The 72,089-nt window shown below is 38.4% G+C and overlaps 1 protein-coding gene across 1 annotated transcript; it reads left to right on the forward strand.

The window, feature by feature from the left end:
- Positions 1-13,722: 13,722 nt before the first annotated feature.
- On the forward strand, positions 13,723-58,856 carry PKIA (cAMP-dependent protein kinase inhibitor alpha). Its single transcript, XM_033063898.2, has 3 exons — positions 13,723-13,955; positions 51,392-51,569; positions 56,333-58,856. The coding sequence occupies exons 2-3, from the start codon at positions 51,419-51,421 to the stop codon at positions 56,410-56,412; spliced, it is 231 nt and encodes a 76-aa protein (XP_032919789.1). The 5' UTR covers positions 13,723-13,955; positions 51,392-51,418; the 3' UTR covers positions 56,413-58,856.
- The last annotated feature ends 13,233 nt before the right edge of the window (positions 58,857-72,089 follow it).

Below are 72,089 nucleotides of genomic sequence, written 5' to 3' on the forward strand. Positions count from 1 at the left end.
ACTAGGAATAACTCAAAATTTTGCTGTACTGATGCTATTGTTTCCATGGTCTCTTCTGAGCTGGAGGAGTATCTTTTGTGTATGGTATACACATATATATTCTACTGACACCTGCAGTTAGAGCGATCCTTTGTAGTTACACTACCATATTACAGACATCAGCATTGGATGATCTCACATTGACTGGTGTGATTTTGGCAACAGAGTTTTCATAGATTCCAAATTTGACCTTTGTTTCTTTTTGTTGCAGATTCTATTTTCTGAACTGGAAATTGGCTTGGGGTTTGTTATGGGGGTTTTTTTGTTTTCTTCTTTTTGGTATTGTCTCACACTCATGCTACCAAGAATTTAACTTTGTTCAGTAAGTTTTCATGTGGGTTGACAAATTTACTTTGCTTGGCAAATTTAAATGACTTTGATAAAAATTAGTTCTTTGTGTTTGAGACCTAGGACAAGTCATAACTCAATCTTTTATAAAACCCCCAGCATTCTTGCATTGTTAGGTCAGCTGTATTCTTTATCTTGCTTTTATACAATCTTTCAATTGATGTATGCCATTCCAGTTTTTCAACTTACTGAAAATGTAAAAGGAAGAAGAAACCAATGTTTTGCTTTGCTCACAATAGGCAATTCTAGAAGAGTAAAAACTCAGAGCATTACAGAATCACAGAATGGCTAGGGCTGAAAGAGAGCTCTGGAGGTTGTCTGGTTACATTCCCTGTTAAAGCACAGTCACCTGAAGCAGGATTGCTACCAGGCAGATTTTAATAACTCCAGAGAAGAAGATCCCACATTTCCTCATTCTCTTTGCTGCTGTTTCTCATTGTGCTCTCTAAAGGACAGGCTGCTGTGAAGCAGTAAAGAGCACCATGGTTCAAGCACCAGCAACTGGTGGGCCTGGGCTGGAACCTGCCCTGCTGGGCAGGTTGTGACTTCTGTGCCGGGCTGCATCTTGTCAGGAAAAAAAGAGTCCAGCCCATGTCTCACCAGGAGTCCGAGCTGGGGCTGGACAGAACTAAAACTGCTGTAGTTGTGTCTACGCCCAGGGAAGGGGCTGCCTGAGAATTGATCACTTTGCACTCTAAAAACACGTGGCCCACCCAAACCCACTGCATTCTGCAGCATTGCTGGCTGCACAGCAGCCACCTCAACCTTCCATGAGCACAGCCACTGCTCAAGGTCCCAGCACGTGATACCTAAAACAAGGTAAGTAATACTTCACAGTAGGCCTAAAATATAAAGTATGCTACATATATCCAGCAGTAGCTCAAGAAGTGTGATAAGTAGCAATGTTTGACTACTGTCTAAATTGTTGTCTAAATCAATGTCTAATCACCATCTAAACTATCATTTTAATGAGCATTTAAATAATTCTAATCAATTTAACATTATGGTTTAATTAACATTAAGCTATTTCTTTATCACCATTTTTCATTCAATTATCAATTAATTACCATTTGTTTATCAAATGGTCATTAACAAAAAATTTTTAGTTATCCCCATAATTATGACTTCTCTTGATACTTTGTTTGCAACAGTTAGGTTTTTTTTTTAACAGATAGATAATGCAGATTTTCTTACTTTACTAGATGTCCCAGGGGAAAAAAGAAAACATCTTAACCCAAAAAATTAATACCCTGCATTATATATATATACATATATATATGTGTGTGTGTTATATATATATGTGTGTGAATTTATAGTGCATGTTTCTCGGAGACAACAAGGTCTGATTTTTACAATTATTTTGCTGCCTCTCCTGAGGTTTAGATAAGAAGGTTGCCAATAAAATATAGATTTCAATGCATATAAAAGCTTCAGAATATTAAAGCACTGGATCTAGAGAGTTCCAAGACAGACAAGGCATCCACTGCGAAAAATATTCATGCAAAGTGTTCAGACAATACATATATTGTAAATCAAACAAGGGAGGCAAGAAACAGAGTTGCCCAGTCCATTCTAGGAGAAAAAACATGCCTTTGTTTTCCCATGGCATTGTTAGACACAAAGAATGCTGAATAAGTGATGAACTTAGCTTTTGTGTGATTAAGTGCACAAGCTGAATTTCAACAGTCAGCTGGATGATTTTCAGTAACCTTTGTAATTAAACATTAATTCTTCCATGCTGTTCTTTCCCATAATGTAGATTTGAATAGCCACATCCAAGCAGCTACCTATTCTAGAAGCATTTGAGAGGTCTCAAATGTTGTGCTGCTTCAAATCAACATAATTGGAGGTATCAGACATCAATGAAATTATACTTATTAAAAATGACACATGATAAATGAATGCAGTATAGCCTAAAAAATACTAGTCCTCTGAATCTCTTTATTACATGTTAATGCATAATCGAAAGATGCAAAGTATTCCCCATAAAATCAGTATAAACACCCTTCTCAAAAAACTATTTCTCCAAATAGTAAATAAACAGAGAAGTGGAAGAAGAGAAATCCAGCAACATAGGAGAAATAACTTTGTCAGGGAATGCTCCCTACACAAATATGCATTACAAATTTTTCACCTATACCAGCACACAAATACTGTATAACATTAATTCTATCAAGACTTCTTTTACTTACTAAGTTTTAGTTTCCTCATCCAAAGTTACTCTGTGACTAAGGAAAAAGACCATAAAGCTCCCTGGTAGCTTGCAGGGAAAAACATCTCCTGAAGGGGAAGAATGGCTACATTTTAATAGCTGAAGACATGCTGGTTCCAAGGCCAGTTTTTCATGTGCAGGACTAGGACTGAGATTCTTTCACTGTCAACCTCTTACATAAATATTTCCTTCCCTGAGGCTGCATTCAATTTAGAACTGGAATAATGAAAAGTCAATAGCAGCCTGACAGGGACAGGCACACATGGATAAATTTTGGCACTGTCATTATTTTGTGTTCGGTGAAGCTTTGAGGAAACATTAGGAAAAGCTTTAAATTCACATGCAGACATCATACCTACCCAGAACAGCAAGCTGAAGCAGACCTTTTCAGCAGATTCCAAACCTTGCTCCAATTTTAATGTGTTCCATTTCTCCATCTGTAAAGCAGAAAGATTCTTTTTCTGTTTCTCCTACTCCTTCGTGAATTAATGATTCAGATCATAAAATATCTGAGATATATGCCCCTATATCCACCATGGATACACTAATCCCTTTGTAGAGCTGCATGAGCTGAGTACCATGCCACACTTTTTAGTGACGCCAGCGCTGTCAGCACCAGTTAACTGCTCTCCAGGCTGTAAGGCAGAATTACTCTAGGGCTTAAGCAAGCAGGCACAAACAGTAGACTGCATAGGGCTTAGGCAAAAGGCAAGGATTTCTATGCTCAGAAAGGGGTTTTCCTCAGTATATCCATATCCTAATTTTAGATATACAAGGAATTTTAAGGACAGTCAAAGAGAGTACAGTAAATTCATGAATACAAGCCGCACTGAGTATAAGCCGCATCTCTGGGTGTTGGCAAATATTTCGGTTTTTGTCCATAGATAAGCCGCACACGGATATAAGCCGCTCTGTCGTTCGCAGCGAGGACCCGCGTGCAATTAGTAACAGAACCGCGGGAGGGCGGGGTTTACTGGCTGAGCTAGGGCTGTGCAGGTTCGGCCCGCTAGGGACCGCTGACGGGGCCAGGTGGCCCAGCCCGGTGCTGCCGCTCGGGGCCGGCCGCCGCTGCCACTGGGCTCAGTCACCCCGGGTCGGCGCTGCCCCACGGTGGCAGGCAGGGACGGAGCTTCCCCCGCTCCTACGGCAGCGGCGGCGGGTGGGGACGGAGCTTTCCCGTGCCCGTGGCGCCAGCGGCGGGCGCGGACAAAGCACCCCGCCTCCTCCCCGAGCCGCGGCAATGGCGGCGCAGGGCCCCCGTCGGCTCCCTGGGCCGCGGCAATGGCGGCGCGGCCCCCCCCCTCTCCTCCCCTGCGCTGCGGCAGAGGAGGGAAGAAGAGAGCTCTCCCGCCTCTCTCCCCGCCCCCCGTGCTGCCTGCAGGGAGCCAGGGCAACACAGTAACACTGTAACAATTGCGAAATGCCGGCTTTTACTGGCAGGTGCTTAGCTCGGCACTCTGGCTGGCACGTCTGGGGTTGTAAATGTCAGAAAATTATTCACATATTAGCCGCCCCCGACTCTTAGCCGCACTTCTGGGTTTCCACCAAAATTTTTGTCAAATTGCTGCGGCTTGTATTCGTGAAATTACTGTAACTATTTTCTGGAGAGCCACTCCAACTTGGACTTGAGCAAAATTCAAATACAGAGAACCAAGGCAAGGCAGAATCTAGGTGACATGGATGTCATTTTTGTGTGTACCCTACAATATCCAAAACATTGTGGGGTCCCACCTTCCTTTGAGAACTTTATTGCATACCAGGGAATGAAAGCACTAGTTTTGTTTCTATAGATTTGCTGTTCACATTGCCTACTCAGAGTTTTAGACAGTATCTCACAGTTTGCCCAGCAGAGTTCCCTCTGAGTGAAGATGCAGCAATAATGACAAATCTGTGAATAAACAAGTTGATAGACAAGTCTATTAAGTTTGTCTCTTTTAAGATAAAAACTACAATTACAGTAATTTCACGACCATAAGACGCACCGGACTATAAGGCACACCCCCCGGGAGCCGGCAAAATTCGCAACTTTGTAGATCAGATAAGGCACACCGAACTATAAGGCGCACCCTTTTTTTTGCAGTGAGGCTCCGCCCCTAGCTCACCCCACGTGTTTGCTGGCTGAGGCCCCGCTTCAACCCGGCAGCCATTGGCCCCTGGGCCCACCTCCACCTGGCAGGGGCGGTACCGCGAGCTACCGGGCCCGCCTTCACCTGGCAGCCATGGGCCCCCGGGCCCGCCTCCAGCCGGTTGCCATGGCACTTCCAGCTCCCCCCACGGCTCACAGCTCACACTTCCAGTTTGGCAAATTTCGCAGCTTTGTACATCAGATAAGGCGCACCGGACTATAAGGCGCACTTCTGGGTTCGAGGGAAAATTTTAGTCAAAAGGGTGCGCCTTATAGTCGTGAAATTACTGTAATCAGCTAGCTTAATGAAGATTCTCATAGCTGCAAAATTAAAAAAAAGGATATTATCTGCGCAGAACATTCACAAATAACCAGCATCAAACACTTAAGGCACAGAAATTTAACTGTAGCTGTTTGTAAAAGGATTTTCTTTAATGTCTCATTGGCTGATAATCTTCGACATTTCATAATTAAATATCACCAAGGCCATATTAAAAAGGTATGTTACATCTTGGATGTAGTTTTCACTCAGAAAATGTTTTCTACAATAATTAAATGGAAGATCATAATCCAAAGTCTCATAGAGACATTTGATATAAAATATCTGTAAAAATGGAAAGTCTATTCCCCATCTAAGGACAACTTTGAGCTGAAAAGCCCTGCAATATAGAGCAATATATCCACTAAATCCCTGAAAACTCATATTCTAGAGTAAACTAAAAAAATGAACATTATTATTGATTCAGGCAGTAGTTGTATTAAGAAACACAAGGACAGGAATTTTTATGGGGGGAAGGAAGGGAAAAGCAAGAAAAAACAATCTTCTGCTCTTTCCCACCACCATCCTACCAAAATCTGAGAACCAGGAGTACTTCCTACTTCTCACTGATTTTTTAACTTCTTGTCCATGGAGTCTTGTCCTTCCTTCATTTGTGTGAAACATTGTCCTTGGGTCTCATTCCTACTTCTTTTAGGGTGGCCTCAAAGTAGCTTTCTTACCTCATCTTTGCCTTCTCAGAGTTCTGCCCTTAGTCTTCCTTCTGTTGTCCTTTCAGATTTTATTTCCCCCATGGTCTGTCTTCAAAACAATTCTAAAATATTCCTGGGGTTTCTTTTTTCTATTTTGCTATGCAATCAAAAATCTCATTTATGTTTTTATGAATTATCGCAGTATCTTTTTTTTTTCTTTGCCATGTGTCCTGACTGTAGAAAGTCATAACACTAGTACAACAATGAACTTTCTATCCCATAACTTTGATTGCAGCATGCATTTATGTGCATTCCTACATCTGTGGTTTCACATGCAAAGGATGATGAAAATTGTTGCTCATAAAACTGAAGTGAATAAAACTGTAACTTTGGGCATCAGTATCAGAGGTCAGCATAGAAAAAAATACATATTTGTCCTACAAATTGAAAGCTAAAAGTCTGTGCTAGTCAGCTACTTATCCACTTAATTAATCTTTTATTGCTTGAGATAGCTGGCATACACTGTCCAGCAGCACTTCTCAGATGGAGCATGCTCTCCTGCTCCACTGTCATGCAATTTGATATTACCTCTGGAAGATATTGCCTGTGCATCCAAGGTTCATTTCATATAATTTTATCTGTTCTGAGTGTTCATAGCTCTACAAGTACAATGAAATTCCGCACATTATAAAATGTCAATGTTCCACTGATAGTACCATTTTATTCCCCTGTTTATCACAATAATAATATCTGGGCTCATTAAAACACCTCCTACATCTCTTACAAATTGTTCCTTGGAAATCCTTTCTTTCTTGACTGGAAAAAAATGTCCTTGCAGAAGAATTTTGTGACAGCTGTACCTTCCATGCAGCTCTTGCTGAAATGTTCTACTTTTCCAGCATCTGTTTTTCCCCCTCATAACACAAAATAATATCCCACTATCCTATTGTTGAGAAAGTAATCTCCAATCTTCTGTTTCATGTCTGACACAGTTTGCTCTAGGAACACAAACAGACTCAAAGAAATCTACAATCATAACAGAAGAGTGATTTGAAAGTGGGATTCCCATATAGGCATCAAGCCTGTGAGTGGGCAGGCACAAGTAGCAGTTACAGAATTTTCTAATATACACTCAGAAACGAAAAAACAAAATTAAACCAAAACAAATTACTAGTCAACTAGTTTTTATACAATTATGTTTTGGAAAAGAATATTCACTAGCATTGATACAAAATCACTACAGTACTTGGTTTGGGAAATTATTATTTTTAAGCAGAAAGCCCTAACATCCTGACTGCTTTAGCAAAACCACCAAACAGCTTTTGGCATGGCAATTAATAATGAGTTTTCTTCTTTTTAGTCTGTAGGGAAGAAAAAAAAAATCACAAAATATACATACCTGTAATCTAAGAAAAGATTTCTCAGGAAACAGGTAGCTGTCTTAATGATAAAATATATTCCTAATGAGGACTATCAATCAACTTGAACTCCAAATGTCCAATTCTGTCCTGACTGTACTAAAGCCAGGAAGAATTACACTTGTACAAGAAAAGCAGGAGGAGGGACCTACTCAAGTTTCAAAAGATGGTACCCAAAGCAACAACCAAGAACTGTAAATGCCTTGAAAACCAAGAGAACTGGATATGTTTAAATGCCACCTACTCGCCAACATTTAAAAAACTAGAAGCAACCCACAAGCTTCTTTTATTTAGAAAACTGAGATTAGTTACCATCCAAAATTGTTGAGGTTTTAATTTATTTCTGAACTGAAATTTTTTGCCCAAGAATTTTAAACAGAAAGGGATACAGGAAGGGAAATGGGAAGCAAACCTATTAAACAAAACAAAAACAGATAATCTTCAGTTTTAGAAATTACTTTAGGCAACGTTTTAGGGGTGTTGAGACATTACTGAGAAATGGGTTGTGCTAGATCTGGAATTAGGGAAATATGTATTCTCTCTGGTCAGATGGAGAGTATTCACATGTTTATTGGCTTTTTTTTATTGTTTTGGCAGAGAATAATAAACAAAGATATACAAAAACACTGTGACACATTTTTGCTGTCAAATTTTCTGCATCTGTACAGGCACCGAGTTTTGGCAGCTCTCACAGGCTTTGCTTGTCTCTTCCTTGTTATGCACTGCAAATTTTGTTAGCAATATTTTTCTTATTTTTTTTTTTTTAATTAAAGATATATGTTGCAAGAGGCTCCCTGTTGCATAGTAAACTAAGAGAAGACAATCTTTTGGACAAATCTCTTTTCAAAGGCTTTTACATAACAACAAGCACCCGGACTCACTAACTCATCTTAAATGGGTTCCTCCACTAAACCAAACAGGTGTAAGATAAGAAATCTGAAATCAGGATTAAAACTTTACAGAACTTAAAATTTGTATTAAAGGCAGTCAAATAAATAGGCTGGTATAAGAAACCTGTAGATGGGAATTAGGTTGAAGATTCAGTAGGATGCAAAGACAGAGTTAGAAGAGGGTATGAACAACAAATATCAGGATTCTCCCATTTTTGTTTTTGTGCTGTTGACAAACAGTAATGGAAGCAAAAGGTAAAGTACTACATCTCACTTTAATATCATAGAATTGCTTGGTTTGGAATGGCCCTTTATAGATCACGTAATCCAAACTCCCTGCCATGGGCAGGGACAACTTTACACCAGGTCACTAGAAATCCATTCACATAAGTAAACACACTGAAAACCTACATAGGCAGCAGAATTGTCATGACAGTACTTTCTTTTCTTTCAAAAATAACAGATTTCCCATACTACATTGAAAAATGTGAGAAAATGGAGGCTGACAGGTCAATAACTCAGAAAATATTGTGGTTAATGCCAGAATTGAAATTGCTTAAACCTTAATTTCTCCCCTTATGGCATATGCATTATAGCAACATTATATTGTCACAAGTTATTTTTCCCACTTGGAAGGATGCTTTATATTACAATTGTAGTAATGTATTTTTAAGCATAAAAAATGTTATGATGGGACTATTATTCCGACTAACTTTAGAAAACAGCAATGAAGCTGACAGTGGAAAATGACAAAACCCAAGCAGGTTTCAACTTAAAGAATTAAGAAAGTCAGACTCCTTTGTAGTAAGACCATGCTGGAAGCCCCAGGAGAAAAGAAAGAACAACATATCTGTTCCTACTGACATGACGGAGGATAAGGGCCACCCTCTGCCCCTGTGCACACCCAACTACAATTACTTTCAGCTGAAATAACTTGTAACTTAGTGTTCAGCTGAGTCCCGTGCATCGAAGTCAAAAGTTCATAGTATTGTTAGGTGTCATAAATTATTATCAATGCATTTTGCTCATGCTTAACAATGTTGTACAATCTGAATCTTTGACAGTCCCTGCCTTGAAAATTTGAGTATCTCAGTCTGTGAAAATAACAACTAACAACTATCAAGAGGAGGACACTGAGAAACAGTCTGCACAGAGGGTTTGTTTGGTTATTCTAAACTAAGTACAACCAGATCATATGACTTCAAATTTCCTATTGCTGAAGATTAGAAAATAATATACTGAATGCTTTTCAATTAATATTCTTCTGTTAGTTGTTGAGTGATCAACCAGAATTAACTTTAAAAATTATTCCCTTCCAAATGGTTTGCAGAAATATATCACTACTTTAAAAATGTTTTCTTGATAATTGTTCAGTTATAACGAAGTCTGTTTGAGTATTGTTGACATTGCAGTTCATCTTGCAATGTTCTTCTTCATCATCATACTTTTGAGTCAGTTTTTGGCATATATATGGCATATATATTACACCTTAACCAACTGAACAATATGTGTTAATTTACCTATTTTGTTTAACAGCTTATAAAGCTATAATGGAACAAAAGCATAAAGAAAGAAAGGAAGAGTAAGGAAGTGAAACAGTGGTCATGGAAAAACAGCTCAGTCTATCTGATTTTTAAAAATATCTGCAGAAAAAATACTTGCAATAACAAGATTTTTAAATATGGTCTTTTCTCAGTAGAAAGTCTTTAGCAATTTTTATTATGTGCATAATTTTATTTGTGGGACCTGAAATTACTTCAAATAAACAGTTCCAGATGGATCAGCTGGATATTAACTTATTAAGGGTTCTTATGGTGCACTCCTTCATTATATTTCAACACAAGACTGTTTTGATATCCAGTAGGAATATTACTGTACTCTACTATATTCTACTGTACTCTACTATATTCTCCATGGGAACCATAAAATAATGTTCACTATCTTAAACTGCACTGCTGTTGACATGTGACAATTGGTTTTTTTTGAGTAATTTTTTTGAGCCTTTATGTAAAAATTTTCCCACATTTGTTAAAAAAAGGGTAAAAAAATCATAAGAACTGTTTATCCATTGTCTTGTTTTCATTTAAATGCAGTCTGAGGATATCCAGAAAACCACTGTTATTAAATGGTACATTAGTGCTCAGTTTAATATTAAAAGGGAAAAAAAAAGCTTATGGCAATCTGACAAATAAACTGGTTAGAACAGCATTATCTATTGCTCTTCAGGAAACAGGACATTGGCTTGCACTGCAGAGACTCCCAAAGACTCTGAATTTTGGAAGACATGAAAATAACTTACCATAAATAATTGCCAAATAAGCAGGTCCATAAGAAGTAGGCTATTTAGACAGAAAAAAAAGTGGATGGCAGATCAGAGTCCTTTTTTACATTCAGTACAACCGATTTTCTCTAGTTTCAGGAGTATAAACTTTAAAGAAGCCTGTGTGCAGTGGTCCCTCTCTTTTTATGTTATTGTACTACTGGCACTGGTGTTGCATGCTATCATCAACTAGACCACGTAACTGTAAATTCCTAGGTCTCTTTTCATTTCATAAATAATGCCTGACAATCTCCAGGAATGGGGCAGCATCTCCAACTTCACAAATATAGATGGAGCTTTACTATTCTGACTTGAACACACTCTTGATTCTAATTTCCCCGTGAAAACACTAACATCAATTTGTATACATTCATTTATTCTCCTTCATTGTTTTTCTTTACCTTTTACTCCAGTCAGCAATTATCAGGAAAGCCAGTACTCAGTTTAAGTAAGAGACCCTTGATTTTTCACCCCTGTTTCACTGAAAAAAAAGAGCTCAACTTCTTCATTTCAGGATTTCTTTACATTTCTTTATATTTTTACAAATGGTGCACACCTTTTGCTGTTAGTGCTGTTGTTTTGTTTGTTTGTTGTTTATTATTTATTTCAACAATCCAATTTAGTGTTGGAAAATCTCACCTCATCCTTGCTGTTTTTAACCTCTAAGACACAACTTTCTCCTCCTACTACTTCTGTTATCTTGTTTTAAGTCACTCCCTTTGCAAATAAGCAGTCTTCCTTATAAAACGTTCTCACTTAATTTCCCCATATTCAGATATTCAAGAGATCTCACTATTTTCTTTTATTTTCCTTACAGCATACATTTTAAAGCTGAAATGCTTAGATTTCAATCAATTTATATTGACATTAATTTTAAACTTATTGAACCCATGACTGCTAAATCAAAGATTATATCCTCTGAGTAAAACAGGCTTTTTGAATGCTGCTAAATGATGAATATCTATATGTTTTTTCTACTGAAATAAAATCCTATAGGTATCTCATTCATTGCCTTGTTTTTTCAATCATGCATATTGAATAATACTAATTAAAGCCCTTGGGCCAAGAGCATTTACCTCTCTTGACTCTGGAATTTACTGCTACCAAAGAAATTATAAAAATTAAATAATAATAACTGCTGATTTTGCACAGATCTAGGATTTTCTAGTATGCTAATCATTTAGTAAATTGTGCTACGAGTTGCTGAACCGTACAGCCCAATAGAAGAGAGGCTGCCATAGCAACGTTTTCCTAGGCCTAGTCACTAGCAAGTCTGAACACATATTCCTAACAGGCATGCACACACAGAAAGTATGTACACACAAATATATATAAATATATAAATAAGCACAAGGCTAACCACACAGATCAACATAGACACAGACAGTCAAACACAAATGGCATGAAAGGTGAAATCCTGTCCTCCTCTCTGGCATGAGTCCCTGTAACCTGAGGTGTGACTCTTGCTGCTGGCACTTACACCCATGCAGAGACACACATATAGCACAGGGAGACCTCTCACACAGTAAGATTTAGAAATAGAGGCTAGTCTAGGAGACTGGTCTGATCAGGTGCAGGGCATAGCCAGACAAGCAAAGTGACCAGCAGTTTGTTTACAGCAGACTAGCCCTATTTACCTCCTCATCCCACTGTTTTCTCACACTTGCTCATTCCCATATCACTTCCCATATCACCTTCCTTGTCTTTGGCTCTTGCCCTAAACATCTCGTAAGTCTTAACCCCCAAAAGCTCTATTATCCATCCCATAATGCCTCGTGCAGCCCTGGGCAGTAACACCCACACAGAGATTTTTGGTTGACTGCTGGGTGTGTCCCCCACCTCCATGGAAACTGAGCCTTCCCTGGGAGGGGCTGGGCAGGGGCTCCCTTTGCCCACCTGCCCAAGTGCCCCTAAACTCCTCTGTGCATGTGGAGGTGAGCCTGCAATCACGGAACCTACCACTCTGTAGCTGAGGTTAAATATCACTGCTGAGATGCTGCCGGTGCTGCACATTCAGGTCTGCAATGCCAATCAACAGAAGAGGTTCAAGGCAGGGAGTAAACAGGAGCAGCCCAAAATAGAGCAACTGCAGAACTGCACAGGTGAAAAGCTGCACCAGAACCACTATAAAAATAAACACAATGAATTTCTAAAAGGGAACTTGGGTTCAGAGCTTTTATATTTCATCTCAGAGACCAAGAACTCTACCTTAGTGAGACTTCACTGTTTTCCTCTACCACCACAGTAAATGATCCTACTTATACCCAAGGCCACCGAAGCAGCTTTTTACGTTTACAGACCTTGCCACAATGGAACTCGTCAACATTTCCAGCACAAGTCTGTTCCAAAACCTTGCTGAGGCACCACTCGCCCACCGAGTCAACTGAGCAGGTGCAACACCTTGGAAACTCCTGTGTTTGTTTTTCCTAGGAGCTCATCCAGCATGGCTTCTCTCGACCAGACACAACTCTGCCTTGCTCATAAGATATGAAGAGCTCTCAGACTGCAATGATTTGGCTTGCACCAGTGACATGCATCATTAATCCAAACTAGACTGCTTGGTGTCATCTATGTACCAGCATAGCTGTGCTTGTCCTGCATACGGGATGGGTGATGGGATTGCAAACTGTGATAGGAATCCAGCCTTCTTTACAAGCCTGTCGGTCACTCAGTATGCGCACAGCACTCTGTCAGTAACAAAAATAGACACGCTGCCTACTGCTGGGTCTCAGAAATATCAGGTCGCCCTTGGTAGAGGGGAAGCATGCCCAGGTGACCTTGAGCACAGCACAGTGCCTGTCCTCTGCTCTCCCCTTCCAGGCACAGAGCAGAAGCCACTGCCCGAGCAGCTCTCTCGCATCCCAGGGAGCGCTGCCTTTTTTAGGGGCACGAGCTCAGGAGCGCTTGGGCGCCCTGAGGCCGGGAGGTGAGAGCGGGAACAGGGAGCTCACACACGAACACAGCGGACTACAGCGCGTGTTCCTCCAAACGGCGAGACCCAGGCACGCAGCTCTCCCCGGGGACGCTCCCCCTCAGCAGCGGCCTTGCCCTCCCGCGTTCCCGCTGCCCAGCGGGGCACGGCCGGGCACAGCGCTCGGGGCCGGGCCCGCAGCCCCGTCCGCCGCGCGGGAGCGCCGCGCTGCCCGCGGAGGGGACTCCCGGGAGGGCACGGCCGGCAGGGGCGGAGCGGCCCATCCCGCCGCCGTGCCTGGGGAGGGACCCCCGGACCGCCACCGCACCCGGGAGACGGTACCGCCCCTCGCAGGCTCCCGGGCAGCCGGGCACGGGTGTTCCCGCGGCAGCGGCGGCCCCTCCGGCGCGGGTGGAGCGCCAGGGCCCCGCGGCGCTCGGGCTGCCGGGCGGCGGGGCCGTCTCCCCCTCCGCGGCGGGAGCGGAGTGCGGCGGCCCGCGGAGGGGGCGGGGAGGATGACTTCATGCCGCCGGAGCGCCGTGAATTTAGGAGCAGCAGCTGCCGCCGCCGCCGGCGGGATGTGGGGGTGAAGTGACAGCGGGAGCTGCTGCCGGCTGAGAGAGGAACAGCGCCGGGCACCCGCCGAGCCCGGGGGCTCTGGGCCGCCACCAGCAGCCGCTGCGGGAGGGAGGGAGGAAGATGCGCTGAGCCGGTCGCTGAAAGGTGAGCGGGAGCTGCGGGGGCGGGCGGCGAGCGCTGCGGCGCTGCCCGGCCGGAGGAACGCGGCGCTGCCGGTGCGAGCCCCGCTCCGGCTCTGCTGGCCGCCCAGCCCGGGCAGCGCCTGCAGCCTGCTGGCACTCGTAGCTTCCTTCTCTTTCCCTCTCCTCCCTTCTGCCGCCGTTCCCTCCAAAAGCGGCAAGGATGCCCTCTCTGAAGCGCCACCGTGGTGCGTTTTATCTTCCGCGGCCAGGATGTGCGGTGGCCCGGTGCCAGCCCCCGCTCGGCCGCTCTCGGTGCCCGTGTCGGGACACCCTGTCAGTGGCGCAGCACAGCACGGCAGGGCTGCGACAGGTGCGGGACTGCGCCCCGCGCTCCCTCCCGGGCCGAGGCGCCTTCCTCGAGTCACGGGGAAGACATCTTAGGGCAGAAAGGGAGCAGAAGCAAAAAAAGATGTCACCTCTTACACATTCCTGGATTTGGAGTCGCTTCCCAGGAAATTAAAGAGTGTGGAAGTTGGGGAACCGACCCTTACACCAAAATGGATTTTGTCATCTTTTTCGGAGTCTTGCGTGGGTTTTTTTCCCCCTTCCATTCGTTTTATCATCTAGCCTAAGGTTTGCGGCAAGCAAAATAGCAGCAAAATTCAAATGCATTTGTTTGTTAATGGAAGAATTAGTGAGTTGCTGTTCCATCATATCACCTGTAGAAGTGGAAAAAGCAAGAATGTATGCATATTGTAGCTTGGCTGTTAACACTGCACGTTGTGGTACGTACATAGGTCTTAATATCAAAAGAATGGTGTTTTGGAATTGAGAAGAAGGGAAGAAATCTGCCTGACCTATTTCTGTGCCTGATACACTGGTGGTTTTTGTTGAGTTGGTTTTGTTGTTGTTGGGGGGGGTTTTTGTGCTGCTGATTGGTTTGGTTTTATTTTTAAAATTTGTTCTGCTTTAAAAAAGAAAACTTGCCCTAAAGCAGATATGGCATTACGGGAGGCTGGCGTGCAGAGGCAGCTCGTTAGAATAAGCACTGTGTAGTGGTTAATGGCTCTGTGTGGTTTGGAAATGGAAGCAATGCCTGTGTCTCTGAGAAGTAAAGAATTAGGAATTAATCTCTTCCTAATGAAAAAGAAAGCAGGATACTGGAAGCTGAAGGTTATTTTGTTCAATGTCTACTTACCTGTATGTTCATCTTCAAGGATCCTGTTACCTTAGTGTTCACAGAGAAGCTCAGACAGCTGCGGGATTCTTGGATGGGGCTGAAGCCTCTGGTCATGGTGCTAGAGTGGCACAATACTTAGGGAGGTAACAGGGAGTTGCTTTATTTATTGTCATTATTTCCGGGAAGATACTTAAATACAGTCAGTACTGTTGCTGGGTATGCAGAAGGCAGATGACAGCTACAGAGACAGAAAATGTGTATTAAAAAACAACTGAGGCTTCACAAGGTTGAAACAAAGAGCGAGTGATGAATGGCAGAGTCAGAAATCAGTCCAACAGAGAGATCTTTTCTCTGAGGCACAGTCTTTAACTGTGATCCTGTATAGGCTTGTTGCTTTAAGCATGTCATGGCACATGCAATGTATGTGTTTCACACTAGAAAAAACAATATTTTGTGAAACCTGTGTCATTCATCTACCATACATTTATTTTGTTCCTGTAAAAACTTTGAAGAATTGGTTACGACATTTCTATTGGTTTTTCCTTGCTAGAATTAAGCATGCAGGCAGTTTCAGAGTTGCAATGTTTGCAATGATTGGCTGATTTGTTCTCTAGTTGCATTTGGTTGGAAAAAGAAACCGTGTAGCTGAGTTCAGATGCTTCACATATTAGCCCACCCATTCTATCTATAGTCAAGTTCTTCACCAGAGTGATGAAATCGAGTAATGGCCTCCCATCAGTTGTTGCAAGCACGGGGTAGTATGAGTACTCACTAATGTTGATACTGTTATCACAGCCAATTTACCTCTTCCTGCTTCCTGGCAAACCTAGTATTTCAAGACTCTTAATTAATATTTTTTTTTAAATAATATGGTAGCAGAGATAAAGTAGTGGTTGACCAAGAACCCCACTGCAAACTTGAATTGCTTTTGTTTTTTTCTTGTGTGCTCTAACGGCAAATGGTGTAATGCGCATGTGTCCACAGAAGAAAGTGTATCTAATTATCAATGTGAGTTTAGTTCCATGGTGTAACTGATGTGAATCCGCTTCCTACAGATTTCTTTCCCAGAACTCTTCTTGCTCCTTCTGTTACTGTTACTTCCATACTTCTGCCAACCAAAGGAAAGCATCTTTATTGTGGTTGATCTGGGGCAACATCATCACTGACTTGGAAGAACAGCCTAGTTGGCCAGCTGGTTGGTGGCAGACAGACTGGGGAGCAGCTGAGATTTCGTTGTCTTTTCCTCAGAGGTTCTTCTATTTTGGAATACTTCATCTGGGTTTGTTCTTCAGATTTGTAAGAGCTTAATTATTTTTGAGGTTTCTAGGCTGCTGTCAGCCTTTGAACCAGCAGGTTCATTCACCCAGTGTTATTAGTGGGGACCAGATGGGTATGTTTGCGAAGGGCTTGTTTCCTCAGTAGAACAAACTGGAAAACCCAGTGACCTTGAATGCACTTGGAGTTATACAGGTTTTATTTCACTTGTAGTCCTTTCCAGGGGCTGAGATTAAACACTTCAGTTAAATATATTTTCTATTATTATGAGAATTAAAAATATTATGTTAGCAAGTGCTGTTTGAACTAACTGAAATAACCATATCTCAAAGCAAGCAGGTCATTTTTAATTTATGTTGTTGCTAGGCTTTTAGTTGGATTATTTTTTTCCAATTCAAGAATTCAATTTTAAAAGACTTGAGCAGGGTAAAAGGGAGCAGATATTACATAATGGACTTAAAACTATGTACTTCAGCATGTGCAAACAATCAAGAATATTTCAACAGTAGTAACACCATTTTTTTTGAAGAAGAAGAAATGCATTCGCACTTTCCAAATGCATGTCCTTTACATGCAATAGCTCCTGTTTTTGGGAGAGAAAAAAAAATATTTCTGAGAAATAAATGCCAGGCACAAACTGAAACTTTGTCTCCTACTATGCAAATGGATTTCATGTTGGACTGTCAATCTTTATGTGAGTGCCCAGTCAACTGCCAAGGTAGCAATCATTAAGGAGAACTAAGAGTTTTATCCATTTATAATATATTAGTGGTGGCAACAAGATAGGTATTGATAATCTTATTTTGAATTTGACACAGTCAAGTAATTCAGCACTTCACAACCCAGATGAGGAGCCCCTGAGTTTAATATGTAATATGGAGATAGAAATGCAGAGTTCATGCTTGCTTCCTGCAAAAGAAAGCCGCTTGAAGCCTTTCCCTTGAAGGGGAATGCATGTAAACAACAGCACAAACATGGATCTATTTATATGTGTTGCTTTCATGATGCATCAAGAGTCCGCTTTGAGAAAGCCTCCGTATTGTCTACTCGTAGAAAATTACTTTATTAAGACAACATTATAAAAGAAAGGATCTGATTGTGTAAGAACTGTATGCTTCCAGTATATATCCCAGTCTTAAGATACAATCATATCAGAGGAGAAAATAACACAAAATGGACTTTTATAGGACAGTTGGTGCAAATGTTCAGCCAAATGCCAGATCAAAAAATTTCTTTTCTTTTTCCTTTCATTCTTATGATAGAAGCAATAAGATACAATAGTGGATTTTGTCTTCCCTAAAATACTGAAGACATGCTGCATTTCTGAGCTGTTCATATTGCTGTGATTGTAAAGTGATTCCAGGATATCTCTGTTCTTCTTCCCTGGCTGAACCAAGTATAAAGCATGAACTATGAGGAAGAGCTCCAGTAGAAGAATTTTCATGTCAGGCTGGGGTGTAGTTCTCTCTCACAGAATTTAATTTATTTTTTAACCTTTATTAAAATCAATTTAAAAATTGCCTGCATTTCGGTTCTTTGGCTTTACAGGACTCATGGGGAATTTAACCTGCCTTTGTGGCAACTGCCTGGTATCTGCACAGTTCTATATCCCTTTCTGCACTCATGTCCCAATGATTCATCAGATGTGATAGGCAAATAGGTTTAATGCCAACGTACATTCTTAGTTTCTCTTATTCTGACTGCTTCTTTTTGTCACATTTTTGTTCTAGCAACTATTCCAAAAGATTCAAAGGTATATTGAAGTTATCTTGGCAGCTATTAGCTTGCCCATGAAATGTGCTGCAGCTTTAATGAGATCATATAGATATTAATATATCCATATAATTATATATATTATATAATATATATATTTGCTAACTATTCACTCATTTGCCTTCTACCTCCTACAGTATTTCCACTCACACATATGGTGAGCACATAACTTTGGTGAAACGATCTCACCACCTGTTGTTTTAAAATAGCACAGATGCTTATTAATGGTCCTTCCATGATACTGTTTATAGTACATGTGAAACCTCACTTAAAATACTGTGGATCATGTTGGTAAAGATATTATTACTTCAGCAGCAGCCTTAAATTGATTCCTGTTCAGCATCTTAGCTTGTCGGTCATTAGTATGTAGGAGAGAGGTAAACTCCACAGAACAGTCAAAGCTGTGATGCTCATCAAGTGAGCAGTCATTGAATCGTTCACAAGGTGTTCTGTGGAAATACCTGCCGCCTTTTGGATAGCTAGTTAACCCCAAGAGCTGCAAAAATCACGAGCACACAGATTATTTACACTTTTAAGTCTTGCGCTCAGCTCAAGTGAATTCCTTCAGGCCAAACTCAACAGCACTTTGACACTTCAAAACAAGGGAAAGTAAATAACTGCAGAACTTTAACCTTGACCACGACTGTTGCCTAATATATATGTATCTTTTTGTCATAAAAAAGTCATTTCTAAACTCCCTGATTTAAGTTTAGGTACATATATTTTCCATCAGTTCCTGTTTTCTCTCATGAGTTCATGAGAGTTCAATCTCATGAGTCACTTGAATTCTCAGTTTTACTTTCAAAGAATTTCTAGAGCTCTGCCTAATATTTCTGATCTGCAGCTCTCTGCATTTGTCTTGGATTTTTTTTTTTTTGTCTAACCCAGTCAAAGTGGAAGTTAAAAATGTATTTTCCTTTGAAATCATCTATCTTCATGTAGACCCAGAAAAATTCATGATTGTTAAGGGTCATTTTGCTGAGATATAAATTTGAAAATAAAATCAGGCTAAACAGACTCCGCTGCCTTCGGTCTTCCCAAGGTGCTCGCTTGAGGCACAGAAAGTTCTTGATAGCTGTATGCTGCTAGTGAATTCCAAGACAGCACTATTATACACTGAAAAAAAATATATAACAAAAACAAGAACAAAAGATGTTTCATTCAAGTTTAGACAAAACTCCTCATAACTAGTAGTATGAGTAGCTCTGGATTTTTTGTGATTTTTAAAATGAAATAGATATGAAAACTTTTCTCCTGTGGTACATGACAAATAGCATTGATTTGGTTCAGATTGCTAATAAATTAAAGAAATAGTTGTTCATGCTAGAACAGGGACTGTCACATGCCAGTTCCAATTCTATAGGATGGGCAAAAACCTTTTCTTGTTCAGTAAAAAAATACTCTGATATATTATAGTGTAGCTTGTTAGAATGCAAGTCTGCTATTAAAGTAAGATGGCTGGCAAAGTTCCAGTAAAGGATGCTTAGAGAAGTAATGACTAAATTAGGTGGAGTAATCATCTTTTGATACAGTCTCCCAGTGTTTGGTGCTCAACATTGATTAGGAGTTCTGTGGGCATAAAGCAATGTTTGCACTATTACGTTTTAATTGCAGGAGACATCATGTCCTCTCTGCATGTGTTTGATCTGTTTTCTGTTCACAGTATCCTTTGGCATGATTCAGAGCATGTGGAGTGTAAGGAAGAAAGTCTCTTTGTTTTCCCTTAAAATTTGTTGCCTAATGGTTTAATTGGGCGCCTTTTTAATTGACATGATGTGAGTAATGTTAAACAATTGTTTCCTTTTCAGTTTCTCACGAGTCGATTTTCTGTCACATTCTTTTTCCTCAAGACCAGAGTTGTCTTCATGTATGTACTCTTTCTGTACATATTGACTCTATTTTATATTTTATTTATTCTTTGACACTATTTTTATACTTGCTGATTTTTTTTTCTGATGTGCAGGATTTAGAAACTCTATTTAGTAGTACAATAATTTCATATTAATGTTTCTTTCCGATATTTTTCACTATCCATATTTTTTCCAGTTAATAATTGCATTTCAATTGGGCTGATCTCTTGTGTCCCTATGAGGTTCCTTTTCATTGTAGGATCAATACAATAATGTGTTTGCATGCCATTAAGGTATTGGCGCCATTAGCAGGAGACATAAAAGTTGATAGTTGGATATCAAAAATGCACTTTAAATGTAGGAAAGAACTAACTGTAGTGTGTAGCCTTACAGAGAAATTCAGTCATAAACCCTTTCTTTGTTTTGTGTTTCTCTTGTTTTAAAATAGTTGGATGATGGCAGTTTTACTGAGTTGGGCTGATGTTTTTGAGCTCAGGCATGGGAAACAAAAAATAAGTGAATAGGTTTTGTTAATACATATAAGAATTGGAGCATGTGATAATAATTCAGACTCTAAAAGTCAGGCATAATGTGAAACACTTTATATAAAAAAACTCCCAAAAACAAACCACACAAAACCAAAAATAGACTGCTGCATTTTAAGTAACTGTTATTTGTAAGGTCTCATGGAGTCAAAGCGTGATAAGAGATGTGAATGGAGTCTGCATAAATATAGAAGCTGTATGACTTGAGAAAGAGACATAACTTATCAAAATTATTACAGCATGCCTTAGCCGAAGGGAGCTACAGATTTTTATCAGGGAAATAAGCCCATTTCATCATATATTTGTTTATATACTAGCTAATAATGTTTACAGACACCAAAACCTTTTCCAAGCAAAATATTTGCCCTGAATAGGGAGTTCCCTTAAGTTATTCTGAATAGCTTTAGGCTTTGTGGAACATTTTTTTCTTCCCCACCCCCTTTTCCTATGTGTTTATTTGTCTGCAGGGACTACAGGTGTTGGTTTATTGGATGGCAGCTATCATAATATATGATAGTAGGAATTGTATTGATTCAATAGTGTCCCTCTAGTGTCATTCACTTTCAGTGACAACGTGCAAAAACAATGCCACCACTGCTACATATCCTTTTAATGTCTAATTTTTCTGTGTATACCTGATGTGTTATTCCTTGAGTCTGATTGGGGCAGTGGCAATATTCTCTTCAGTTTTACAAAAGCAAAATCCCTGCTACATAATGAAAAACAGGTGCAAAGCCTTCAGTCATCCCCAACTCGTGCACAAAGCATCTCTAGAAGAGATAAAGTTTGAATGGGTATTTATAGAAGATGAACATGATAGCCTGCACCCGGAGCAACACAGATACTGTATAAGAAATTTAAGCGTGTAATATCACTTCCTCACTGATACTTTAGTATTCATTACATGTTCATGTAACAGTAGGGTTTTAATATTAGCTAATAATGAGGAATGACTTCATTAACATTTAAGGAAGGAATTGAAAGTGTTTTGCATGGTATAATTCATTAGCTAATTGTCACTCTAGAAGATACTTTTCAACTGCACACTCTGCACACTTAGAGGATTGCTGTACAGACCAAAGTGCCAGAAGAAACATTTTTGTTATCCTCTTTTTCTCAGATACTGAAGAAATGTATTATTTATGTGGCCCCTTTCATCATGGAAGATCTCAAAATGCTTTTCGGCATTCCATTTTCACTGACAATATTTGGAAATAAGGGATGAAAGCTGTTATTTAAACATTGTTTTCCCACAGTTGTATAGCCAATAAGGCAGCAAATCAGGGAGTTACTTATGCAAGTCTCCAGGAAAAGGTTCTGATTTCTGATGACTGCTGCAGCATGCTGAACCGTGCTGTTTCCTTCCAGGCAGAAAATTCTCTTTCCTTTCACTTTTGTGCCTCATAGAAGCAATTTTTGAAGACCATTCAACCGTTATGGACTGCTGCTCTGCTTGTTAAGCAGTGTTTCTAGTGGGATAGCACACTCTGCAAATATATTTTGTGTAAGTTTTCTAGGTCTTCCAAGTCCATTCTTTGTTTGCATTTCTGTTCCTCTGTCCCCCTCTAGCATTCTTGGTCTGGCTGAGGCAGGGATTGGTACTCTTTTTGCAGGTATATTTTTCTACGGATTTTTTAGTGTAAAATTTTTGAGTTTAAAGTTGTGTCCCTCTTGGTAGCACCATATTTCTTAACTACTTCCTTAAACGTTTATTTGGAGACTAACAGTTTGTGTACCTTAAACAACTGCATGTGATTTCTTAAGTCAACTACAAGACAGAATAGAAAGAAAACTTTAACAGTGTTCTGAGGTCAGTGTCCAAATGAATGCCCGTCTTCCTGTGGTGGTATGTTGCTTTAATTTCCTACTGCAGTGGGAGAAAAAATAAGTGCCAAAAACATCCCAAGTTTCCTCTGCTTTCCAGACTATTTAATCTGAACATTGTGTATTTTTTGAGCCTAAGACAGCACCTGAGCACTTCATTTTGGTGTCCAAGCATGTTTCTGGCAAGTGAGCTCTTCTATCCAGCTCCTCTTGAGAGGAGCAGTTGCCTGTGTCTCTGTGCTTAGTAGTGATTCATTGCACTCTCAAGGCTGCTCTTCAGTGTCATCTTTCATAATTCTATTCTTGTATGAATTTTGGTGGCAAGTATGAAGTTTCTGAGTTGGGTGGGTTTGTTTTTTTTTAAATGGAATGGCTGTCAGCAGGATCAGAGTGGCAAACTTTGCTATAAATTAAACAATGTCTCTGAATTCTGATGGGGGCTTAGGACAGTTTTGTATATGACTGTTAAACTGTTGCTGAGGATTTTTGTGCATTTTTGGCTTATGTCAACTTGGTCTTCTGAACGAGGCAAAACTTGTTCTTAGAATTGCTGTGGGTTAGATGCCATTTCCCACTATGATTTGAATGTTGTTTAGAAAATAAATTCTCCTTTTAGAAGCCTCTTATTTTACCTGACTCTCCTTTGATGTGGCTGCTGTTGAAGCAGGCCAGATTTTTAACTAATTTGTCTGGCTTTTCTCTGTTCCAACTGCCAAAAACAGTGGAAGCTTTCTATGCATCCTGCAATACCTGTCTTTCAGCTAATGTTATTTCTGTGACATTCTTCTTGAACACTTAATCATATCTGCCATTTGTTCTGTTGAAGAAATTTCACCTTCCCATTCCCCTTTCTGAAGTGTTCCTGCTCTGCTCATAGAGCAATAATTGCAGTAAAGTGTTCTACTTTATCTCTATTTTTGAGCATATTTGAAAGTCTTGTTAAAGAAAGCAGAAATATTTTGGAGTATCATGGTTTTCATAGTTACAAATGTAGATACTTGCAGTAGTTTTACTTTTTACATGTGGGGTTTTTTGTGAGTGAAGTGGAAGCCAAGATAACTCATAATTTAGCACCTTAAGTTTCTGGATTATCTCTATATAATGCTAATTTATGATGTAATTAATTCTGATAACCATAGCCAAAATACTAGACTTTTATTTTGTCCCCAAGACTCCTCTGTTGTAAGAGATCCTTTTGCAAGTAAGGACATAGATGTGGACAGCTTGGAAAATTGTTAATAGGAGTTAAATGTCACCAGAAGAATGGGATGGTGGCTCTAGTGCATGTCCCTCTGGATAAGTTAAAAACATAAGATCTAAAAACTAGATTGTATACACATAGTAATGTTGATGTGTCAGTTGTTTGTCCAGTATCTGACTTTTTTTCTCTTCTTCCATGTGACGTGCCATCTCTGCAGAAGTATCAACTGTGAGCCCCAATGAGTGAAGGAGTAGTTCCTTTTATGAGGATTAGTAATAGCAAAATTTGAGCAACCCAAAGTAAAGGTAGACGTGGTCTGCACTCTGAACTTTTCCCCTCCTTTTATCTTTTCTGCATGTATATGTATTTGGGTATTAGTTAGGTGCTTCTTATTACAGTTTGGGCATAAAGTCCTCTTATAAGCTAAGGATTAAAGGCTTCTGTGTTGGGTTTTCTTACAGGTTTCTACTGTTCTCCCCAACTAGCCAGCTCACTGAAAGCCAAAATCTTCTATTTGGCTTGAAGGTTGTTTATATCTAACCCAACTGATGTATCACTAAAGGAAAAAGCGTTCAGAGAAGCATGAAAAGATTCAGTAGGATTATTCCATGCAGGAGCAGCCTTTGAAAGCTAAAAGCAAGTTAAAGAAAGAGGCATTAATTGTGGGAAGTTAATGTAAAATGGGAATCAGAAAGGATGATTTTTCAAATCCTTTCAGCTACTGAAAGCATTGAACCAGGGTTTTAGGTTTACGAGTGATCAAGTATAAAGAGAGATAGAAAAGACGCCTATTATAGATAAAGTAAAATTGTTGAAGTGGCTGTAATGTACCTGCTTACAATCAGCTGAGTGTAAAGACTGTAAAGCTCTTCTCTCCTACCCTTGAGGATGGTTTTAGACACATTTGACCAGAATTGTTGGTTATTTAAAGTGGCATGAATGACATCTGAGGGTGAGCCAGAGTTGAAGTCAGTATCCATGTGGTTCTATAAATAAAGAAGGTTGCATGCAAGGCCTTGCTGAATGATGGCTTGTCTGTTAACTGAAAGGGCCAACTCTCACCAGTTGAATTCAATTTTTATTCCTTCAAGTGCTTGATTGTTCAAAACCTAACCAAAGCAGAACACGTATTTCTCCTTCCCTATTTACTGATTGCTTCCAGAGCTTCATGTCAAACTTGATGAAAACATAATTCTTGCTTTTGTAGTCATTTGCTTGATTTCATTTGGGAAATCTGCACACAACTATATCTGACAATAACCACTTACACCTGAAGGATTCTTTGTTGTCCTCTCCAAGTCCCTTTGTCTCTGAAGACCAGAGGAATAAACAAAGACTGGAATAAGCTCTAAAGTGCCAACTGAGTGCCTCACCGTGTGCACCTGGGTAATACTTGGGCTGTGCACATGTGCATGTCCTTTCCATGGAAACTGGAATGAGCATGCAGAAAATGGAAATGCCTAGGTCTCATCCTGACATTTAAATCATGACAAATCTGCAAAGTAATTGTGAAAAATGCAACTTTATTGTTTGGTCTCACTGACTGTTACATTTTTCTGCTTTTTCTACAGGTACAGTTGTGATATTTTTAAATTTCTTATAATTTTAAAAATCACAAAAGCTAGGCTGCTACTTGCTTTGAGTAATACTTCAAACCTTTCATTTGCTGGAGCAGATAGAGTAGGATCTATCAGAAAGTATAGTTTAGGCTTCATTTTCTGATGAAAATACCTGTTTTGGCAAGTAGATCTATTTCCACAATTGCTCAAAAGAGGATGTACTTGATGCTTTCCTATCTACCTGAAGCTGAACAAAAAGTACATACTTACAGTAACAAGACTTACCTCAACCTGAAAACTTTCTGGCAGGTGCTTTGAGGAAGCTAAAATTGTGTTCCTTTTAGTAACCCGTTCAAAAGAAAAAGTAGTTAACTAAATTGTTATTTCTAGTACTTTGCCTAATAACTGAAATTATTTTGTCTCCTTCCTCAAGCTTCCTAGGAGAAGACATAGAAAAGAGAGGTTTTATATTCAAGCAAGATTTTTCTACAAGACTTTTGTGACATCCACTTATTTCTATGGAACTTTCGTGGTATTCACATCTTCAGATGGCATCTGTGACCAATTTTCCAGTTTTTTTCTCCTACTATGTGTATAGAAGCTACCAAAAAGAGTGGAATTTATTTGTCCCACATTATTGGATAAACTTGCTTAAAAAAACCCAACAATGTCACTCAAATTTAAATTAAATTGTTCACCATTTCTTCTTCCATGCTTATGTATTCTTCACTTGAATTTTTTTGGAACAGCAAGGAAATTACAGAAGTCAAAAGCAAGCTAATCTAAGATCTTCTACAAAAGAGGGTGCATATAATGACTTAATTACCAAGGTCTGTTGATCTGATAAATCCCAGGTAAAACAGTAGAAAAAGCAAAGCTGTAAGTGTGAAGTATATTGAAGGAGGATTATAATTAATGCAAATCACTGATGGTTAATGAAAAAAGATCTTGTCAAAGAGACCCTGACATGCTGGCTTTACATATTTTGGTGTTTACAAGAAATACACTATTAAGCCTATCTTACTCCACGAAAACATAAGCTGATGTAATTTCCCCTATGCCAGGCAATCACAGTGGTAACTTCAGCACTGTTCAGCATTCAGATGTGTTCTGTTCATACCTGCAACTTACCTACAGCAGCTTTTTTGTACCTACCCTATGTGTGTGATAACTTTCCAAAAAGTACTTCATATCATATTGCTGTTTAGATCAGTACTGGCCCAGACTGTAAGCAGCTCCTTCTGTGTCCATTGTGAAAAGATTCCTAAAAAATGGAGTTAAGAGTCTTGCCTCCTCAGAAAATACCAATTACTATCTATTTGAAGGGGAATGCCTGTTTTTCCCTTTTTTGCTCTGTCTCTCCAATGGTTTGCAATATCTGTGAGTGTTCCTTTGACTTTCTGTCTCTTCCCTGACTACCACCCCCTCCCTAACCTGCTCTGCCAAGAAATAAAAGCAAGAGGGAAATTCTTCCTACAGCAGAAAGTAGAAACATAATTTAGAAGTGCTCAAAAGAGCTGTGGATATCTGGAGAGCTACCTGATGTCATATAGCTTCTGTTTTGTACCAGTTGGAAAGAATTGTTTTCCTACTGATAACTTACCTTGACACAAATCTTTATTTGGAAATAAAACTCTGAAACAATAAAAATGCATACTATGTTTGCTTGTTCAAAAGCTTTGGGACTCAGAATATATAAGCTAAGCAAATTTCTCAACAGAATCTTAAAAATATCTCTTCATAAGGCTCACTAGGAATGTTTGTTAGATGAATTCAAAGGCAGCACAGGGCAGATTAAGAGTTCTCACAGACCATCTGAAATATCTGCATGACTAGTGCAGTTTGGTCTGTTTGCATGTGATGCATCTGTGATCCTGTTCATTGCAAACTTACTTATTAAATCCACTAAAATGGTCCCTTTCTTGCTGTAAAACTGTCAAACTGTTGAAACACTGAAACTGGACATCTCTGGTTTTTTCCATATGACTCATCACTTTGACTTATTTAAATGTTTTGCACCTCATTAATTTCTTGTCATTATTTTGTGTGTCTTGGTTCTTTCTACTTTGTTTGTACCGGACAATAAGAACTTTGTTTTATTTGTCTTTTTGCATTTTAAATTTTGGAACAGGCTGTTCTCCATTACAACTCCTTGTTCCATCTACAACAGGGTGAGATTCTTCCAGACATCAGCATGTTGCCTAAAAAATCAAGGGGATGATTTTATGTCCTACTATCTTCGCTACTCCTCTTGTAGGAGATACAATGAAATTTTGACTGCTGTGAAAACAGAAGAGTGCCTAGCTGTGCCTTGTGCATGTTATCTAGTAGCATGGAGAGAACCTCATGTATCTATTGTAATCAGAGCATGCTGACTGGGTCTTTCAAGTCACTTATTGAAATTGGCATATGAAATCCAAGATGAAGAAATGCAAAGAAAAAACTCACCAATTATAATGAACAAGATCTTTCAGGGAGTCTCTGAGAAGCAACTTTAAAAAAAAAACACACTAAAACAACCCAAACACCAAATAAAAAGCCACCAAGCTCTCCCAATTTAGAAAGTACATATTTTGCAGTGCTGTGGCCAGAACACCATATCCGAGTTGCTTTTGCAGAATCCTTTGTTTTCAGCTTCTAGCAGTTCCAGATCACAATGTGTTTGTATCTCTCCCTTTTTTTCTTGTTTTGTCTCTAAGAGCAAATATGAAGATCATCTCTGAGTTCAGTCCATATAACTGAGTGACTGTTTTGTACTATATATGTACTACATTTTTCCCTAGCTTCCTTCACAAATTCCTAGTTTGAAAACAAAGGCTTTGAAAGTTCATAATTGCAATATACTAATGAGGAAACATCTCTGCAAAACTGCATAATTAAGTCATTTTTTCCAGATGCTGTTAACAGATACATTTTCTTACTAGGTTTTTTTATTTATTGTACTACTTCAAAACTTATTTTAAAAAGAAAACCTTTGCCCATTGTGTTCCAAAGGCTCACTTGTGGGCTACTTTATGTCGTCATTCTGTGTCTTGTACTATGCTACTGAACTTGTAGGTATAGTACATATGTAAGACTTTATTAGATAGAATATATTTATTAAAAGCAAAGTGTGTAACAGCTTTTAAGCTATCATCAGGCTGAAGGCCCGAGAATGTGTGTTCTTGCAAGTTTAGGAGTTAAGTATGCAAATCCTCATCTTCTCTTGAGAAATTACATATTTTTGACTGTATTGGTAGAATCTGATGAGATTTCAGCCAGTGAAAATTCTCCAGTAAAGTTAATTAAGGCTGGTATCCTGAGAACACTCTGCATTAATTTTGTGTCAGATTATACTTCTACTTTCTGCAACCTTAATTAATCAAATCTTAATGGTTAGTCAATCTCTAGCACAGTTTGGGGCTTAAAAATATCAAGGGGTACGTTCCTAATTGAATACTGTTATATGGGAGGGGAGGGATAGGTAGATATTGGTCCCCTTTTCTAAAGGGGAAATAGATTCTGAGCAGAAGGCAGAGTAAGATGAAAAGGGCAGCTGGTCCTTCAGGACAAGAAATGACAGCAGAAGGGAGGCAGCAAAGCAATTAACAGGTCTTTCTCCACATGAGAAAGTGGCTTTTACTGTGCCTAATTACACAGACAGTAATTTAAAACATGCTGTCTTGTCTCACAGTTGGATCTTTCAGAGCCTGGTTCATGCAGGCAGCCTCCTGGAGTCTCAGGCCTGTAAGCAGAAACCCAGGTAGTCTTTGCATGAGACCACAAGCTGAGAGGACAGGTTTCTTGTGAAGAGTTAGAACTCTCATCCTTTGTGGATTAATGTTGTAGTTTAATCCTTTGTAGATTAATGGCCTGTAATGTTACCATTTGCATTGTACCATGGTACGGAGGAATATCAACCTCAGTGTAAACCTGGGCTCCAGCAAGCAGAAAGCTAAAATGTGATTTTACAAACACTGTGCAGATGTGTGATTAAATAGAAAATACTTAGTTACTTGTACTATATGTCAGGAATGAGCAAGTCTAGAGCAGGCTGTACTGATGTGAAGGAATCATCTTACTAAGACACAGTTGTGTATGTAAGTTGAAGACTGTATTTCACCTATGACATGATGCTAACTTAAAATTTGATAATCATGGATTAACCAATGTTCCTGTACCTTCACTTCTCCAGTGCTTTTAATGAGACTGGACTCTTGAGCCAAGAAAATGTCTGGGAGCTACATACAGCCTTTAGGAAACTGAATTCAAGACTCTAATCTTTCCTATTTTACTTAAAAGCAGTAGTATCTGCTGGCCAGACTCTTTGTATTTGCATACCTTTGTCTCACGTAAGATTTGGTAACTGCGTCTCTTTGATGTTGAATTCACTTAGAGGCACCAGTGTGCCAGCACAGTCACTTGGACAGCTGCTACAACAGGGATATATTGACATGCCCACTCAAGTTTAGTGGAGGCTGGAGCACATGATGTACAAGCAGGGACTGCAGGAGCTGGGTTTGTCCAGCATGAAAAGGACACTGCAAGATGTGACAGCACTACCCAAGGAGGCATTGTGGAGGTGTTACCAACTTTTCTTGGAGTTCTGCAACAAATGGGTAAGTGGCAGTGGAGAAGTTTAAATAGGAGAAATTCCAGCTACATGGAAGGAAAATCTTTCACTTAGAAGATGGCTTATCACTGGTACAGCTTAGCAAAATGCCTGGGGAACCTCCAATCTTAGAGATACTCGAAATTCTTCTGAAATCCTTGAGCAACCAGACTGGAGTTTGAGGTTAGCCTACCTAACCTCAAGTGGTTTGTGGATTTGATGGCCTCCAGATATCTTTTCCAAAGTTTTTCTGTGTTTCGAAGAGTGGTGGTTTACTAGGTGTGCTCATGCAGACCTATCAGTCCTGACTCAAGGTCCAAATTTAACCTGTGTGGAGGTAGGGAAGAAGTGAATCTCACTGCTTGTCTTCCACATAATAGTTTCATTTTAAGGAAGGAGAAGACTTGGAATCCAGATTGTCCTCAGTCTCGAGGAACCCATGGACAGAACCATCAGTATAAAAGGTGTGTTGAAACCGATTTATCAGTTTCAAGCACAACTGTTTTCCTTCTGGTTCCTTTTAGCAGATGGGGATGCCTAACTCTATAGTCTTGTAATTTGTATGCTGAAGACCAGGAAATCTCCACTTCTGGGTCATGTTCCTGAGATTAAGTGTGTTGATATTAATGTTTTCTGGAGTAAAATACATGAACAGTTCTGGAAGTCCTCTTAGCTTTTGTTGTTACACTTAAGACAAGCTTTTCCATTACACAGGAATAAGCTGGTCTTAGATCATGCAAGAGACAGTGCTTCAGTTACACTTGGGAGTATCCAGCAGAACAATGCTCAAGTGCCAAGATGAAATGGGTCTCAAACTGCTGTCTGCAGAAGAGAGTGATGGCGAGCTGCTTTTCTCCTCAACCTGCAAGATGTGACCACAGTCTTTTTTGTGAAGAGATTACTTTTGTCCATATGCTACCACATGTGAAGTTCTTACTGAGACAATGAGATGTGAACAAAATAAGCAGTTCCATATTTAGGTATTAATGACTTTGTCATTGTTTAATGTACCTTACTCTGGTGCAGAAAAACAGATAGGAGACAACAGGCCTTGCAAACTAAATTTATCCTTCTATAAAATCCACCCACGTAGAAGATATTCAAGAAAAGCTCCATCACATGCTGAAATCTTTGAAGCATAAAAGAACTCTGGGAAGTAAATTAATTTAAATTAATAACAGTATATTATATTCAGTTCATATTATACTGGGAGGGAATGACACAAAAAACCACAGAAACCCATTAAAAAGTGTAGAATTTCAAGACTCTGGGGTTTTTTTTGTGCTTTGGTTAGTTTTTAATTTTTAATTGTGATTATTGTCAACATTATTCTAGGACACCCTGTAGCTTCTTCTCCTGAAGTGTAGTCACTTGAAAAAATTTTCAAAGTCTTTTTGTACCTGTTAAGGAAAGCTAGTAAAAAAAATTCATTCTGGATAGAGAAAACACTTCTTTTCTGATTCTCAGAAAAAAAATATATTTGGTGGCAATGTTGCCAGTGGCATAACATGAAGTATTCACTTTGTATAGAGCACAGGATTTTTATTTATGCATGCTGCACTATTATAGTTTATATTTTGTTTTTCCTATTTGTAGTTCTTGCTTTCTTATAACAAAACTATTGATAAATTCTGTCCAGATCTATTTGTTTTTAACCATGATCAGCACAATATTTTCCAGTCTTCTTCTAATAGAAATACCCATGTGACACAACATGTTTCTGGCTATGTTTTAAGAAAAAAAAGATATTCAGCCTTATAATGGCATAATGAGAGTAATTTTCTTAATGAAGCGTGTGAGCTGACTTAAAGTACTTATTCTTCTATATGTACCTCATGACAATTTGTTTCTAAGAACCTTCTTATCTAGTATCAGGGTTGTTCTGTCTCTGGACTTCCTCTGCTCTATTACAGTTGTTTTAGAGTGCCCAAAATTAGTAGGAAGAATGCAGAAAAAATAATACAGTATGAAGCTGAACAGAGCAAAAATTACCTGAGTCTCATATGGTTTTGCTTTGAAAGACTTGGTTGTTACTGTTGTAACATCTAAAAGACATGATGCTGTGTTGCTTCATTAAAGCTTCATGCAGTAACATTAGAGCTCAGTAGAATCTTTGATTACCTGCTTAATAATCAGACTAAACCAGTTTGCCTTTGTTGGCAGTGTAATCATAATCTGTATTTAATCAAATTACAGGTGGTGGTTGTTTTGTTTAGCTTATATGGGTTATTTTTTCTTCAAGTTGTCATTTAACCAGAAAGGTAACTGAAATTGTTCCAACTAAACCTCATTGGGTAAGAAGCATTTGTTTGGTCTTATATGTGATGAGTGGCAGAGGTGTGCTTGTGTTCCATGGAATTATGGAGAGCTGGTTTGGTTTTTAATAATAAACAACCCCCCTTCTTTCCTCTTATATTCCTAGAGCAAATATGGTGAATGCCTTTTCCTGATCTACTGTTTTTATTATGAGGCTAGTGTAGCACTTAATTTATTCTTGCCCTTTTGACTGTCAGACTTGGAGAATACATGCATGTTTACATGTTCTCAGCACTCCAGTTGTATCTTTTTAAGAAAAGGAAAAAATACTTCAGTATTTATTTTTTGAGGGGAAATTTTTATTTAGTTTGATACTATTTTCTGTTGAACCCATTGGCTTTTGAAGTCCCTTAAAAAAATATATATGCATATATACATGATATGTATATATACATGATATGTATATATATATCATGTGATAGATGTGGAGTTTCAGGCAATAACCAAATTTGACTTTACAGATAAATTAGCTTCATTTGGCACATGAGTCAAATGGCTAAAAGATTTGTAGTGATTCCCAAAAATATTTTGTCACATGTAGATCACTGCTGTCTGGTGACAAATGTCTTAATCCTGTAATGACATCATGAAAAATACATATGGATTTAGCAGTGCTTCAGACAGGAATGTAGTGCCCAGAGTTTGAGAGTCTTAATCCAAAAGTCATCTCAGGGGAAATAGTTTTCTATTGCAGTTAGCCTTCCAGGTTCTTGATTTTTTTTTTCCTTTCAGTGCTCTGCATGTTTAAATTGTTATATTTCATAATTCATAAGTATTTTTAAATTTAATTTATTATTTGAATGCTGAAGTTTGAATAATCCTCACAGGGAGTTGAGCAAGAAAAGTGGCAAAATACAAAAGGGAGAAAATATTGCTTGGTTCTGAAAGTCGTACTTTAAAGATATTGCCCACAAAGGGTTAACCAGCAACTTAGTGGGGATAGAAGCATTTTGTGGAGAAAGATTTAAAGCAGACTTTCAGACTGAGCATGGTATAGTTAAGATGTGTGTTATCAGAATGTTATTTCATTCACACTGCTGAAAAGATTTTCTGAACTGAAGATGCATCGCTTTTCCATTTTTAGCTTGGCTCTGAATTCATTGGAGTCCTATGAAAACAAATATGGAATTATATCTGTTGTGCAAGTATCAGTGCTATTTGTTTGAAAATACGTGGCAGTGTTTCTACTGGATCATGAGGAGGCTGTAGGTATTAAGGTATGCAGTAGCAATGGAAAATTTTGTTGAAGGGGAGGGTAGAAAAGAATTCCTGGTGGTTGAGATAGCAAATTTCAAATGTATTGCGCTAAAAGGTAAAATTTATTTACCTAAAGGTTAGCTGTGGGGAGGAGATGTTTGGTGAAGCTTTAGTTGTAAATAGGCAGGTTAGAAAATAGGGGCATTAATTGGTTAGGAGAACCTTTGCCTTTTCTTCTGTCCCTTGTATTTCTTCCCTTAATGTTTTTTACAGTCTGGATGAACTTCTGACTGAGCTGAAATCTAAATGGGGTGGTTTTCATCAACGTTTAGTCTTGAAATTTGCATTTTATCTTCAAATGTCATGGGTGGTGTCCTACATTTCAATGTTGCATTAAGTTAGATTTTCAGAAGTGATAAAAGGGCTTGAATTTGCTAATTTATTTCACTACTTAACGCTAAATACTTTGACAAAGGTTAGTTCATTCTAATTTCTGAAGCATAAGGTTCTTGGTAGTATCTCATGTTGGTCACCAGAAACTGAGATATACTCTAATTATTCACCCAAACTTTGGCATATGAGCAAGTGTTGTCTTTTTACCTATTGTTCTTTTGGAATGTTTACCTTATGAACAAGCTAATCAATGCTTAGAGTAGACCCAAAAACAAACATGTGACCTCTTGCAGTGTGTTTTTCTTGGCACTTCTGGCTCTTCTAAGAGGCATTTGTTCAGTTGAATAATGTGGTGTAATCTTGAAAAATAACTTGTAATTTAGTTTCTATAGTGAATGCTTTCTTGGAAGTAGCCATTAAGTTTGAAAAGCTAGTGTATACTCCTCTTTTACCTTTCTCGGTACATAAACCTAAAAATGTCGAAGATAATCTTGTATTAATATTATTTAAAATAACAGAAAAGATTCGTTGTCCTCTCTAAAGTAAAGCAAGGCTCCAGTCTTTGGGAAAAACACATTGATTCTGGTGCTATAATAGTCACAGCTACACTGATCATGAGCACTGAGTTTTTCTTGGTCTGTGATGGTAGAAGCTGGTGAGTAGAGAATAGTGCCTTACTCTCTATGTCTTGTGGTGTTAATGTGCTTATCCACATAGCCTTTGCTTGGAAAGAGGCTGCCTCCTATCAGCTTCAGATACCAGGGATGAAACCCTCACATGTTTGTGATTTCTAAGTCTTAAGGGAAGGAGAGGGACAGAAAGGCAGTCTCAGCAGTTAGTGGAGTTTAAGGAAGACACTGGAAAGCACAGCAAGTACTTATGGTCATTTATAGCCAGTGAGTATCTTCTGACAGATGTGAATTTTATTGTTGGGTAGGTGTTGGTGGTGAGGTGGCTTTAGGGGCAGCCTCTGTGAGGAAAGCCAGGCCCATGCTGGACACAGATCAAGTCAGCTCCATGGATTTACTGCAGGATACAGCTGAGCCCCTCAGCCAGCACAGTGGTGTCTTTGGGAAAACATATTTAAACAAGGGAATAAAAAAACCCCAAAAAACACAGTTAGAGGGGAAACACAAAGATAGTGACACACAGCACAGGGAACACAAAGATTGAATGAAAAGGAGGAAGTGGATGTGTTGCTTCAGGCACTGGAGCACAGATTCCACTGCACCCCTGGAGGAGCCCATGGTGAAGTAGGTACAGAAGTAAAGTGATTTCATGATTATAAGCCGCACTGAGTATAAACCGCACTTTCGGGTGCCAGCAACTTTTCGTTCTTTGTCCATATATAAGCCGCACCTGATTGTAAGCCCCACATTACAATACCGAGTGTGATAAAAGGTATCTATTCTATCACCATCTCTTGAGGGTGGGGGAAGTGATCCTTATCTCAACGGCAGATATTCTGCTAAAGGATCATCCATTGAAACCAGGCGGGGCATTGTTCTTTGTCTTTTCACAACCCATCCTTCCTCCAGCGAGTCATTTTCTGCTAATGGCCCATTGAGTCCCACTGTGGGACTGATAAAATTACTGCATCCCATTGGAAGTGGCTCCAGCCAGGGGGAAAAGCCCAACATTTCTTACCAGGATAAAAACAGAGGTTTCGGGACACTAAGGGAGCCCCTTTCTCCACTGGACTCCAGAGGAAAACTGGATTTCTCCACATCACCACTGGACCTTTAGAGGGAAACTGCACCTTCTACAGGAGCACTGCTTCAACTGAATCGCATCTGTCACTGCAGGAGGATGCAGCCACCATTTAATAGGACTGCTACCAACACCCTGCCTGACGGGGTGTCAGGTTGTACTCTGACTTTGTCAGGGTTTGGAGTTTGTTTCTTTGTAGTACTGTATTTCTATTTTAATTTCCCTAGAAAAGAACTGTTATTCCTAATTCCCATATTTTTGCCTGAAATCCCCTTGATTTCAAAATTATAATAATTTGGAGGGAGGAGGTTTACATTCTCCATTTCAGAGAGAAGTTCCTGCCTTTCCCAGCAGACACCTGTCCTCCAAACTAAAACAGCAACTTTTTGTTCTTTGTCCGTATATAAGCTGCACCTGATTATAAGCCGCACTTCTGGTTCGGACCAGAATTTTAGTCAAAATGGTGCGGCTTATAATCGTGAAATTACGTAGGTATTTGCCTGCTTGAATGTGCCACACTAGAGCTCCTAATGTTTCATGAAAGAATCCAGCCCACACTGTTGCCTGTGGGAACAGCCCTTGGGAAGGACCATGCTGGAGCAGGGAAAAAGAATGAGGAGGAAGGAGCAGCAGAGAGGAGCTATTAGGGAGTGATGTGACTGCACATTCCATTCCCCATCCCCTTGGGCTGCTACTGGGTGACAGGGAAGGGCTAGAGCAGAAACTACATACAAAAAACTGAGCCTTGCCAGAAGCGGGGTGAGGTAGGGTGGGGGACTGATGTGGAGGGAAGGTGTTGTTTTAACTTGTCTTTATTCCTCACTATCCAAACCTGTTTTAATTGGCAGTAAGTTTTCCCCAAGTCGAGTCTGTTTTGCTAGTGCTGATAATTACTACAATATCTCCCTGTTTTTGTCTCAACCCACTGGTTCTTTCATACTTTAAGCTTGCCATTATCTCCCTTGTCCCCCTGTTGAGGGGGAATGAGAGAGCACGTTAATATCAGCCACAAGTGGTTCTTTAAACCTAATTATTTCACAAATAAATAGGCAAAGGTTTGGAATGTAAGGCTGTTCTCTTACAACTTATGGGAAATCTACAAAGCTACTGCTAAATACGTCTAGATGAAAGTAGTTATGCAGATGGAGTGAATATTTAATGATACCCATACATACATATTTTTGCAAGCATAAATAAAGTCATATTCCAATTTCTCTGACCTTGAACACTCAAACTGTTGCATAGGAACGTTACTGATTTCTACCAGTTTTCTCTGATGTTACGGTCCTTCATGTTTTTCTAGGTATAAAGGTGGACAGTTGTACTTGGGATGGGATAGAGACTTACAGATAGCTGTCAGGATCCCAAGATTTTTGCCAGGGGGAATGACAGCTGTAAAATAAACAACAATAAAATAAGTCACATCTCTCTCTGTCAGGAGACACTTCAAGTTGATTTTCTTCCCTTTCAGTCTCAGAGTCCATTTGGGTTTATTTTCACTTTATTTATCACTTTATCTGCCCATATGTCTTTCCATTGACTCCCAATTACTTAATTATTTTATTCTTCAATTGCTAAAGTTTAGCTTTTATTCAAAACAGGCCACTTCCTTAGTGACTATGAGATGCGGGTTTCATCACCTCAGATTTCGAGCAAAATTTTTTTATATTTTTACCTTCTTCCTCTGAATTTATACCTGCAACTTACCTTTTATGAGGAATATGGCATCCAGGAATTCACATCTTTTGGTGATTCTTGCTCTTAAAAGGTTTTTCCCTGTGCCAGGATTTAAGTATTGGAAGTCTTAAGAAGTATTCTGCCCACATATGCATTCTTACTGTAAGCAGACAGCTGGTACTTCCTTTCATTATCCACCAGCAGGTAGTAAAAAGGAGGAAATCTCCAATTTGCATGGCCCTGAAGCTCAAATAAGGTATGCAAATACAGATGGATTTGTGTAGTCTGACAACATGAATTCCTCTCAGGAATTCTGTAAGGATTTCTGTAGCGTCTCCTGTTTCTGCTTATACCTGTGTGTTTATGCTCATAACCAGAAAACAAGGCTTATACTTTATTGTATTTTATGTGTATGGCAGGAACTGTATGTTGATATTCTTAGGCTTTTCTAACATTTCTTAGTGGTCAGCAACTTCTGAAAGGGAGAGTTACGAGGTAGATTTAAGAACTTGAGCTGCAGGAAATATGTGTTTGGTTGGATAACTTTTCTTGGCATGAATATAAAATGTCTACTGTGTGTGGTTTTTAATAGACCATCTTTTAAAGTGATTGAGCCGTTTGTTAGGATTGGCTGAAATCAATGAGGTGTGTGAGAATCCAGAAAATTCTTTGTTTATATGCCTCCATCTCTGCTTGTAAATTGCTCAAACTGGCATTTTCTTTTTGTAGATGAAGAATTGGGACATTAGGCGAATACGAGTTAAGTATTTGAGCTTTAATTTCACTTGAAATTGGGGCAAAGAGAAATATTTGACCATCAGGTTCAAAACTGTAACAGTGATTTTAAGTAGCTGTGTTTTGCAGAACTTGTGTGTTCCTCGGTTGTGGTTGGGTATTGTTTGTCAGACTACCTGGGTTTGCATCTAGAAATGCATCTTTAATCTGAGTATCATGGGCAGATTGTGCAATGCAGCACAATTGCTAATTAAATACTAGTATATGCAAGCCAATTCTTTCTTTTTTTTTTTTTCCGTTTCTGTCTAGTTTCAGTACATGGAACCTTGTCAGAAAAGTACTCTGTAGTGCATACTTTTCAATACAAAGTGTACAAAATTATCCTAGGTGACAAAGGATTATTTAGCAAGAAAGTTGTAGTTTGTTTTGCTTTTTATATTTTTTAAATTAGATTCTTTTTTAAACGTGGACATGCAAAAGAGGTTGCTGAGATTCCTATCTTCAAGCATATTGTGGCAAATATTAGGGACTTCTTTTGGCAAGATTAGAAATTATTTGGCCTGTCTTTGAAATGCTCATAAATACTGCAAAATATAAAATACAAACTGCACATAATAACAGATTTCACCCTTATAAAGAATTCTTTATTAATGCTTTCTTCTCCTCCACCTGATTCTGGGTAATTTTTGAGGTTTCAATCTGGTTATTTGCCAGGAGATCCTTCCAAGTGTTGCTGCTCTTCAGATCTTGATCTCTCTGCTTTTAAAACAATATCATTACAGATTTGAGTCTGAGCTGTACTACTTACATGGTTTTAAAGAATAGAGACTTGAAGTCTGGGAGAGTCCCACTCACTAAACCTTGCTGACTCATATTCTTGGATAGCTTGGCTATTATGCATGTATGTGGTTATGAATATGAATATGGAAAATTACCCCTTTAAGCCACCTCCTGCATTTGGTTTTGAGAAGCCTAGCACAGTCCACTCTGTTTAAGAAAAAGTCATCTTTAAGACTTAGGATCTTGCAAACAATATAAAATTGCTGCTCTCTTCCCCCTCTTCCTTTAAAAGACTGCAGGTGGACTTGCCTCTGCAGGGACCTTAATTTAAAACTTGTTTTTATTTTCTCTGGCTCTGACAAACATCTTTCTCTTTACCACAATTCTGCACTGACAAACTGCTCTCTGTAGATGCAACCGCTGCTGAACATGCTAAGGTGAACAAGAGAGAAAAAAGAATACAAGGTAAAATATTTCCTTTCATTAAATATTCTGTACTGTTAGACCTCCTTCCTTTGATCCCTCAGCCTGGTCTATTGTAGGACGTTTGGCCCTCTGGAATTAATCAATGCTTTTTTAAGAGACAAGTATTTATATTGCTCTATGTATTTTTACAGAGATTAATTAACTTAAAATTCCCGATTATGCCAGCTATAAGAAAACAAATCATATTTTTCCGCTCTTGAAGCAGGAGACACTAGAAGGTTGTAACAAGAAAAATGCTGTTGAGTGCTGGAAGCATTGAAGGTTTCATGGGACAGTTTCTCAGGGGCTGCTTGGAGATACCTCAAAAAGCAGATGCAGATCCAGTTTATGGCATCCACAGTGTGATTTTAAAAATTTGCAACTTTGTCCTTAAGAATTCCAGCAACTTATTTGATAATGAATTGCAATGAAGAATATCTGCATATGTGTTCATTCTGTTGAGATAATTAAATTTATAATATACTTTATATAAAGAGGGTTCATTTTTCCTGAGTGGTGGGTGACATACTCTAAATAGAGAACTTTTCCCTTGAATGAAATGCAGTGAAACAAAGAACAATAAAGAATATGTTTTCCTCTGATAAGTACATGGCTCTCATACACAAAAATAACATCTAGCAAAAATATAGGGATGTTTGTGATATTTACCTCTCTGTGAAAATGCAGCAGGTATGTCTGGAATTTTGCAAGCAGTAACATTGTTTTTTTAATCTTAAGTAGCTACCAATACTTCTCAGGTGACCACTATCTAACGTTGTGGTAATATCAGTGGTCCATTATAAAGAATCTGTAAAGTATTCCTGCTGGAAACAAGTCTAAAAAAAGCACATTTGAGACAATTATTTCAGGAAGCCCTAAGTAGGCTATGCTGTTGCATAGCAACAGAGCCTGGCAGTCCTTAGTCTCTAAAGTAGTCAGTGTACACATGGGAACAGAATGCAAAAATGATGAAAACCTTGAAAAATGTAAGGCTGAGATTAGGAGAAACTGAAGTGAAATGATATACAATTGAAAATGTGAATCTATTTTGTGAGGTAAAATAAATTGAACTGCTTTTAAGTTGAAAAAACTGAAGTGCTGTTAGTGCTGTTCGCTTTTTTTTTTTTTGCAGCTTCTAGATAGTAATTAAAAGGCAGAATGTCTGATGGCTGAGAAAACTAATTCAAATGTAAAGTAGGTTTTAAATGCCTGCCACAGGACAAAAAAAAAAGGATGGGAAAGGCAATTTGTTATTAACAAATCAAAAAGCCGACCAGATAAACCAGGAATGTGAATGTCTTTGTGCCACAATACATTAAACAGTATTTTATAAATTGCCTTTTCCATCCTTTTTTTTTTTTTACCCCTGTTCCAGGCATTGAAAATATACTTTAGATGTCTCATGTTCACAGGTCTTCAGGCTAGCCCAGTGGTATTTATCTTTGCAAATACTGAAAAATGTGATGTCATTGGGTGTATTTTTGGAAACTCCAAGCTTGCACGTGAAATGTGAGATCTTAACAGAAGCTTGTTATCCTATAGCAGTTTTATTTTGTGGGAGAGGTAATGGATTTTATTAAAAGCAAATAGGAACCAATATTTAATATTTAGAAATATATGCTTATGGTTGATCTTACCATCAAAAAAAGGCAAATCCTTTCCTTTCAGTGCAGTGTTTGCCACTGCCCGAGAAGAAACAGTAATAATCTCAAGCTCTTCTGTTCTGGATGCTGCAACACATACTTTCTTGATGAGTCATGACTGCATGATTTTGAAAGGTAATCACATGCAAACAGTTGAGCTACTTCACCAGAAACTGCTGAAAAGATATGTAACACAACAAATGCTTCTTCTGTTTAGTAGCTTACATTGCCCTAAAGATTTGAGGGAAGTGCCTTGTTGGGGGGACAGCTGCTTGTTTTAATAATAAGGAAGAGTTTAAGGACAACTCAACTTAGAGCTTTTAGATAGCTTGAATATTTGATAACCAGACTACACATTAAAGAATCCTAGCAAATAGGTGTGGAAGAAACGTTATGAAAATGCTGGTGCATCCTCCTGTTATAAATGCTAAGTTATAAATACTGTCGTGATACTGTTGTCTAGGAATTTTCTTTTTGCTGTTCTAACTGCATGCTTTCCCTTTCAAAGGCTTTTGTTACCTGCAAATGGCTGTTGTAGATCCTGTAAACATATCAGTCAAATTGACAGAATGCAGAACATCACAAAATGCAAACTTTAGCTAACTTGGGAAGGGGAGCAACCCATTACAATGGGGGAGCCAAGCCCTGCATGTAAATCAGAGGCCCTGTGTGAAGTCCTTGAGTCAAGTTATCCCACTGGGAGCTTTTTGGTAGAGCAGCTGGAAGAGTCCATCACAAATCTTGCTTTTTGGTTGTAAACTGGTTTCTCTAACTGAACTCTTGAATTTTCTAAGGCAATTGCTGCTTCTTTCCTGTCTCCATATGCTTTTTTTCTTCCTTTCTGGTCTTGTTCTGCAGACAGACTAGCCTTTCTAGGTGGTATCTCCCCACCTGAAATCTGATTCTTCACACCCATATCATATTTTTATAATGCCATAATATTCCCCTAGCCCAGCACATGCATAGATAAGTCCTGGCAGTGCTAGTTAATATCTTCTTGCTAGCCAATACTTTTACAGATGTTTTAAACCAGTGAAGAGCAAGTTCTTACCCTTTGCATAGCAAAGGCGTATTTTGTATAAGAAAGTATTTTACCAGATTGGACCTAAGTTAATATAGAAGAGATGGGCTACATTTCTTGTCTTGTAGCAAAGAGCATGAATTTTCATGTTAGTTTCATGGTTTGCTGTTAGGAATTGCCACAACTATAATGAATTACAGTAATTTCACGATTATAAGCCACACCATTTTGACTAAAATTTTGGTCCGAACCCGAAGTGTGGCTTATAATCAGGTGCAGCTTATATATGGACAAAGAACAAAAAGTTGCTGTTTTAGTTTGGAGGACAGGTGTCTGCTGAGAAAGGCAGGAGCTTCTCTTTGAAATGGAGAATGTAACCCCTCTCCCTCCCAATTATTATAATTTTGAAATTAAGTGGCTCTCAAGTAAAGATATGGGAATTAGGAATAACAGTCCTTTACTAAGAAAATTAAAATAGAAATACAGTACTACAAAGAGCAACTCCAAACCCTGACAGAGTACAGCCTGACACCCTGTCAGGCAGGGTGTTGATAGCAGTCCCATTAAATGGTGGCTGCATCCTCCTGCAGTGACAGATGTGATTCAGTTGAAGCAGTGCTCCTGTAGAAGGTGCAGTTTCCCTCTAAAGGTCCAGTGGTGATGTGGAGAAATCCGGTTTTCCTCTGGAGTCCAGTGGAGAAAGGGGCTCCCTTAGTGTCCCAAAACCTCTGTTTTATCTTGGTAAGAAATGTTGGGCTCTTCCCCCTGGCTGGAGCAATTCCCAATGGGATGCAGTAATTTTATCAGTCCCACAGTGGGACTCAATGGGCCATTAGCAGAACATGACTCGCTGGAGGAAGAATGGGTTGTGAAAAGATAAAGAACAATGCCCTGCCTGGTTTCAATGGATGGCCCATTAGCAGAATATTTCCCTTGGAGATAAGGATCACTGCCCCCACCCTCAACAGATGGTGATAGAATAGATACCTTTTATCACACTCTGTATTGTAATGTGCGGCTTATACTCAGGTGCGGCTTATAGTCGTTAAATTACTGTACTTAGGAATGTTCGGCCATTCAAATCTAATAGTTCTGCTGAGTATTTGAGCCCTTATAGAGAAATGGAGGCTGCCGTGTGCAATGGAGCTATTTTTTGGAAAACACAGCTAGTTCCCATTAAAATGGAAAAGTGTACCACAATGTACTGCATACTTTTTGCCACTTCTTGTTTGTTGCATTTTTTAGTTGAGTGTTTTTTTGTTTTTGTTGTTTTGGGGGTTTTTTTCTCTTTTTTTTTTTTTTTAAATGAGAGTGAATGCTTTTTCTTTTGTTTATTTTGGGGGGAGTGTTGGTGTTGTTTTCACCTCAAAAGCCTTAGTACTAGTAATAATGTAATATTTAGCAAGATGTATAACTGCAAAATTTAAAAAAAAGTATAAAAAGTGAGGGAAATAACTAGATCTTATATGGATAAACATTTTATGGATGCTGATTTTGAAAACTCAATGGACCAGAATCCTTTTCGGTCATCTAGAGTTAGGATTCATAGAATCGTATGATATCAGGTTAGAAGAGGACTTCAAGGATCATCTAGTCCAACCTCTCTTGGCAAATGCGTCTCTAGACAAGATGACCCAACACCATGTTCAGCTGAATTTTGTAGGTGTCCAATACTGGAGAATCCACCACTTCCCTGGAGAGATTATTCCAATGGATGAGTGTTCTGATTGTAAATAACATTCCTCTTGTGTCCAACTGGAATCTCTCAGTAATAACTTGTACTCATCATGCCTCATCTTTTCCATGTGACTCCTTTTAAAGGGAGTCTCCATTTTCTTTCTTGCCACCCTTAGAGATACTGAAAGATGATGATAAGGTATCCCCTAACATCATCTTTTCTCAAGGCTGAACAAATGCAGTTCTCATGGTCTGATAGATCTCATTCTTAGCCTCTTCCACAGTATTAAACTTCTTTTCCAAGAAATGGGAAATCTATTTAGTAGAGAACCCTTTATCTGAGTGGCTTCCACATTACTGCCTATGTACCAGTAATTGGAAGGCTCATACCCATCTGTGGGTAATTCACAGAACTATCTTGCTGTCAAACCTTCAGATAAAAGTTTGCTAAACCTGTATTTTTAATTTTATTCTTTTTTCAGTGGAGAGTTTTTGTAAGGAAGACAGTGGCTCACAGCAGTTTTGCCCAAAATATTTGCAGGTTTCTGATCACGACTGTTCAATGTTTTGGGTTTTTTTTCCCCATGAAGCCACATACAGGCTGTTGTATATTGTTTCATGGGGGACATGGCTTCATGTCACAGGCAGTGACTAAAGGCGATGAGACTGTTACAAAAATAGTCACTACAGTTCTTATATCAAGTTCTCTTAGAGTCTCAGCTAATGAGACCTGTGTTGATCAATACCTTCAAATCACTGCCTGTGAATGCTGGCACTACTGACAGAAGTGTCTGAGAGAATAAACTCGATTACAGCATGAATCCTGAATTAAAGGCAAGGTTAGGAAGATACAGAGCTTCATGAGCAAAGCCCACACAAATTTCCCTCCCCCCCTAATCCCCATGCCTTCTACTAAACATCCTGATCCTAAGCAGACATCAATTTCGTATTTCTGCAGCAAGTCTTGTCTTTACTGCATGGAGCATTTCCAAGCTGCCTGTCAGTTATGCATTCTCAATAGACTGGTCCTCTTCAGGAACCCAGTAATTGAGGAAGAGCCTGTTTTTGTTGTTGAGGGGTGGTTTTTGTGTCATGTCTTCATGGGCTTATTTCCTCTTGCTGTTCTGTAAGAAGTGCTTCTGGATTGCCATGTAAAGACCCCAATAAACAGGCTTTCTCCAAAGGCTGAAACCAGTCCTTTTGAACAAACACTTTATTTGTTCAGTGTAGTGTTTGGTTCAGAGCACCACAGCATTTAAGGTGCTGCATACTTGGCCTCATCCTCCCAGAACCTTAAAACATCGACCTTCTTTCAGCTCAGGTAGATGTGTGAATGCTCAGCAGGGCTGCCAGGTGTGTCACGTGAGGAGCTAAAGTGCTCTCATCTGGCTTGAGCCTTTACCTATCTCTGTGATTGTCAGGTGCTTGCAATGGATTTTGTTGCTCATAGAGTATCAGAGTGTCCTGAAAAGTAGTGCTTTAACTTGCTCCTTCCCTTTACAAAGCAAAAGGTTCATTCACAAACTGCAAGTAAAAAGTCATACAGCAGTGGAAGCCTTTTCTCACAGACCTGTTGCCTGCCATTAGTATTCTTTAGGTTAGGCAGTGAGCAGTGATGGTAGATTTTAGGTCACCTTCTTCTGCTCCCTAACATAGTGTCCCTGTGTAGATGTTTAAATGTTGTGAGTAGTTTTGTCCATTGGGTGTTAATTTCAAAGTATAAAAACATTTATTGTTATTTTTTAATTATTCCCTAAGCCATCAGTGATATCTGCACTGTTTCTTTCCAAAGAACCAAGGTCTCTGTAGTATTGCTTCATTGGTTATGTTTGCTTTTTTTTTTTATTTGCTGCTGCTATTTCACTGCCCAGTTTTATGGAACAGTGGAAACTAAAACTAAATTTGTGATCTCAGATTAAGTGGTGGATGAAAGATCAAATTCTTATGGTCATGGGCATAATAAAATTTGCCTGAGCAAGGACATGGTCAGAATTGTAACTATTTGGCTTTCAGTTCTGTAGATCTCTTTAGGAAAACTGCATCTTAGATAACATAGAAGGAAAACCTATTAATTGTCTTTGTGAATAACCTTGTATAGGTTGTGAGCTGAAGGATATTTAACTTCGTAGTGCTTTTTCATGCAGGTTTAACCAAGCTTATTTTTTTTCTGAAAAAAATATCGGGTGGTGATTTTCTTTGTTGTGTTTTATTGTATAACCACCTGAATTGCCTGCTAATTTCTATTAAGGTCTTAGTAGTACTAGGATTGCTACCTATAGAATGTGCACCCTAAAAGTATGCTCATTGTCAAAGGTGACCTGTTCTGCATTACTCTTTTAAGGAGCTAGTCACTTCAGAAACATCAGACAGAAAAAGACTACATGAGGGATTTTCAAAGTGCAGGTTAACATGCTGCCCAACTTGGTATCTTGCATTGTTATTAATATTTTCTTTAATTGGAATTCAAGAGTTAATGCTGTTTTCCTGTTCATCTCTCTCTGGGTGAAAGCACAGTGTTGTATAACACAATAGATCCAATCTCTGTGGAAGAAAAATGCTTTTGTTAAATTGTTCCTCTGGTTTTGCTTTCAGCTTAGAAAACCATGCATAAGGTAGAAATCTAGGCACAGGTTGCTGTGGAATAGATCTGTATCCTCACTGGAAAGAGCCCTGTAGCTCTGCCTCTAAGTTAAGGCTAGATTTGGAACCAAAATTTATTTTAAAAGCATAATTATACACCTTCTCTAAATCAGACATGCTATTAAATGACAAATTCTCTTTCTCTTCTTTTTTTTTTTTTTGTTCCCTTGTGAAAGCTGAATATAGATAATTACATTTAAATAATGTGCTGATCGTGATACAACATTTAGCAGCCAAAGCCTGAGAGAGTTTTATTTGAAAATCTCTTATTTGACGCTGCCATTAAGCATAGACGGAGAAAGAGCGGGAGCATACATTGAAGGATTGTACCTCTTAGCCTTACACTGCAGGTTTGCCAAGAAAATGGCAGCTCTCTGGTGCTTGCCAGCAGCATGTGCCAAATTCACAGACAAGCTCTATGTATGTCAAGTGCCTGCTCTTGTTCTGTCTTCCTTCTCAAATAATAATGAATACCAATTAGCGCAGGTACTTCAGATCCACTTGGGCTTCTTTTAGGTGTCTAGTCCTTTAAACAGACTTAAGTTCAACAACCCTAGATACCTCTAGCCCATAAGCAGTAGAGACACTGATTTTTAACCCATGCTGGTATACCACATAATTTCTGTACTTTTCCTCCCAAACCCTTGACAACAGTGGCACTGTGTAATACTGGGTTTCACTGAAAGATTATGGAACACAGTCAAATTTGGATTACATTTGTGAACTCGTCGGTAACTTTTTAGGATTTTTTTGTTTTCAGTTATAGAGATATGATTGTTATCTTCAGAAACTTGTGGGAAAACATTTGCTATATACAGCATAGAAATGGAAAATTTAACATGAATTGGATTGTGGAGTTAAAGGAGTGTTCTGGTGAATTTCTGAAAACACAAATACTGATACTTTCTGTACCTGTTAAGTTATAATGTTCTCATCATAGAATCATTAAGGTTGGAAAAGATCTCTAAGATTGAGTCCAACCATTAACCAAACATCACCATGATCACCACTAAAACATGGCCCTAAGTGACATCTACATGCTTTTTGAACTTTTCCAGGGATGGTGTTTGACCACTTCCCTGGACAGCCTGTTCCAATGCCTGACCATGCTTTCAGTGAAAAAGTGTTCCTAATATCCAATTTAAACAACCCCTGGTGCAAGTTGAGACCATTTCCTCTCATCCTGTCACTTGTTACTTGGGAGAAGAGACTGACCCCTGCCTGGCTATATCTTCCTTTCAGGCAGTTTAGAGTGATAAAATTCCCCCTGAGCCTCCTTTTCTCCAGGCTAAATACCCTCAGCCACTCCTCACAGGGCTTGTGCTCCAGACTCTTCTCCAGCTCCATTGCCCTTCTCTGGGCACACTCCAGCATCTCAATGTCCTTGCCATGAGTGGCCTAAAACTGAGCTCAGGATTTGGGTGCAGCCACAGCAGTGCCGAGTACAGGATGACAGTCACTGCCCTGGACCTGCTAACCACAATATTTCTGATATGGACCAAGATGCCATTGTCCTTCTTGGCCATCTGGGCAATCTTTGGATCATGTTCAGCAGATATTGCCCAGCATCCCTTGGGCCTTTTCCACTTGAGCAGTTTTCCAGCCACTTTTCCGCCAGCCTGCAGCATTGCATGGGGTTGTTCTGGTGCAAATTCGGGACCAGGCATTCGGCCTTGTTGAACCTGTCCTTGGCATCTTTCTTTTCTTCTTCTACATTCCTTGGATACTTACTCTACCCCTTATGTTCAATACAGAATATTCATTAACAGTACTACAGGCATGTCTTGATAGACTGGCTAAAATCCAAGGTAACAATTCTACCGTTCTCATCCTCTGTAATTTCTTAAGGACTTACAAATGACTTTCAGCACGATTTTTTGGGAGGAAGGGGTTGGGAAGGGAAAAGACAAAATCTGAGATACCCACATTTCTAGACATCTATGAAACCACGAATCTGAGAAAATAAAAGATACTGTACAAAAATCCCCTGTGCTGTGATGCAAACTCTAACCCATCATCAGGCTTATTGACAATGCATGGGGAGAAAGGTAAAGCACAGTTGGGGGGAATTTCTGATGATTTCTTATCAGTTACCGAGGAATCCAATCTTGCAACAGCAGATTTCATTAATCCTTATTCTCCCATCTTTCTTCAGTTTGCTGGTTCAGTTGGCAGAAGCAGTGAGGTTTGCAGCCCTCTTGTTTCAATTCAATTCCACGTAGCAGAGCACTGGTTTTGCAACTTTTTGAAAAAATTAAATTCGTAGAACTAGTGGGACTGACCAAAATCTTTAATGCAGGAGTACCTGTTAATCCAGTTATTTAGGAAATTCAAATTATATTTCCCAGAGTTATTAGCAAATTATACTCCTTTCACAAAGACTTAAGGGGAAAAAAGGGATTTTTTTCTAGTGAATGTTAATTCCTTAATGACTGCTTCAGTGAATAAGTATAAACTGCTGGGCACTGAGCCATTCATTGGAAGGGGAGCTCTTGGGTGATGTCAGTGGAGTTCCATATTTATGCAGTAATGTCTCAAGATAATGCCAATACAAAACAGAATGGTATTTGATATTTAGGAGGAGACACAGACAGAAAAATTTGGAAGTGTCATAAATGTATGTTTGATAACATTCTTTTTTGATCATAATGTTGTTAGCAATCCCATATTGAGCATTCAGAAAACGAACATTTAAAAACAAGTTCTTTACAAGCACATTTTTCCATAGCTTTATAGCTTGTTTCATAGCTAAAACTAAAGAAGCTTGAGATTTCCCCTGGTGTTCTCCATTTTTTTATGGAATGTTTCAAGAGTGGTATAATCTTACAGAAGCATATTCTGTGGAGTGCAGTTTGTACATCCAGGGAATTTCTCATGCAGTACAGACTGGATTGTTTTGCAAGTCTTAAAAGCCCTGCAGCTTGTTCCACCTCAGTTCAGAGTCTTCTCTGGTTATTCTGGGCCTGATGCACTCATATGCACCTTTCAAAGATGAAAAGAAAACAACTCTGTGGTGGTTCATTCTATGCTAAAAATAAATTAATGTCTTCACAGGGGTGATAGCTATGGTGACTTTGGACTGTTTCTGCACTAATGTGAAATCCAAACCTGTCCATTGATTGCTTTCACGGTTTGCGTTTCCTTTTCTACTAATCAGTTGCAATAAAAAGCGTGCACAAATATAAGTGAATTCTGCTTAAAATCTTCTAGTCTCCGATTTTGGTGGATGCTATTCAGTGAATGGGTCAGATAAGTCTGAAAACTAGTGCTGTTTTCTTATAAAAACTGTCTTCATCATTTTCCTTCACCTTTGCAAGTTACATGCTGCATTACTACATGGTTGCTAAATTTGCCATTGCAGTGTCTGCACCTTGGGCAAAGAACAAATGGTAGACTTCTCATCTGCTTCAATATTCTTGCAGTGTTTCAGTAAGAGGGCAGTTCAGAGGAAGAAATGCACGTGGTCTCATTCTCATAAAAGCTTGTGTTATTAAACAGAGGCACTGCCCTGTTTTATGTGTGTCAGGCAGGCTTGCTGACCTCTTTTCCCTCCCTAGGTTGTGGTGTCAGGTTTTAATTTAATTTTTTGTGGGTTTAATTTTCTATTGGTTGTTGGTTTGTTGAGTTTTTGTTTCTTTGTTGCTTCGGTTTTTTTAAGCAGTTTCCTGTATCATAGTGGTTGATCATAAGAGTAAAATTAGTCTTGTCAGCCATTCAGTGTTTGGCATGGGACACCAAGACTTGATAGCAGTGAACTTCTTTTCAAGTCAGTTAGTCTTGCAATGATACTTGATATAGTTATATTTAGACTAAATAAAATATGGTGTAGAACCCTTTTCTTGGCTTCTCACACACATCATATGTACACCCTCATACACCTGACTGAATTTGGGGCAGTGAGGAATGGAATGAAGATGAGGAGTGAACAGGGTTTGTAAAGTTATTCAGAGGTGAGGGTGGAGAAGGATTGGCTGTTGTCTTGTTTGTATCTATTTTTTAAATAAAAAGTGTTTCTAAAAAATGGGGGTTCTTTTCATTTATTTGAAGAGAGAAAGCTGAACCTTTTGCTGCTGTTAATGTTTGTGATGACTTCAGGAGCTGCTTCAGTGTCCAGTACCTGCAGCAGGAACTGATGAAAGAGATTTGCATTCTATGCAAATGTGAAGTTTTGGCTGCTTTGGTAATAACACCTAAAGCTTCTCGCTATAGGCAGCTGTGAGTTGCTGCCTGTATGGCCATGTCCTCCGTCTGCAGTGTGCAAAACCAGGGAAATTCTGCTTAGAAATGAAGAAAGCCTACAGCTGTGGGGGTACTGATTTGATTTAGTAGTTCTGTAATGTTTCTTTTCTTCGGAGTACTCCTCTAGCAGAAGCTTCCCTGATTCCCCTATGACACGGAAACATAAAGCATGAGGAAAGCATGGTTGCCTAGCATTTTTCAGGAAACCTTAGACACGTACACATGAAACTGCAGTAAAAGCAATGTGATCAGTGAGAGAAAGTGTTCCTCCCCATACTCTTTAAAATTTTATAAATTAAGAAAATAAAATTCTAATAGCTTAGATCTGTAGCATATATTGCAGCAGGCAGACAAATCTTTCTCTTACCAAGGTTGAAATAGCATCTCATATTCCTTGTATCTTTGTCAGATCTTGCATTAATGCACGTCATCACATTTTTCCATAATGACACAAGAAATAATTGTTTTCTAATGAAGATAAGTTCTGAGTTTATACAAGCTTACAGAGCACTGCTTTCAAACCTCTGTATTCTAGTTTAGCTATTCTGCTTGCTCCGGTAGAATGTCTCATTTCAGGAGCATTAAGGTAATGCATTTACTTTAAGGAAACTACCACACCAAAATAAATTAGTTGAGCCTGAAGAGGTCTGTATACAATGCCAAAACTAACACTAACAGAAAAGAAAATGTACAAAACATAACAATGTCTGTGTGTGAGCACAGGGTTCTTCATGCAAAAGCATTGTCGATTTATACTTTCTTACTCGTTACACTCTGCTTTTTGTAGAAAAGAACTTTGTTCCACCCCCTGCCTACTCCTACATCTCAGCTAATATTAAAAGCGGAGACAACTCTATAAAGAAATTATGTTGCTGAGGTCATTGCTTTTATAAAGTACTCACTATCATTTTATGAAGCATGGAAAATTAAGTTGGTTAAAATACTCTTGAATACAGATGGCATAAAATACACACAGTATTGTTGCTTTCTACTCTGTTTTTTCTCTTATTTCTCCAAATTTTGGGACTGGCTAACCAGTGAAAGAAGATGCCTCAATCTACCCTGTTATGGGACCCTTCTAGCTCTGTTCTTAATCCTTAAAGTCACCTGTTTTGCTGGTGGTCTAAGTGGTGGTGTTTTGTTTTTCTGTTTTTTCCTCCCATCCAGGTACTGCTATGTGGATATTTGTTAGCAATGACTGATGTGGAATCTACATATGCAGACTTTATTGCTTCAGGAAGAACAGGTAGAAGAAATGCATTACATGACATCCTTGTGTCCTCTCCGGGTGGGAACTCTAGTGAACTAGCCTTAAAGTTATCAGAGCTTGATATAAACAAAACAGGTGAGTATGTTTTGGGCTTTTATTATATTTATTTAAAATTAAATTGAGAACTAGTATACAAAGCATGGTTTATGTGCCCACATTATTTCCCTGTCCCTCAGTGGCAGAAATATTTTTTTTCCTAATCAACATGGGTTGCCTGCAAGGAGAATCACAACAGGAAAGGTGGTTATTTGTAAGTACAACACATCACTGAAAAAAGAAAAGTCATTCTGCAGTGAGTGCCTAGTGCCAGGGTCCAAATCAGGATAAATTGTATGAAAAGTAGAAACCCAAGTCTGCATAACATCCTTTAATGGAAACTCTCTGATCTGAAGCCTGTAGGAAAAGCCATGTGTCTGCCGAAAGGTTGTTGTGAAATTGACTTTTTATCAGCCCCCAAAGGACAGAGAAATAGGAATGCATTATTGTTTGTTTTACCTGGATCTTTGTTTCTGAGTAAATTGTCTCTTTTTTCTGCTGATACTTGTCCTTCTTTTAAGGTAATAAGCAGTAATGCAATCCTACATCATTAATATTACCAACATTTTTAGATGCTTGTGCATATTCAGTTCAGAGGAAGGAGGGAAAGTGGACCTTACATGAAATAAAAATAGTAATATGACTGGGTATTTATGTTAGATGGGTAGCAGCTAACGAATGGATCTTACAGATATTAGAAAGTCCTTTTCAGTGTTAGGGAAAGCGTGGTTTTGCTTGTTTTAATAATAGCGGAAGAAAATAACTGCAGCAAAGAAGAAACTGTTGATAAGCAGCTGTCCTGTTCGTGCACATACTTTTCTCAGAGATAAAGACAGTCTCTTCACAGGACAGTCACGTGTGGGCAGCGTGGTGCTGAGGTGGTTGCAGTGCTGTTTTGAAGGAGGGCTTCTTTCTTTGGCTTCTGGTCTAATGTACATCCTTTTGAAGTTGCCAGTTTGGGACCTATATATTCTAGATGCATGCAATTCTAGCTGAGCAAGGTCTTTAGTTTATTTCTATTTTAAAAAATGCTTTACAAGTATGTGTGTAGGCATGTCTTTTTATTTTAGTGGGGACAGGTGCAAATTGTTGGAAAAATAGAAGGAAGGTGCCATTTGAAAGGCATAATGCTGACTTTTCTTTGTGCTTTAATTTTCTTCAGTCTCAGATTGTCTTTAATCTTGTCCATTTAGAAGATAAAAACAATCTCTATCTTTAAGTTAAACAGTGGAATTGTTATAAGCCAGAAATGTGTTTTCTCTTCAGTTCTTGTTGGTGATCCCTTTTGAAGCCCGGGTAGCTTAATCAATGTAGAAAAGTATATAGAGCTGCTCATAAAATTACCTTAGATAGTAGAAACACAGAAATGTCTGCATAGTTCTACAAAAGGTTATGCAGTTTCCATTAAATAAAATGAAAATACATTTAAATTCCGTGTTATTAGTACAACTAGGAGCCAAGTAAAAACCTCCAAACCAAAAATACTGGAAAAGGTATTGCCTTACCTAGCATTCATGTGAGTATTAGTGTATTATAACGTCATGTCATTCCAAATCAAGAGAGACTCAAAAAACCATTTTGCATGTAAGATCCCAGTTCAGAATATATTAATGCTTGTAGGGTGCATATATGCATCACACCTGACAGGATTAAGAAGAAAACACATGTTTGGGAGCTATGTCTTATTTCTTTCAAGGAACATGTCAAACAATTTATGCTAAATACAACTTAATTATATAAATATAGACATCAAGTTTTGATTCTTTCCTTTTATTCCTATTACAGCTGCATGCATTTTCTTGCTAAACTGCAAGTGTGTTTGCTTTCAACTGCTTGGAGTAATGGCAGAATAGAATAATGCAGATGTTTAAGGGGAAAAAAAAGGTGGTTATAAAACATATGTAAATTAAACTACCCAAGCATATTTAGTACATTCACTTTGAAAAGCCTGCAGATACGTTTCCTGTAAAAAAACAGAACAGCTTTTAACAGCACTACACTTGTTCAAAGACAATGCATTTTTTCTGTTACTCAGTAGCTGATACCTGAAGTGAGTGTTGGTTAATCCTCTAATCAATGAGCCAACGACAGATAATCAAGAGTTTACTGCATAATTATGTATAATAAGTATAATTACCATATGATACTCTCCCTTCAAAACAGCTGTCCCAGTTTTCTTTGTCCATCACAAGCTAACAACCTGTTATTATTATCTATGGAATGGATGTATTTACCAAACCCCAAAATACAGGTTCCAAGGACTGTGTAAACACATTTTATCTAAATTAAATAAAAGCAGCACTGTGTACATCTGGTAGATAGAAAACTGAAAGAGAAATCATAGACAGAAGCAAAAGGAAGGTTTTTAGCAAGGAAATCAGCAGGTAGCTGTCCTGCTCAACACTCTCAAGGTAACCAGTGCAATCCAAGAAAATTGATCATCTTGCAGGTTGTAGCTGAATGAAGTAGTGAGGTAAAAGTACAAGGAAGAAAGAGCACAAGTGTCTGCAGATCTAATCTCTAAAACAAACTGCTGGTTTTCTAGGTGCTATAGAACACAGAAGTGAGAAGGACATTTCCTTGTAAAAGTTGTAGTGGTCCACGCATCTGCAAATAATGGTGGTAATAGCATATTGAAGACATACAGTACCAGAATGAAGAACTGACTAGAAATTAGTGATGAAAATAACTGATTTTGGTCCAGTGTAGAAATGTTTTGGGTGTAAGCAGGAGGAATACTGACTGTAGAGTCAGTAATGTTACGGGAAGAAAATTGAGTTAAAAGCTGCACATTAACAGGACTGGTAACTGTAGCCAGCTGACCAAGTCACACAATTGTATTATGGCTTAGCGTATTTTATTATTTGGATTTGTTTCTTTTATTAATACTGCCTGCTGGTTTCAAAATGCTGTGTAAAAATTACAATCGTGCTCTTAAGATTTTCTAGCCATCAGATTTTAAAGGAAGAGTAGCAATGTGATTAGCAGTTTTGGGATTCTCAGAACTTAAAAGCAAATTTAATTTATCTCTGTAAATATATTTTAAAGCCTTTAGTAGGAGAGCTCTGCCAGTAGAAAGAAAAAGCTGGTAACAAGATAGTGTATTGTAGATTAAATGGATTACATTAGTGAGTTTTTTCAGCGAGTTGAGAAGAATCTTTCAAGAAGTGGTATGTTAGAACCTTAGTACTCTTTCTCTGGATCTCTGTGCTCTGTGTTTAACACTAAGGTAGGAAAATGTTTAGGCTTTTTGTCCAGAAGTGTTTTTTCTTTTAAGCACAAATAACTTGCAAGCGTGGTTTTTGCTCTTCACTTTTGGGATTTTTTTTTTCCCTATTCTTTTTGTTAATAAGATTTCCACCAGGAAAGTTAGGCTTGCCCACGTAGAAGTAGTCAGAATAAATGGAGGGCAGAGCAGGCAAAAAAGAAACAAAACCCTAAAATTACACTCATTGCATCTTCTGCAGAATCAGAACAAATGTAGGAGGTTTGTAGAAAGTGTTTGGACGACTAGGGCAAAAGGGATTTCTGTCCAATAGTAAATAATCACATGTAGATCCATCCTGATGGAATCCTTTCTAATTTGAGAGGTGAAAGTGAGGAAGAGTTTTCTGAGAAAGTGCCTTGCAAAACAATTGTGTATTTACTACTCAATCCATAATGAACAAAACAAACCTCACTATTTAATAGGTCATCAACTTTCCACACAACTTTTCATCAGGTTGAGTGTGATAATTCACAATACCCTTTAAGACATTTTCCTGAATGTTCAGTGCATGCACAAAACACATCTTGTCATGTCTAAGCTGTTTGCAACATTCTTTGCAAGGCAAAGAACTTTTTTCCACTACCAGTGTGCCCTTTCTTCTACACGGAAAAGAGAAGGCGTTTATGATGCTTATTTCTATAAAAAGAAATAAATCTGCAGATGCACCATGTGATCTGAAATGAGGAAACAATAAATATCTGCATTGAGAACCCTGCCTTCATTCTAAAGATCTGTAGATTAAAATTAAGAGGCACTGCATGTATCTAGACCTCCTTACAACCTAGCCATGGAAATTTTTAACCTTATTTTGTCAAGCCATTTCAACACTGCAGCATAGATGAGACAATGTATGTCTTTACATTATTCCTTGTTGTGTAGCTGTAGCTGATCAGTCCCGTCTTCAGGGACTTGTGTCTCACTTGCCCTTATCTTCCTGTTCTCTGAACCTGTGAGATCTTTAATTATTATGTAAAATACAATACTTTGCATATAGATAGTAAAAGCATTTGACAATGCTTTTCTTAGCTTTCTTTAGACAGGCTGTGCGTTGCCTGCTCACTGTGCCTCTGTAGGGTATGATCTGCCCCTCAGGTCATTCTGTGGTTTGCAGTGAGACAGCTGGACTGAGCACTGTGGACATGATGCTGAAAATGGATGCACAGAACCAAAGCAGTTTTAACAAGCTATTGCTTTTATTGAAGTTGCACCTCCTTGTAGCAAACTCTGCTCAGATTGGTGCAATGAGGTTTTTTTCTTTTATACTGTTACAGCATCATAGTGAAGAAATTTTCAAAAATACTATTTTTGTTAAATTCATTGATTTTTACCTACTTTTGGTATTTTTTTAAAGTGATACTTGTGATTGAAGCTAGGAATTGGCATCTCAAGAGAAAGTATTTCGATCTTAGTAGCAAAAAGTTTCATATTTCAGTTTCAATTTCAGTTTTTACTTTGTTTTTGAAACTGATGGATGAACAATCAGGATCCTCTTATTTTTAGGGTGGATTACTCATCCTTTTTTCCTTTGTTATAGAAGGAGAAGGAGATGCACAACGAAATCCAAGTGAGCAAACCGGGGAGGCCCAAGGGGAGGCAGCAAAGCAAGAAAGCTGACATCCGACTTTGACCGAGTGGAGCAGCTGCTGGATGTTTTCAGGCTACAAGAGTGTGCTGGAACAAATCTGTTTCCATGAGCAAGCTGGTAGAAGAGAAAGTGCATGTGTCTTCAGTGCTGGAACCCACTCAACACAATGCTAAAAATCTGGGTACAAGCTGTGACAGAAGACAGAATTTTCTCTACCTCTGTCATTAGCAATGGTTGAACATGTATTGATTTTTTGGGATAGTGTCATCAGATGGATCCCTTCATAATGACTACTCGATGGGAACACTTTTAGAAAGTAGAACAGGTAAATCTTGTAGCAAATGGCCTTTGAAGCATCAGAGGATCTAATTGTGTATCTTAAGCAAAGGCTTGTGTGATCCTCAGTCTAAAATTCTCTGGCCAAAGTGTTTGCCCATTATAAGAACTGTAAAGAAAGCACTGTTTTTAGAACTTTGCATCTGTTTTACAGCTCTGTTATTTACAATGGTTTTTGTATTGTACGACTTAGATGCTCCACACTGCCCCTTCTCAACTGCTTATGAAGAATATTTCTGTTACTGTGAATTTTTCTACCACACGTTTTGAAAGGGCTGGTTTTTTGCATAAGGTGGTGATGTGCACATGATAGATCTGAACGTCAACCGCTAAATTGATTATGCCTAAACCTAAATGACTCAGCAACACCTAATTTGTTACTAGATGAGCCTTCAAAACGATTTGTTAATGTGAATACTTGAGCGTGTGTTGTGTCCTTGGTACAGTTTTGCCACTCGCCTGTAGTTAGTTGCATATCAGAGACTCAAATTGAATCTTTTATGTTATTCTCCCCCATTTTTCTAATTTTGGTCCCAATTTCTTAATCTTTCTCTGAGATATTTTTTTAAAATGTTATTCCAAGTATTCTATTGTTATGGTAGTTTTAAGAATGCATTTATAACCTTATATGGGTTAAAATTCAAACTAATTCCATGGTGCTAGAGGTTTTCCTGATTCACATTGTAAAAGATAGGCCTTGTTTACACATGGGAAAATAACTGGCTAGGTTATTGCCAATTGTGTATTCTGAAATGAGTTTTAGAATGCAGTATAGTCCAATGAGTGGCTCCTGGGCTGGATCAAGCCAGGGGTTCCATTTCTACTATTCCTTGCCTTTGCCTCAGTTGATCAGGCTGTTGAGTTTGCACAGCCAGTAGTCTGCTACTGATGCACCAGAACAGCCAAGTGCTACAATCTTTTACAGTAGCCTTGTGGCTTGCAGCTGGAAAGGGAGGTGAGAGACTTGGCATCTAGCACCCAAAGACTAGATTTTTTCCCATTTCATCTATTTCAAAATGACAGTCCAAACTGGGCCTTCATCAAAATACCAGGATAGCTTGTCCATCCAGGACATCACTTAAAGTACAAATTAATACAAATTAATAACCTGTTCTGCAGTAGCTATTGCTGATTGATTTGTTTTTCCCCCTCATCCTGCCCCAATAGACAAGGCCATACATGAGGCTGAATGCTGCAAAATGGGGCAGCCACACCTCTGTGTGACTAAGGTGAGTGAAGAGTGACTGATAGTAAACCATGGCAATCACACAAGCACCAATCACAAGGTCAGAAGATATGTTTTCTTTTATTAATAGGAGGTGATGTCACTTTATATATAGTATATATATATTATATATATTTTTGTGTTGTTGGTTTCAAATGTTATGCACTTTTTAATGTTTGTAAACTTTTACTAATGAATAGTGTGATTGCTTCCTGAATATATTAATCATCAGTTAACAAAACATCTTTGTGGCCACAGCTGTTTGTTTCTACCATATGTATCATAGTATTTGTCACCTGAAAAATCTTTTGTGAGAAATGTGGAGGAAAAAACCCACTTCTGATCAGTATTATGAGAACATTTATTAGTGTTAATAAAAAACAAGCCAGCCGTATGCTTGTGGCTCATGCGTGTAATATTAACTCTCACCTTTTAGTGTTTGGAAGCTGAATGCCTTGCTGTCTTATTAGCTGTCAAATGCCCTATCTTCTTGGTAAGAGAAGAAATACTTTTCCTTAAACAATTTTTATTCATTTGTTTCACTTGGTGTTCCTTTCAAACTTAACACATTAGTATTGACCATTTTTTTAATTATTTCTCCCCTTTTCGCTCTTGCATTAAGTCTTTAAGCTGAACTGGTTGCCCCCTGTCATGGACTAGTTACTGTAAATCTAGCACAAACGCCAGAAGGAAATAGGATTCTAGAGTTTTTTTACAGTGTTACTTTATTGATGATCCATGAAACATCATCAGTAAAATGTTGCTGAAAAAGGCAATAGTAAAATAAGTATTTACAGTATATTAAAGTGATGGTTTTCCTTATTTTCCTTCACTGCTTTACTTTATTTCACTCTACTTTCCTTCTTAATTCTTTTGTGTTGTTAAATAAAATTAATTTCAGCCTTTCCTCTCTATTTTGTACTTGTTTCTTCTGTTTCTCATCTTTTTCTCTTGTTTTTAAACGAATTATGGATGCTTTTGCTGGATTTTGAAACACATCCCTTTGTGATGGAAAATAGCGTTGTTAATTTTAGTGGAGTAAAAGGCTATTTATGTTCCTCTTCCCCCAAAAGTGTATGAGTGTTTGATTTATCACTTGAACTGTGCTTGCTGTCTTAATTTTGGATATTTCTGTAGCATCTATAAGCAGGCCTCACTTAGTGTAAACATGTGGTTAGTCTGTGCCAAGTCACAGCACTGTATCTTGAGTATTATTGTTACCAAAGCAATTACAGAAGACCTACTTTAAATATATTCACACCTTTACTTCTGTGTAATTGCATCATATAACAGGGACACTGGTGGCAGAACCAGACTTTGACTGGGTTATTTTTGCTTCTGTTAGTTATCTTTTTCAGTTAACCTGACACTCTGGCTTCTCTTCCTGCATCTTCTTTCTATTTTATTGTGTTCATGATAGTTAAATGTCTGTTTAATCCATGCTTATCTTAGAAAGATCTTCCCAAAAAGCTATATAGACACAACAAGTCAGGTCTGGAAAATCACCATAATAGAATACTCTTTATCCTTTAAAGGTTTGTCTTTGGTGGATGATGGTGGATGATTGTTGTTTTATTTTGGGTTGTTTTTTTTTTTATAGTTTCTTCAGATGAATGCTTTCAGTGCTGTGGTCACTCTGAAGGACCATCTCTTAAAAAGTCTTCGTATTCATGTTCTTGTTTCCATAATAGAGTCTATGACTATCCACAAGCATTGCACTTGCAGGGTTCAGGTTCCCTGTCCACCTGAAACAAACAGAACTTTTAGCACTGTAATTGGATAGAGATACTGGCATTTCTTTCTTCAACTTCTTTCTGTTAATGTTGGTCGTGTGCTTCAAAAACCATGTGTTAAAAAACAGCAGCAAGCTGTTTGTTAGTTCATCAAACCATCATTTTAGGGCCAAAAGTTTACCATGATCTTTGAAAACACACTTATTGAATATGAAAAAAATGTCAGTATATACTTGATCTTCATCTGTGTAATTTTTTGTGCATTTTTTTTCCAAAATTTTGAAATGGGAAAAGCTGTATCCTCATAGAGGTGCAAATGGATAATTAATTATCTGGTGCCCAGAAGGAGCAACTACCAAAGGGGTTAAGATGGAATTTCTACAGTATGAATGCCTTTCTCAGCTAAATTGAAGAATTTCAGGTGTTGTTTCAGAAACATCACTGAATTTTGTTCAGAGGAAGATCTGAGAGCTTCTGTTGAGACTGAGCACAGTATAGTAATCTCAGCTTTGACAGAGTTTGCCTTACCTCAGCAGTGTTCCTATGTTGAACTGCTGTAATTTTGCTCTGCATCTCTTTTTGGCTGGTTTATTTCCTGTCTTGTGGCTCCCTGATGTAAAATAATACCCTAGAAATACATGGAGTGCTGTATTACTGTGTATTGACTGACTAAAATCTTGAAGTGGAAAGATACTTTCGCTTAATCTTTTTGGTCAATGCACAGAGTGGGATCTGTTTCAAAGTTCTTTTCATGGGAGAAGCAATAGAGCCAGGAAGGAAGTATGAATTCAAGAAGATAGGCCAGCAAAATAAGGAGGGTATCTTTTCTTGATAGTAAGGCAGGTGGGGCCAGTGCACAAAATAGCTTCCTCCATCATATGATGAACAGTTAGGATGTGTTGATAATAGCTGAAAAGAAGACAAATTGTTCAACTTTAGGTGATACTTTGATTTCAGAACCAACTGCAGGTTCTCAACAGTACTCTAGAACAGAGGCATCCATAAATATGTGGCATGTACTCTTGAGACAATCCTAGTATAACCAGGTTCTAATGAAATCAAACATATCTCTTGTTCTCTAATTAGAACACAAAATGCTCAGAAAAAACAGTAATACTTAATAGATAAGAAAATAAAGAAATAAAGTAGTGGCAGGAACATTCTCACTGTTCACTACATCTTCAGGCTGAACTTATTTTTTCCTGCAAGAGAGTAGGGACAGAAATTATCCATGTGGATGAATGTTAATTCACTATCTAATAATGAGTTAACAAAATATGAACAAGTTTTAAAGCAGAGAGTAAAGCTAAACAAAAATATAGTACACTCATGCTTACAAAAAGCATCCCCATCTTCTGAAGGCAGCAGGACTTCATATTCTATCCTTTTACATTGATTTTTACATTATGGCTTAGTAGCTGCTGATGTTTTAGGATGGAGGACAGGACAGACTTGTCACCTCATGACTTGTCTGTATAAATGATCTCTTGGTATTTTCAGGCAAACACATGCTTTAGTACCCTGAAACAAAATATAAAAAGATCAGTGCTAGTGTTGACTTGCTTATGAGTTCTTAAGGTAAGCTTTTAGCAAATTAGCCGTCAGTGTACACTTTCAATCCTGTTTGCTGTTAGGAAATTCTCTGGTGCTGATCCATGAGTGTAGTGTGATAGCAAGTAACTTTACAAAAGTTCAACTGAGGCAAATGATCTTGAGTGCTCACAAAATGTCTGAGACAAAAACATTCATAAGAATTCCAGACCACCTTCTTTCAAAAGCCAAGACAGATGATAAGCGTTTTGTATCTGCTAAATAATAGTCCTGTTTTATCAGTGGTTAATCAGTTAATGCTTAGATCTAGTTTGATGAAAAAGACCCTTTTGATCCTGCAAAATTAATCAGGTTTTTGCATACAAAAGGATAAGAGATGTAATTTTTTAAAAAGGTAGCTTGGCAGTAATTTATAGGAAATAGTGACAAATCACCTACAAGAGGTATGGGACATCCTTGTTGAGTGATGAAATCTTGAGCAGCTCTGCATGTGAGTTGATCTATTCTACATGTGGTTTGTTGCATTAGCATGTAAATTATGTCTCATTATGTTCTCAAGCAGATACACACAACAGTTTTTATGTATGAACCCAAAAACAGGCTTCCAAGGCAGCAAAGACAACATGATATTTTTGACCACACAGCATGCTAACAGATGCATTTTATTACTTATAAATTTTTATTTGCAGGTTCTTCTTTTCAATAAAAAAAGAACAACACTTGATTGTGCAAAGAAATACAGTATTAGAATGTGCACATGAGCAAAACCAGGCATTTTTCTTAGAATTCAGTTGATATTATAAGGGTCCTCAAATGGCAGGTATCTAGCCAATGTGTATTAGCCATGTCTTTGATGTGAGAATCTTATCATTAAGTCTCAGTGAAATTCACTGTGTTTCCTACTAGTTCCATCAACTTACTTGCCTGTAAAATGTCTTCTGTTATCCATGTTCTTTCCAGTTCAGTGAGAAGCTGGCTATTGATGCAAGGTCACATGTACTGTAATGATATATATCTGCTGCTTAAATATTTCTCTCTGTCAATAGAATAAAACCTAGATGAGTCCTTAGGGTCAGGATCTACTTTAAAACATCCTGGGACTGCCATCACTTGTGGGAATCAATTACTGGTCCTGTGAGAGGCCATGCTAGGTTTTTGGTGGAATGGTAGTTATAATTGTAGTTATAGATGAACATAAAACACGAACAATATGCATAAATTTGTGAAGGGAGGGGAACTTTAAGCTTGAAGTGTTAGCCTGAAAAACATATCCTCACAGAAATGTGGCTACTAAATTACGTCTGGCAAACTTAAAAAGCTTTTAACATTTAAAGAAGTTTTGCCATAACCCACACAACAGCCACTGTATTTGGAAATTATTGTCAGGCTGACAATTTCTTCTCAGCAAGGACTGTGTGCACTTTATCAAAATACATTGGTTAAAAGATACAGTAAAAAGTAGGAAAAGTCAATCTGACTGAACAGCCATGAAAACAGTGTCATTCCTGCACATGGCCCTCCCTCACACACAGCATCTGCAGGATAATGCTTGTGGCTGTTGCAACACACTGTATTGTAGTTTGGTTGGAACAGGATTTTCAAGAGACCCTGTGGAGTATGACTGAAGCGTACCTTCTATCACCAGGCATATTTTATCAATTAATTCTTTCTTCCTATCTGATGTTCAAGTGAAAATAGATTTCCTATCCACTCTGATGTATACTTCTGAATATCCACGTGGTAATAAAAATGGCTCTACTTTAGACTGAAGTATAACAGAATTTCTATTTGTAATGTCCTATGGATCTATATATATTTTATGCCTGTATTTGCACTGAAACTATACTATGTACTTTCCAATTAAACATCTCAGACCAAATGGGAATACGCAACATAAAAATACTGTGGGAGATTTAGCTTTTTGACATATATACTCCTGTCTTCCTGGAAATTATATGCAAGTACAAATAGGGCACAACTTAAATGTTTCAGTAAAAGTCTTTGTTTTCACAGCCTCATCTTTGATCCTGCAATGCAGTCAAAATGTAGACTGTGTAACATCTGATTATAGTCATCATTTCCCTAGCAACAGACTGATATCCTCACTCAATACATTATACAGTATATTTCAGAGAACAGGGCATGCCAGAAGGGAAGAAAATGGATGACTCAACAGGTCTTTTTCATCTATAATTCTCATCTGTGGAAAGAATTAAGAACTCTGGACACAAACACAACATCCTCATTTGTTTGAAAGTGCAAACACTAACAGTGTATAATAATATTAATAATAATGATTCTATAGAAACCGCTACTATTATGGCGTTATTATGGAGCCCTCCCCCAAAAAATAAAAAAAGGCAAGCACCCTGGAAAGTAACCAAAAAATGGCACACGGACACCTCCTGGTGGCACTGGGGTGTATTTTTAAATAGAAGGATTCAAAATAAAACCAACCCATAGAAACAAAGGTCCAAACAGCCACAATGGATTGAGGGTGATTAAGGGATTGAGAAAAATCACTGAAAATCATGAGAGTGGAGTATTGTAAATATATCTTTTACATGATTGAATTATGGCCTTGACTTTTGTACTTAATCTCTTAAAACACATTATTTTTCAGAACTTCCCCAGGCACTGCACTTGTACTTCATAAATAAGATTTCCACAACTACTGGAAGTATACCTGGGGTTTCAAAGCAGGCCTTACAACTGGTTGCAGTAGAACTGAAATCACAAATGCATTATTGGCTGGTCTTCATGCAAACTCTGATAACTCTGAGGACAGCCAAAAGAATCCCAGCCTATGTTCACCAGCCTGGCAGCACAGACAAAATACTGTACCTTCCTGGTGATATTTACTATCAGGAAATTAACTATCTGAGTATATAAAATAGACTATAGAATTAAGTGGCCATCGTAGGAAAACCAAAGAATCTGAAATTCATGGAAAATCGGTGCTTACTGAAATTTTCCCCTCTCAAAAAAACCTCAGAACAAAACACAGACACACACAAAAAAAAGACCCAAACAAGCAAACAACCCTCACAAATGTCATTAAGGCAAATTCAGAAAAAGGGAAATTCCAAAGCATTACAGAGTGTTTGTGATAGACCGCTCTTTCCCTGTGCTATTCCCATGATCCAGGCCAAACAACTACGTGTTAAAAACAAAAATCATGAAGGGATTTTGTGGCTATTACCATAAGTAACCCAAGATGTTTCAAAGAGAAGGGAAAAACAGAAGAGCGCTCTGGTGAGTAAACCTATTTTCCATCTTCTTTCCTGATGTCTGAAAGGTGACTTAGTGCTGCAGTGGGTTCAATTTTATATCAACATTTTTTTTCTCTTTTCACTCTCCGGAATATGTTCCTTCTCCAACAAGTCTTGTGATGCATCATTTAGGATTATGAAACAGTTCTGCTTAAGACAAAGCCACAGAGAAATTTCATTCCCTTTAAAGTAGCCTATCTATGCTTTCACAAATACAGAGTCCACAGAACATTATAATACAAATCATGACGGGGATGGTAATTTGTTTTGCAATGGTACTTCCAAACAGAATCATAGAATGGTTTGAGCTAGAAGGAACCCGAAAGATCATCCAACCCCCTGCCATGGGCATGGACACCTTCCACTAGACCAGGCTGCTCAGAGCCCCATCCTTGAGTACTCCCAGGGAGAAAGCATCCACAACGACTTCGGGCAACCAGTTCCAGCACCTCACCACCCTCATAGTAATGAATTTGTTTGATATGTCACAAAAGTGTTACACTTGTATCACTCAAAAAACAGAAATTGCTCTTTCAGTGTTGCAAACACAGTTCTACTGCATGCACAGCTTTCTCCCAGGGAGTTACTGGCAGCCTGAATGTACATAGCTACCTGTGAATCATATCAGTTGTGAATTCTGTTGCTTTTGTTTGGGAACACATTCCTCCCTAGAACTTCCTGTTTTTTCAGAGCTGAAAACGATAAATCTGCCTGATGAGAGCTATTTACTTTCCATATATGTATATGTGTGTTCGTGTAAGTATTCAAGGACTGGAGAATTAGGCAGACATTCCATACCCTCGGGCACATGGTGTGACTCTTGGACATGGTGCTGTGTAGGACCAGGAGCTGAATTTTATGATCCTTCAGGGTGCCTTCCAACTCAGCTTATTCTGGGATTCTGTGATTCTCTGTCAAAGAAAAACAAGTTCACATATTAAATATTATAGAAAAAAGCACATCCTTTACTAAATAGCAGTCTTCTATCAAATTTCGGCCATAAAATATCTGACATTAGTGTAAATGACAACACCTTTTACTGTGCTGTCCTGAAGACACTTTTCAAAAGACAAAGTACCTTATTTATTCTACCATGGTAGTTCAGCAAACCCTAGCCCTAATTAAAGTAGTTTTGCAAAACCTGCATGCAGATATATCAACATAACATTTTTTTCACTGTTTGACCTGCAGGAAACCTGCTTTCATGTCAACTACATACAAGGCTAGTCAACATCTTCCCAAGACCTCACAGCCTCTTTATGGTCCCTCCTTACTGTCTTGCATTAGGTATTTAGGGGCTGCTCTCTGAAGCATTATTCTGTTTCTCTAAAATACTTCAGTGACTGCTCAATAATGTGTTGTGAGGTCAGAAAATATTTACAGATTACTGCTTTTATCTCCCATATCAAAAGTGGCTTTTCTCTGCTGTTTTTATTTCTTTAGGACATGTAAAACTATTAAGTAGATATTCCAGCTTCCTGGGTATTTTCACAGTAGTACTGAACGTAAAGAGCTGAACAGTTAATTTCAAGCTAGAAAAAAAGGCAAGTAACTGCTTTGAGTTTTATGGCACAGTACATATACAGTAATTACTAGACTGTGCTCAGCACATCCCGCAAAAATAACACTTTAAAAAAATGTGGATCTGATTTATACAGGTTGTAGAGAACTCTCATAAAAACTCTCTTCACTAAAGATAACAGATTTGGAGAACTATAAAACTCATATGGAGATACCTTCTGACTAGCAGAAGCAGATTCAGCTGATAGTTTTTGGTATTCAAGTTTCAATCACAAGGAGATCTAATGGAGTATTTGTTGCCCTGAGGTTTCACCAAATAAATTGTCCCAGTTCAAACCCAGAAACTCTTATCCCTCATCAAACCAAATGCACTGGTTTGGGCTGACACAGAGTCAAGAGAGAGAGAAGCTTCTCCGGGGGATGATTAAGGAGCACAATCCAGTTTAGATTCTTTGAACTGCACCCTACAAAAAGTGTTTGGTGAGACTTCCTGTTTAGTTACACAGACAATTCCCTTCGGTATCTACTACAAATATTTCTTATGAAGTGAAGAATCAGGAGTCACAAACTTGTCTTTTCACCCTCACTTTCTATTAATTTTGCCCTTTGTCTTGAAATGAGATAGCAAAGGCTCATTTTGCAAGTGGAACAGGTATTTCAAACATATGTACCAATTTCACTATAGTCATCATTACGTTTTACAAACCACATTATGGTTTGTAAATGGTGAATGGGGTTTTGCATATTTAGACACAAAATGATTCATAACAAGGTTGCAGTTCATAAACACAATCAACTGCTCAACATGATGGTATTTCAACCTGAAAAAACCCAACTTGAACTGGTAATCAAAGCAGTACTTCAAAAGATACTAATTAACCAGCTGTGCAAGGTTCTAGAGAAAGGACATCAATAACCCCAGCATCTGGAGTTTGTTCACTTTAGCAACTGCATTGCACACAAAATACATGACTGAGCTGACTATTAAGTGTCATCAGTGGTAACAGCTACAAGCCTCCACTTTTGATAGAGCTGCAGAATGGGTTAGGTTGGAAGGGACCACAGTGGATTATCTGATCCAGCTTTCCTGCTCAAGCAGGGTCATTCTAGAGCACCTTCAGTGCTATTTGATGTGAAATCTTCTTCCTTTACGAAAAAGCTGTGGATTGAGTTATATCAGTGATTTTATTTTAAAGGCACAGGATGACACTGCTGTATTTCATATTGTCTTATTTCTTGGCACTCACCTGTAGAAGGAGGTAGAAGATCTATGTCAACCTGGAAGGTATTTTCTTCCCATCTATACTGTGTTCTTTTCTATTTGAGTAGTGCTGCAAAGTGAATGTCACAGAACTAGCATAATGAATTAAACCAGTAGTAATAGCTGAAACGGAATATATTTAATAGAATTCAATACAATTAAATATAACCAATGTGTCTCATCAATATCAGTAAATTTATTTCCTTTTTACTATTTCTGCACAATATAATGACATTTCCCCACTTTCTGAAGACATTGGTTGCTTAAGCTTAAGACATTTACTTTTGATGCTTTAAAAATTAGCCCATTTGGCTTGTTTAGGTCAAATATAAAGGCTTTTTGAACATTTTTACATAGGAAATATGCAGCTTCAGAGAAGCATGTGCACTCTGTAAGTAACAACTTTGAGGTGATTCTGCTCTTTTGCCTACAGCAGAGGGAACACTTAGGAAAGGTTTCAGAAGGATACTGATGGGGGCATACAGACTAATAAAAACAATTTGTTCCACTACTCAGCCTGGAGCAATAGGTTTTTGCCCACTTAATATGTGAGTGAGTTCAGAGCAGTGAAAGGTGCCCTATCCTAGTACTTGTTTCTTGAACCATGCAGTGCATCAATAAAATATCTGTATCTATCTTTAGACCTATTTATCTTTATTTATATCTATATCCCCATCTAATCATATGGATTAGATACAGCCATATAGAGGTATACTAGCCACATTTATACAGCTATAAGTATATACATATATAGGGACATTGTAGGTATATATTGCATATCTCTGTAATCTATAAAGAGTAGAACAGTACAATTTCCCAAGCAGAGAAATTGCTCAACTCACCAACCATAATCACATGGCAATTCAGTGGTTTTTTGTTTTTTTTTTCAGCTTCATCAACAGGCAAAGCAGAACATTTTTTTCTTGAGTATTATGATACCTAACAAGTCCAGGTAGGATGAGATTACTTTTTCCTTTGTTCAAATGTCTTTGTTAGTTTTTATATTCCAGTAAAGATAATACATAAGCTTCTTGAAGACACATTGCTGGACAAGGAAGGAATTTTATCTTAAAGGCTTTAAGGATGCAGTTTGACAGCTTGGGCTCTGAAATTTGTGATTTCTATGAACCAGTCTGCCAGGCTGCATCTCAAAGATGTAAAGATGTGCTGTACTGAAGTGAAGGTGCCACATATAACCTTGAAGCTTCACACATAGGAAAGGTTAGCCCTCTCTTTCAATTACCATATTTTAGCCATAAACCAATATGCTCACTCATCCTTGCCAGAGAGCTGAAATAAACATTTGGAAGGAAGAGTTCTGCACAGGGATTGTTTTTGACTAAGCTCATTCAGTGGCTCTAAATATGACAGCCACTGAGTACAAGACTCAAAACTGTGCCCTAAACCCTTTATTTCCAGAAAGTCAAGTTCCTACTCTTTTGGACAGCTGTTCATCACTTTTACCAATACCTTTTAAAGTCAAAACTCAAACCCTTAAATAAGAGTCCTAAACATAGCTCTAGGTCCAGATGCCATGTCCCTTTGTGGCTGAAGGTGAGATCTGCTTCTCGTTCCTGTTGAAAACCACTGGAACTTTGGGGCATCTTGCACTTTAAAGAAAGTACCTCAAGCATACAAGAAAAAAAAACAATGGCCAGATAATCATGACAGTGCACTGTGTCTCAATCTAACAGTCATTCTTCCTAGGACACCACTTTATTAAAGGATGTAGCAATAGTGCCTGTTTCCATAAGAGTTTGAAAAATAAATCTTTGTTCTATGCCATCAAAGGTTTAGCATAATTCCCATGTTTTGTCTGAGGCTTTGAATCTCCACTACCTACCTTCTAGACAAGGAAGTATTCTAGTGTTGAGATTCTCAAGACTTCCTTTAAAACCATTTCCACACTGTGTAAAAAGAAATTAAAGGCCTTACTTACCTTATCCCAGGTGAATGCCATAACCACTAGATTTCCTCACAATAGGTCCAAAACCACACTGATTATTTTCTTTGAGGAAAAAGACTGGGATTGATAATCTCATCTTCAAAGGGAACTACTCAAAGGAATTTGCATACTTAATAAAAGCAGTCAAGCCAAAGAAGAGAAAGGCATCTCAAGCTGAAAAAGAGACATTTACATCCTTGACAAGCAGGTTTTAGACATCACCTTGTACTATTCTTTACAGGCTTATGTACAGGCACATGCCTCTGCAGATCCCTTTTCTATGCCCCAAACTCAGGGTCAGTCTAGTCATCCTCAAAGGACAAAGAATTGCAAGAGTTGCATACCCCTCATGAACACAGTCCAACATTTATTAACTCTTCTCACAGGAGAGATTGCAAGCCACAACTGATCTGAAATTTAGATACAACCAACATTTTCTGTCCAACAACAAGAAAAATAGAACATCCTTAAACTACAACTATTCAACTAAGCATTGACATCCAGGAGCACATTTCCTTCCAGCTTTAATATTCCAAGCTAATTCTGGGAGAGGTTAGTGACAGCTGGTTTTGAAGCTGTCAGTTACTCACTGCTTCTCCATTCTATGGTCTTTAACTTAATAACACAACCTGCCTTTTTCATGTATGATGCTGATAGTTCATAAAAAATCCCGAAACACCCTTTACTAAGAGAAAGATGCAACTGGAAGAATGAAATCTGGGAACAGAAGAAGAAAAAAAATCTACAAAATCCTTGGAGTTAGTCCTTTTCTGACCTGGCCGTTGCTTTTATAATATTCCAAACAAATATTTTGATAACACTTTTGAAAATAAATACCTATTCTTCACTAAAATATACATTTAAAACTAACAGGAAAAATAGAACTTATACTGCTGTGTTTAACAGAAAGATTTATCTGATGTGCATATAAATAGGTACCTATGTGACATAAAAGTATACCATAAATCTATAAATATGACTGGAGAAATTGATGAAGTGAGATACTGAAATTAAGGGGTCATCTGAAAAAATAAAATTATGAGTTGGCAATTTCCCTTGACTCCATCTCTCTAAAATCCATTGCTCCTGAGTAGATGTGAGGCTGCTGAGGCAAATTCAGCTCCTGTGATGTAAATTTAGGCTAATGGTGTTGAAGTGAATATTATATTTATTTATCAGCTTTTAGGGCAGGAATCAACTGTACCCTGTAACTTCTGCATCAAACCCATGCTGTAAATCATATTTATATTTTATCAGGATCTAAATCTGTGCATAGATGTGTTTATTCTCAGGGCATTTGCTGAAAATTGCTACTACAGCTCCATCAGTTGAGGGGAGGCAGAGATGTTCAGTGGTGTACTGGGGTTCCTTGTAATGCAAAATGTCTGTATCCCAGAAAATTATCCTTAACACCATCCAGTGAAGATATTTCAGAGCTCACTTACTTTTTTTGAACATAAGACTACAAGTAGTGCTACTGTTTACAGCTGTACAGCAGTATCTGAGAACAGCATATTGTTCTGAAAGTTCAGAAGAGCAAACAATACATTTGAAACACAAACAAAAATCCCTATTCTTCAAACAAAAGTTGATTATTTTCATTCTCATATTTATTTGACGTTCAGCTTTGAGACTTTAAGGAGCCATGAGGGGGGTTACTATTATTGTAGTTGCTATTGTTTTTATTATATAATACTGAGTTCATTTTCTTACATCATAGCTTGATTATGCAAAACTTTCTCACAAAATAGTCACCTAAATAGAACAGTGGTGAAATCCATATAAAAGTAAAAAATAAGATCACTGCATGCATATATTTAATACATGGCAACTAACAAATTTACAAAAATGGTATGCATTAGCAACAAACATCTTCTACATGGCTCTAAGTTTTATCCTTATGACAACCCCACCCTGCCTGACATAACCATGAGTAATGACACCATTTTACATCATCCTCACCTTTTTTTACTGGGAAGGATAAAGAGGAAGGTCTCATATGCTAATTCCTTTTTACCAGAAACTTGGTGCTTTTTTGGAACTAATTAATGATATTTTCTGAGGTCATATGATATCATCAGTACACTTGACTTTCTCATTGTCCAAAACAGAGCCTTTATAGGATAGCAGATGTGATTTCCTTCTAATGGAAACCATTAGATTGAGAGTGAACAGTGAGCTGGTACACACAGAACACACAGAATTTTCCTGCAGGACCAAGGACACAAGGGCACAAGCCTAAGTCCTACAATTCAACTTTTCAGCACTATATTCTAGGAGGGCCATCCCCTGCTTGCTATACCCTACAGAGCTGATCTTTTCTAAGATATGATGCCTGGTAACTGTTCCACATCTTTTGCTCTCTGAAAATATGCAAAGAGGAAGATAACCTTGTCAACATTGTATACTTCCAAGTTACACTATTTCATTATTTGAATATTTTAGAAGAGATGACAGAGGACATTTGGAAATTAAAACATTGATAAAGCAGAGAACACAGCAGACAGGCAGACAGTGTGCTCAGAGATTCTGGAAACCTGATAAATATCACACTTCTGGTTCAAGCAGAACAACATACAACAGCATTTTTAAGAAAAGGGCAGGACAGTTAGATTTCTTTGCAATTACAGGTCTTATTTGCTGCTTCTGTGAGGACCCTTCCTCTGACTTTCCTAGCTTCATTCTTCTTTTAGAAGTGTGTCATTAGCAACACTTCCAGCTGGGACTGGACCCCTCCAACAGCAAATCCGATCTCGTAGACTGGAGCATCTTGTAAGAATTATACAAACAAGTAATCATTTTGTTTTCCTGCATAACTGTAGATGAGCCTTCCCTCTTAGACATTTCATCTTTTGAGTCTTC

This window comes from Catharus ustulatus, chromosome 1 (assembly GCF_009819885.2).
Source record: "Catharus ustulatus isolate bCatUst1 chromosome 1, bCatUst1.pri.v2, whole genome shotgun sequence".
Lineage (NCBI taxonomy): Eukaryota > Metazoa > Chordata > Aves > Passeriformes > Turdidae > Catharus > Catharus ustulatus.

What these genes read in the sequence shown, in the direction of transcription:
- PKIA (XM_033063898.2), top strand. Translation starts at nt 51,419, where the DNA reads ATGACTGATGTGGAATCTACATATGCAGACTTTATTGCTTCAGGAAGA. An exon ending in GCTTGATATAAACAAAACAG is followed by an intron (nt 51,570 to 56,332) that starts GTGAGTATGTTT and finishes CCTTTGTTATAG; the next exon opens with AAGGAGAAGGAGATGCACAA.